Here is a 64,404-nt window from a genome sequence, read left to right as displayed (position 1 = left end):
CTCTCAGGGGAGCATTTGCAACCGTTTGGCACCATTTTTGAGTGAATTGCCGAAAGTCAGATTTTTTATGAAATTGTGACCCCGGGGCTTAGTGATTTTTTGATAAAAATATTTTTCTGCCAGTTAAGTTGTCGAGGGCTGATTTATTTCCTGTGATAGAAAGCCTTCTGTTTCGACCTCCAAACCTTTCAGGGGAGCACTTGCAACCTTTTGGCACCATTTTTCTGCTGGTTAAGTTATCCATGGTTGATTTCTTGCTCTGTGATATAAAGCCTTCTGTTTCGACGGCCAAACCTCTCAGGGGAGCATTTGCAACCGTTTGGCACCATTTTTGAGTGAATTGCCGAAAGTCAGATTTTTGATGAAATTGTGACCCCGGGCCTTAGGGATTTTTTCAAAAAAATCTTTTTCTGCCGGTTAAGTTGTCGAGGGCTGATTTCTTTTCCTGTGACAAAAAGCCTTCTGTTTCGATCGCCAAACCTTTCAGGGGAGCATTTGCAACCGTTTGGCACCATTTTTGAGTCAATTGCCGAAAGTCAGATTTTTGATGAAATTGTGACCCCGGGGCTTAGTGATTTTTTGATAAAAATATTTTTCTGCCAGTTAAGTTGTCGAGGGCTGATTTATTTCCTGTGATAAAAAGCCTTCTGTTTCGACCTCCAAACCTTTCAGGGAACACTTGCAACCTTTTGGCACCATTTTTGAGTCAATTGCCGAAAGTCAGATTTTTGATGAAAAAATGATTAGGGATTTTTTGAAAAAAATCTTTTTCTGCCGGTTAAGTTTTTGAGGGCTGATTTATTTCCCAAGATAAAAAGCCTTCTGTTTCGACCACCAAACCTCTCAGGAGAGCATTTGAAACCGTTTTGCACCATTTTTGAGTGAATTGCCGAAAGTCAGATTTTTGCTGAAATTGTGACCCCGGGGCTTAGGGTTTTTTTCAAAAAAATCTTTTTCTGCTGGTTAAATTGTCTTGGGCTGCTTTCTTTTCCCGTGATAAAAAGCCTTCTGTTTGGAGGGCCAAAACTCTCAGGGGAGCATTTGCAACCGTTTTCCACCATTTTTGAGTGAATTGCCGAAAGTCAGATTTTTGCTGAAATTGTGACCCCGGGGCTTAGGGATTTTTTCAAAAAAATCTTTTTCTGCCGGTTCAGTTGTCGAGGGCTGATTTCTTTTCCCCTGATAAAAAGCCTTCTGTTTCGACCACCAAACCTCTCAGGGGAGCATTTGCAACCGTTCGGCACCATTTTTCTGCCGGTTAAGTTATCCATGGTTGATTTCTTGCTCTGTGATATAAAGCCTTCTGTTTCGACGGCCAAACCTCTCAGGGGAGCATTTGCAACCGTTTGGCACCATTTTTTCAGTGAATTGCCGAAAGTCAGATTTTTGATGAAATTGTGACCCCAGGCCTTGGGGATTTTTTCAAAAAAATATTTTTCTGCCGGTTAAGTTGTCGAGGGCTGATTTCTTTTCCTGTGACAAAAAGCCTTCTGTTTCGACCGCCAAACCTTTCAGGGGAGCATTTGCAACCTTTTGGCACCATTTTTGAGTCAATTGCCGAAAGTCAGATTTTTGATGAAATTGTGACCCCGGGGCTTAGGGATTTTTTCAAAAAAATCTTTTTCTGCTGGTTAAGTTGTCTTGGGCTGATTTCTTTTCCCGTGATAAAAAGCCTTCTGTTTGGAGCGCCAAAACTCTCAGGGGAGCATTTGCAACCGTTTGGCACCATTTTTGAGTGAATTGCCGAAAGTCAGATTTTTGATGAAATTGTGAGCCATTCCGGGGGGTCCGGCACGCTTCCTCTGCGCGGCTCTGTTGTTCCCCCCAGGGACCTCCGACTCCAGCAGCACGTAACCACAGCGGAACAGAAGCAGGATGTTCGTGTGTGGTAATAACTCAGACTGAACGCAGGCTGTCTCCTTATCTTTTAAGTCTTTATTCCTTAGCAAAACACAACAGCTATAAATCTCCTGGCGACAGAGCACACATCTTGCTCCTTTCTTGCAACGGAGCAAAACACACACTGAGAGAAACACAGTAAACCACTCCCCTCAGTATTCTAAAACCACGCCTCAAAATGTGAGACGTCACTCAGAACTTCTTAACCCTGTGAGTTCTGAGCCTCTCTCCACACAGGAACATTTGGAATATGGGAGAGTGGTGGCTGGTAAGGCAGAAGGCAAGGAAACCAACAGCTAGAGGAATAACAAATTCCACTTTGGTCGCCATCCTGCCTACGTGTTCTGTTCAGAAAAGGCAAACTTTAGTGTAAGGAGGAGAAAGAAGACAGCGAGCTCCACCCCCTTGGCTGGTCAATAAGGAGGAGGATGGGAATGGCGAGACTGAGAGGTTGGTTGGTGGCAGAGCCATAGCTAGGTGATCTTGCGCCCCTGGCAGAACCGTCCAGATTGCGCCCCCTAGCCACGAACAAATTAGCTCTTCTTTCTGCCTCTCCTCCAACACACACACACCCCGGCACCCATTCAACTCCTCACACACTTCACCTTGTAATAAATTCTTTTTTGTAATGAATTCTGATTGAATGAGGACACCAAGATGGGGAAGGCTGACCTAGATGATGGTACAGTGATACCTCGGGCTAAAAAAACTTTGGGTTACAGACTAACCCGGAAGTAGTACCTCAGGTTAATAACTTTACCTCAGGATGAGAACAGAAATTGTGTGGTGGCACCGCGGCAGCAGCGGGAGGCCCCATTAGCTAAAGTGGTACCTCAGGTTAAGAACAGTATGAGGTTAAGAACAGATCTCCTGAACAAATTAAGTTTGTAACCAGAGGTACCACAGTATATAGAAGTCTCCGCAATTACGTGCAGGTTACGTTCCAGGCCCCTACCTGCATAAGTGAAATCCCATAAAGTGGGGAGTACTCCAATTTAATAGGGAGAAGGGCCTGGGAGCCAAGGTTTCTTCAACCCCCCCACTAAAATACTTGAGAAGGTCCCCCCCCCCCGTTAATGGGCATTGCCATTCAAATAGTGTATATGTGCTCTGTCGTGTGGTCGATTATACAGGGCGGGGCTTACCTGCCCCCCCCCCATATTTTTTATTCAAGTTGGCACCCTTAAGGGAGGGTGTGCGAAAGGAGAGAGAGAAGTGACTAGAGAGCCGGCAGGCTTTGAAGTTGGTGACTCTCCCTCGGCACCCGGAGTGGAAGGTGTGTGGGCACTGATGTGGGCCAGGTTGCGATAGAGGCTGAAGCTGGTGGACCTTCCTAGCCCAGACCCTGAGCGATGTCCAGGAGCGGCAGAGCCAGCACTTCATGGCCAACCGGGATGGGGCGCTCGGGGCACCCGCAGGCTCCCCCACAAGGCTGCCCAGCCAGCCCAGCTGCCCAGAGGGCCAAGGGGGCAGCTGAAAGCAGCCACCGCCCAGCGCGCCCCCTTCCCCGCCTTGCCTGGGCTGTGGGCAGGGAGCGCTGGCTGGACAGGGTGCCCAGCGGAGGGTCTCAGCAGCCGATTTTATGCCCCCCTCACTTGAGCCCCTGGCCCACCTCACTACCCCCTAGCTAGGCCCTGGTTGGTGCTGTGTCCTAATGGATCGGCCTCCACTGACCTGGCATGTAGCTCTGTGGTCAGGGAGCTGGAGAGGTTGTAGAAAAGAATGACCATAACAAACACTTGTAGGGTTAGAGCACCCTATAAAGGTACCCCTGCCCGTACGGGCCAGTCGTGTCCGACTCTAGGGTTGTGCGCCCATCTCACTTAAGAGGCCGGGGGCCAGCGCTGTCCGGAGACACTTCCGGGTCACGTGGCCAGCGTGATGAAGCTGCTCTGGCGAGCCGGCACCAGCGCAGCACATGGAAACACCGTTTACCTTCCCGCTATAAAGCGGTACCTATTTATCTACTTGCACTTAGGGGTGCTTTCGAACTGCTAGGTGGGCAGGAGCTGGGACCGAAAGACGGGAGCTCACCCCGCCGCGGGGATTCAAACCGCCGACCATGCGATTGGCAAGCCCTAGGCACTGAGGTTTTACCCACAGCGCCACCCGCGTCCCCGCAGAGCACCCTATAGGAATGTGCTAATCAGTTTGGGACTTCTTAGTTAAGAAGAAAATGATAACTGCTCTCTGTCTTGTCACCAGAGCATTGTGGGCTATTTATATTGTTGAATGCCACCCCAACCTCTGAGTGGTGCAAAGTTCCAGGGGTGCGTACCCAGGATTCGTGTTTCCTTTTGGAAGTGAGGCACAGTGGAGATGGTGGCATCTTTTATGATATACACAACCTTAGCTGGGGATGGAGAGGTTCATAACATAAATCACCCATAGCCACAGCCTCGGATTCAAGCAGAGATCTGCCATGGTTCTCTCTCTCTCTCTCTCTCTCTCTCTCTCTCTCTCTCTCTCTCTCTTTCTCTCTCTCTCTCTGCTTATCACTTTGCATCTAAATCACATAGGTAAAGGGTAAAGGGACCCCTGACCATTAGGTCCAGTCGTGGCCGACTCTGGGGTTGCGGCGCTCATCTCGCTTTACTGGCCAAGGGAGCCGGCGTACAGCTTCTGGGTCATGTGGCCAGCATGACTAAGCCACTTCTGGTGAACCAGAGCAGCGCACGGAAACACCGTTTACCTTCCCGCCGGAGCGGTACCTATTTATCTACTTGCACTTTGACGTGCTTTCGAACTCCTATGTTGGCAGGAGCAGGGACCGAGGAATGAGAGCTCACCCTGTCACGGGGATTTGAACTGCCGACCTTCTGATCGGCAAGTCCTAGGCTCTGTGGTTTAACCCACAGCACCACCCACACATTTGTTGTTGTTTAGTCGTTTAGTCGTGTCCGACTCTTCGTGACCCCATGGACCAGAGCACGCCAGGCACTTCTGTCCTCCACTGCCTCCTGCAGTTTGATCAAACTCATGCTGGTAGCTTCAAGAACACCATCCAACCATCTCATCCTCTGTCGTCCCCTTCTCCTTGTGCCCTCCATCTTCCCCAACATCAGGGTCTTTTCCAGGGAGTCTTCTCTTCTCATGAGGTGGCCAAAGTATTGGAGCCTCAGCTTCACGATCTATCCTTCCAGTGAGCACTCAGGGCTGATTTCCTTAAGAATGGATACGTTTGATCTTCTTGCAGTCCATGGGACTCTCAAGAGTCTCCTCCAGCACCATAATTCAAAAACATCATTTCTTTGGCGATCAGCCTTCTTTATGGTCCAGCTTTCACTTCCATACATCACTACTGGGAAAACCATGGCTTTAACTATACGGACCTTTGTTGACAAGGTGATGTCTCTGTTCTTTAAGATGCTGTCTAGGTTTGTCATTGCTTTTCTCCCAAGAAGCAGGCGTCTTTTAATTTCGTGACTGCTGTCACCATCTGCAGTGATCATGGAGCCCAAGAAAGTAAAATCTCTTACTGCCTCCATTTCTTCCCCTTCTATTTGCCAGGAGGTGATGGGACCAATGGCCATGATCTTCGTTTTTTTGATGTTGAGCTTCAGACCATATTTTGCGCTCTCCTCTTTCACCCTCAATAAAAGGTTCTTTAATTCCTCCTCACTTTCTGCCATCAAGGTTGTGTCATCTGCATATCTGAGGTTGTTGATATTTCTTCCGGCAATCTTAATTCCGGCTTCGGATTCATCCAGCCCAGCCTTTCGCATGATGAATTCTGCATATAAGTTAAATAAGCAGGGAGAAATTATACAGCCTTGTCGTACTCCTTTCCCAATTTTGAACCAATCAGTTGTTCCATATCCAGTTCTAACTGTAGCTTCTTGTCCCACATAGAGATTTCTCAGGAGACAGATGAGGTGATCAGGCACTCCCATTTCTTTAAGAACTTGCGATAGTTTGCTGTGGTTGACACAGTCAAAGGCTTTTGCATAGTCAATGAAGCAGAAGTAGATGTCTTTCTGGAACTCTCTACACCCACACATACATACCTGCAAAACTCTGTCCTAAATTCTGGCTTTGTCCTTCTCACTCTCTGGGAGATGAGAGAAGGGCCCCACCCATTTGCACCTTAATCCCCCTTAATGACTCAACCCCAAGATTATCACCTTATGATGAAACTAGCCTGGCTTAATACAAGGGATGTATTGATATGCAGACTCCCTTTTTGTAGATGGACCTACCCTTCCATTGACTTGAAAAAGGAAGCCCTCTCACCCAGAATACGGAGAAGGTGTGGTGGCAGTAATGCTGTTGACCCCACCTACTTCTTTAATGGACGATGTGTGGCTCCAGCACCCAAGAGGAGAACTCATCCAGCAAAGAAGGGACTTGCACAGGAGCTGAAACTGAGTAATAGCAAGGTAAAGTCTAGAGACTCCCTTTGCCAGTTTCACCCAAGGACAAGTCTGATCTCATTTAGAGCTCTAAAGCAAAGCACGTTGCAATAATTCCAGGTCCCATGGGAGTTTCTCTTTTCAGGCTGAGCAACAGAATATGTTGTTGGCATGAAGACTCAGAGTTTGGAATTGCACTGCTCATAATCCTAAAAAATAAAATTCAAATAGTGGTGGGGTATCCAAAATGAACCCCAAAACAAAAGAGATGGTTTCTCAAGCTGCTGACAAAATGAGGATTTTAAAGCAGCCTGATGCATTGCAGCCAGTTATAATTTAAAGGCCTTCTTCATGACATCAGATCATGCAGCCAAAGCCCTGAAAATGTGTTTTCTATACAGGACCACCCTAATCTACTATGCATGCATGTACATAGCATGTTTTCAGTGCTGTAATAACTTTGTTAGGATGACCAAAAGGGAAGGGCCTGGAAACAGGCAGGGAAGGAAGGGCTAGTCCACGCAGCTGAGTTTGAGGGATAGCCAAACCGCTGAGCTTTGGAGAGCAAGATTTGCAGCAGAAGTCCCTGCTTCTAGATGTCCTTCATTGTCACAACATAGAGTTCTCTACCATTGCATCCTTGGGGGAAACCAAATAGTTTATTGATGCTAGTGAAGTCAGTGCTTGATTCACTGTCCAAACAGAAACCATGGCGTTCAGCAAGTGCAGATTATAGCGAGCCAGTAAATAACACAAATACAGAACCTAGTAACTAATGTCAAATGAGGACAACAACCTTTCATCCTACTTTGCTTCAGACCTCCAAATAAAATGTACAACAGCGACATGGATGCACAGCCTTCTTTTGAAATGCCAGCAGTGACATCTTGCCTTGCTATCAAGAAAGAAACTGTATCTCCCTCTTTCAGGTATAACCCACATTTAGGTAATTTGCATTAAAAAGCACAGACATCACCTGTGATGAGTAAGACTAGATCTCATACAGCACATGACACAGTGATCAGAGCATGATACTGGAAGAAAGAACAGCAAAACAGGCTTGAGCAACAGAGTCTTCCTCTTTTCTTTTCTTTTTTTTAAAAAAACAACTAGTAGAAGTGGAATACAAAAAGGGAGGTGAGAGGAGGTCGAAGAAGCAAGGGAATGAAAGAAATGTTTCAGCTTGATGGATTGTGTTTTTGTATTGTTTATATATTGTATTGTTTATGTATTGTATTGTCTTTTTTGTCTTGTTTTTCTTCTTCTTTTTTTTTCCTTCAGAGTCTTCCTCTTTTCTTTTGGCCTTAGGCCACCCCGGCCGGCCGTCCATTGTTCTCCCTGGCCAAGGGCAGGTCAAAGGCCGGCTCAAGCAGGTAGGTGGCACCCGCCCAGGTGAGCCCCGCTCGGTGCAGCAAACCCTACCCACCTGTGGGGAAGGGAGGGTGGATATTGTCAGGGTGAAGGGGCAGAAGCTATCAGAAGATTTAAATATCCTTATCCTAAGAAGTCACCTTAGGGCATTTGTGATAACAGCCAGGTGAGGAGCAACAGGGCAATAAATTGCTTCTTGCTCTACACTTGCAGACACATCAAACAAAAAAACAAACCCTGCTCCCAAACCTTGAAAATTGCCACTACTATTACTACTATTCATTTAATTTATTAGAACCATGCACACACTAGAGAGGCTTTAACTGCAAAGAACTCATCACTTCTCCAGCTGCATTTCAAGTTGTTGTTGACATCTGTCTGTCACTCATTGGCTAAAAACACTAAAAGGTGGCAGCAGGTAGGCTGGCTCATCTTACAGAAATTACTTCTAAGGATACTTGCACATTTTCCTTCATAACTTTTATTTTTCTAGAGGGGCTAGGCACATACTTTTTCTTTAAAAAAATAAGTTCAGGCTCTCCCCGCCCCGCCCCCCCGGCCAGCTAGTTGAGCCTGGTACATCAGTAACCTCAATGTGGTTGCCTCAGCGTTCTGCTCCTTTAGGCTCTTAGCCCACAATGCCTTCAAGGAATTCAGCAGCTGTCTGACTCTTACATACAGATTCGCCATCATTAGGCTCCCCCACTCCCAACACCAGCTGAAGTATGTCACTTTGCAACCATGAGGACTCACAGGATCCATTTTCGTTGTCAAGGTACTGTTTGCAGCACAAGGTTAGATGAGGACACCAGCGCTGACATTACAAAACAATGGAACGCCCTGCTAGGAAATGACAAAATAGGAAGTGGGTGCTCCTAAAACAGTGAGTTGCAGTGTGATGGGGGAAGGAGGAATTATCGTCCTACTTTTAAGAGTATCCCCTCCATGGACCTGCTGTACAGAGAGGCCCAGTGGCCATTGCCAGCACAACGGCAGGGACATGGAGGTTCAGTATCTATCGTATTGCTGTGGCAGCAGGGAACGTACTCAGGGGCCAAATGTGACTCTCCAGGCCTCTTTATCTGCCCTCAGAATTCTCCCAGGTGATGGCCTCTTTCTCCACGCCAAACTCCTCTTTAAGGGTTTGCCCTCTGCCTACATACATGTGCTTTAGAGCACATTTGAAGCATGTTCCGCCTGGGGGGGGAGAAGTACACTACAGCCCTTGTGTGTCACCCCACCACCACCACCCAGGTGGAATGTGTCCTTGAACTCTGATAATAACATGTGCTTGCCTGGATGAAGGACAGAGACAGGTATGTGAGTTCATGTAGAAACCAGCTCACTGTACAAAGGGATGTATGAGACAAGTCTATACTAGTACATGGTCAACCCAGTGTCTTTGTGTGGTTGTGCTTCAGGTTTACTGAGCAGGAGAGCAGGTGCAGCGTGACAGCTAAGCAGGGAGGACGGATCTGATCTGGCCCCATAGTTAAGGCCACAGCCTTTCCTGTTCCGGCCACATAATGCCACAGCTGCCCATGCGATGTTCCATTCCTTGTTTGCTTGTTGCATTTTTTACTGCCTTTTTGCCAAGTTACTCAAGGCAATTGACAAATTTAAAACAACTAAAACAAATGATACAAAGGGAGGAACAGACTGCCTGGAGCAAGTCCTGAGCTTACCCCTGGCTGGCTGCCTGCTGCCTCCTTCTTCCTTCCCAGAGAGCAGAGGGTGTCCATTTAGTCCTGCTGCAGAGAGGTGGGGAAAAGCCGTCTGACTGAAGAAGATCCTGAAGTTGTCTTTGACCGCCTCCCTCGTTTGTCTTTTGTTATTATTATTATTTTCAAGTGTGAGGGTAGCAATGACAGGATCCAGAAAGAGAATGCTCCATGTCTACAAATGAAATACAGAATATAATAAATAACTGCAAAACAATTATGGAAATGACACAGAGTATCTCTTACATATATATCTTATTCAAACCTTACATTAGGGTTCTAAATGTACTCTAATCAATTATCCATAGTCCATGGAGACATCACCCTAGTCACACCCTTCTTGACCCCCCCCCATTTGTGACATCTTTACCACAAGTTAGCGCCCTGTGGTTTGCACACGTACATCTCAGAAGCACCTATGCTACTGATAAAACCCTAATTAAGCTTAAGTGCTTCGACATAAGAGGTTTGCCATTGGTTTAAGCAGAGAAGCTGTAAAACTGAACCACACTATCTAATATAAATCTGGAGTAATGGTAAGAGGTCCCTGTTTGCTCTTTATATCAGCGAAAGTGAGTGCAAAACAAATAGTCCCTTATCAAGTCATCAGTATCTTTGCCTCAGCACCCTCCAGGAAGTACAGGGCAGGAGTGCAATGGACTTGATAACCTTGGTCCAAGGTTTTCCTCCACAAACGTATGCAACAGAACAAACGTTGGGGCTCACAGCAAAAGTACCCTGGACTGAAGAGCAAAAGCCACACTGTCATAATAAAGTGTTTTCTCTGCTTTGGGGAAATAAAGCCATTGAATCTTTGGCTCAAATGGTATTGGGTCATGTTTATGTGAGGCCTCACAGAGCTACAACTTTCAGAGTGGTTTAACAATCCATCCAATTCTATCGGGACTCTGGGAATTGCAGTTCCATGAGGGAAACAGGTTTTCTAATAACTATCGGCACCCTTGAGAAACTACAGTTCCCACGATTTTTGAGAAGAAGCCATTATTGTTTAGAGTGGTATGATACTGCTTTAAACTCTCTTTACCTTTACCTTTTAATATCTAAATCTTTGCATGGGATAAGTTTGCATGGGATTATAAAAGAAGAAACCAACGGGGGGGGGGAATGTACCTGAATGTGTGGTGTTCTGGATTTGGTAGATTAATTAGTACTCTGATTCGACTGGGACAATTCAGGTCTCCTTCCTGGTCCCCACCCCCACGCCCCATCCTTTGATTGAGGCATTTGAATTTTTACAGCTTTGAACTGAAAATGAAATACACACTTTACCTGTCAAGCTGTGTTCTGCTCTCTGCTTTCAAGAAACGGATGTCTTTTCAAAAATTCCTCTAAGAGGAAAATGTATTTTCCTTTAATGAGCTATACTGAAATACTGAATAAATATTGAGGTTTGGTATTTTAAAAATTAATAAGGCACATTCTGCAGCATTTCCATGTTCAGCCTTTCTGGTTGTTTACATTTTATACATTAGGATTAATTTTTTTGACAGGTAAAGTGTGTATTTCATTTTCAGTTCACTTCAGCACCAACCAGGGCCGTAGCTAGGGGGTGGTGTGGTGGGCCCCTGCCAGGGGCACAGGCGAGGGGGGGGCGTAAAAGCGGCTGCCGTAAAATCGGCGTCAGCCATCGCTCCCTGCCCACAGCCCAGTCAAGGCGGCAAAGGGGGCGCGCTTCTGATGGCCTGCCCCGTCTCGGCTATATGCTGTACATATCAGTTAATATCTTGACCCTCCTCCACAAAAATAGCTGTTGACTTGGCCGTTTTCCTGTGTCCTGAAGGCTGAAATTTCAATTCAGTGGAGCAGGGCCAATATATTAATTGATATGCATGAAATTTCATATATACCTATGTAATCCCTAGTTTAGTAAGATAAGACCTTTGGAACCGCCCTGCTGCCCTTTCCTCCACTGGGCTTCCTGCGTCTGTGTGAAGAGCATGAGATTAGGCCAAGTAGATTCGGCCTTGCCTTGCCTTCGCCCCGCCCCCTGCAGGTTTTAATTTCAGAGAAAGTGTTTAATTTAAAAAGGATCTGTCCTATAGAATAACAGTGGTCACAATACATTGAAGACAAATAAATATTTGGGGGAGGGGGGTCCCAGAGCCCAGCGCCAGCATCCCAAAGAGGATCAAATGGGCGTTGTCCTCCCCTCCTCCAATGTTGTCCCCTGTTGTCCTCCCCTCCTCCAATGTGTTTCTCTCCAGCTGAGCTGGCTCCCTGCGTTAAAAAATGTTACATGCAGGGAAACCCGGGTGGGGTTCCTCTCTGCATCAAGTCTTCAGGCTGTTCCAGATAATACAGAGCATGGTGAAATCACAATAAATAAAACCTCCCCTTCAGTAGTTTCAAGCACTGCTACAGGTTCCACATAATATCCATACTGCATTGTTTACTGGAACAGCACCTGACCTTTGGAACTCCCCGCCTATTGCAACAAAGCACGTGCCTTTGCTAGACTCTTTTCGGGCACCTGCTAAAAGCATTCTTCTTTAGGCAAGCATACCTAGATGCTTAGGAAGTTGAAGTAATTTTAACCTTAATATTTTAGCCTTTGAATGTTTTAAAGTAGGATTGTTAATTTTTCTTGATTTTACTGCTGTGGGTTTTTTTGTTTTGTTTCAGTAAACTACTTTGCAGGTTTTTAAACATAAATTTTATTAAATAAACAATAAATATAAATAAAATAACGCAAACCAAAACTATCCTGTAGATTTAAGTATCTGTCCCCAGTCGCCTCCTTGTTATCAGAGGCCCAGAATCCACATTCCTTTGTAAGAAAATATGAAACAACGTAAAACCATTTTTGCAGGCAAAAAATAAAATAAAAATCAATGGGGGGGGGTTGCAAAAAAATGTTCCGCTCCGGGTGCCACCTGACCTTCCTACGCCTCTGCATCTAGGGCTGCAATGCTGTGCACAATTTCCTGTGAATATGCCCCATTTAATACCACAGGACTTACTTTTGAGTAGGCACACATAGGATTGTGCTATGATTAACTGATAATATCAGAGTTTGAAGCTATATTTCTAAGCATGCTTACTTGGGAGTGATCCCGGTAACATAACACTCCAGTAAATAAGTACTACAGCACACTGATTTGCAAACCTGATAGAGAAAGCACTTAAGAATCTAAAGGAGGCCAAAGAAAATAGTGTTATGTAAGTAACCTGTTTACAACTGTTTGGATACAAATGGATTAAAATGCTGCTGAGTCAATCATCTCACCCTGAGAAAGGGTGAAAATGCCTTGTGATATAAATCTGTTGAACTTCAAGCAGAGCAATTTCAATATATACATATATATATATACATGCCCAAGCATGTATATATATCTGTAATTTGACCATACTATGGGAATGTTATGCTAGTTGAGACAAAGCTTTAAAACAATTGTTTTGTTAAAAAGAAAAATCCCTATCATTTTTTTGGTAGTAGTAGCAGCAACAAATATATTCATTCCTCCTTAGACACATTTGCATTTTTCAAAAAGGACATGCATAGCTTTTACATTTTACATTTCTTGAGGCTAACATTTCTTACACCTTATGCATTTCTCTGGAAACACCTGGGTTGGTTTTTTCCTTTCAGTGAGTAATCATACTACAGGTGAGCAAGCACAGATAGCATATTCTATGCCTTGCTTTTCCTTTTATCTTGACTTTAAAAGGTTTCGTATAGATTTGCTTTAAGGTTGAGCTAAGATGTCCCTTCATGTTAAGTGCCTGACTACAGTTACTCCCAAGTGGAGCCATACTAGGCCATACATAGATATATTCACAAAGTTGCTCAGGGTGAGAATAGAATGGTGCCATGGTCACCAGGGATTGTCACAGGTACTGTAGAATACAGGCCCATGGAAGCTGTGGCCCTTCAGGTATTCTTGGACGCCCATCAGCCCCATTGAAGGCCAATGGTCTGAATGGTAGTTGCTGGGGAAAGAGTGTGTTGCGCGCAGGTCTTGCTTTGGATAGCCCATAAGGATCTGGCTGGCCCTTTGAGAACAGGATGTTGGACTAGATGGGCCGCTGGCCTGATCCAGCAGGCTCTTCTTATGTTCTTACGATCATGAATGATGCCAAACTTTGTGCGAACAGACCCTACTTTTCTAAAGGAAAGGGGAGAGAATGCTTCTTAATAGCCTTAAAAGGCCTGGCATGCAAGTCTCTCTTCATGTTTATAGAAAACCATCTGAGAAGTTGGATACCAGTTTTTTTGTGGGGGCGGGCGATTGTTGTAAGAATTCTAAGTTGTCATAAATAAGTTGAATATTCATCAGTGCACAAGGTAAACACCCACACATAAGAATATAAACCACATGTACATGAAAGCAATCCCAAAGCCATCTTGCTCTTAATGACCCCAAAGGAAATATATTGGAGAAACTTCTCCCAATGGTTCTTTTGAATTACAAATCTTTTGAATTACAAATCCTTCAAATCCTGTCAAACGGGGATGTTTTGTGTATGAACAGGGTAGGCCTGTGAACTGGATTCGATAACTAAGGCATTTACCATTTCAAAAGAATGGCCCAGCCTGGCAAGGTGGGGCAATCAGCAAGCCTTATCAGATATCTTGACAGACAGGAAACAAGCTACACTGTCAAATTTCTGTTGTAGACCATCTCTTTCTGTGATACTTTTGGATGGTCTTTGGCTAAGGTTTGGGCAACATCTAAAGTCGTTAAAAGCTGTTACACACCTTTGTTCTGGGTCCTCCTTGCAAGGGGTATGTGTGTGAACTCTGTTCCAACAGACAAATAAACGTCAGCCTTACTTACTTATGTATGTGTTTGCCTTGTACATTGATGAACATTTATTTTTTATATATAAGACCTTAGAATTCCTATAATAGGGAGTAGGCCTGTAAAAGCCAACCCCATATTTTTTGTATAACAAGGAACAATGGGAGCTGTAGCCCAGCAAACATATGGAGAGCCACAGGTTCATCCCCCTGCTATAAAATGTACCCAGGGACATCTTAACTGCGCTGTCACTTGATGTGGAAAGGGCTGGTAGCCAGCCCAAGAACTGTGCATGAAACTGATGCTTTTGCTTTGAGTGGTGCCATTCACACTGAGACCAAACACAGTGACCCAAATACTGCTTCTATCTTGACAAGCACCTTATGCAACATCATGGCTCGCATGCTTCTACGTCCACACTGGGGAGGGGGAAACGGCAGAAATTCTACCAAATTTTATATTGCAGTCTGGTGTTATGCTGAGATGAATAGGGCCAGTGGGGAAATGGCATTTTAAGGAGAACTGTCTCCATTTGCAGACTCTGTGGATTTAAGCCCTCTTGGGAGTGCTTAGTTCTCGAACAGAGGACTGCTTGTTGCATTTTAATCTCCCCAGCTCCCTTCTGAGTAGCTTTGCTGCATTTTCAAGATTTTCTTTCTTTCTTTTCTTTTGAAGTTGCTGTTATTTTCAAAAAGCCACAGTAGATTTCTGTCCAGTTTCAGATCAGTAAAGGGTTTGACATAAAAGAAAGGAGTGTGTTTGCATTTTTTCCCACCAGGCTTTCTTGTGATGAGCTGAGATGGATAGTGGCCAGAGGAGATGTGAATTCCCCCTTGATGATAACAATAAAATATTGGGGCTTTTGCTGCAAACATCAGAAGGAGTCATCGGGCTTAGCTGAGGTGGCTGTGAAACTTCACAGCTAGCTTTGCTCCATCTGAATTATGGCTTTGGGAAAAGTAGTCAGGAGAGCTATTAGCCAGGTATTAGCTCAGCAGCATTTCTCAAAAAGGAACTATCTTTTTGTTTTGTTTTTTGTTCCATTTAACTTAGCAGCATGGCTATATTTAATGACACTCATTCAGCCACTTTGCTCTTGGAACACTCTTCAACTTAGTATGGTAGGTTTGATGTGCATTATACAAGGCAAATCCCAGCTATGGAATTATGCTGGAGCTGTGTATAGTAGCTACTCACACAGCCACAACTGACAGTTTTTGTGTCTTGCCTACATAATGGGTGTTAAGAGCTTTAGCTTTCTAAGTATAATTAAAGCACTTTCACACTTGAATTTATTGCAGGCATAACATACCACAATTGAGAGCAGTTAGTGATATATGGAAGGGCAGATGGAGGAATAAGAAATTAAAAACACACGCACACATGTTCAGGTGAAACATTAGTTGAAGGCTTAATATTTCAGCTGCTTTGCAAAGGATTACTGTTTTGCAGGCTGAATTACAGGGCAGAGGACAGTACATTTCAAAATATTAACCTTTTTGCTGAGCAGGTATATTTTAAAGATGTGGGATGAGGGGGCAGTCAATAACAATGGTTAGAAAATGACAAAAGCCAACTACTAGTCTCTGGCGGGCCACAGGTTCCCCATATTAAGTTAAGGCAAGTTAGTATTTTTAAACCCCATACTGCAGATGGGAAGTCAGAGGCTGGGTTGCCAAAAGTCAGCTACTGAGTTTATGGCACAGAAGAGATATGAATCCCTCCTTGTTCGCACCACAGTTTTCCCCCCAATATGCTACACCAGCTTTGTGTTCTGTATTGTGTTATACTAGTGCAAATTGCATGGGTCATTGATACCCCATTACTGAAAATACAGTGCTTGGGTAATAAGAGTTCAGTAGTCAGAAGTGGTACACTCTTTCAGGTACCTGTTTACCACCTTAGTCAGAACTAGGCTTATATGTGTCCCAACAGAGTGTGGAGTAAGTGATAAAAGGCAATGAAGTGATATCTGGGGGGGGGGGGGAGACATTATCAGTGCATGAGTGAAGCTAAGAAGACACTAACTGCTCTATGAGCAGACTTCCAGCTTGCCGGAGCTACTTTGCTGTTTACAAGAATTCCTTACTAACCAGAGCAAGTTAGAATTAAGGTACAGTGTTATGAAGCACCCCTAAAAATATCCAGCTTTTGCAAGCATAGCCAGCACCAGAGAAGCGTGATTTGATTTTGACATGCAGACCTCAAGAGAGACTTCATTACAGGAAGCCATGTTCCAAGCAAGCATCAGCACCTGGTAGATGGTTTCTGTTACTCTAAATGTCTACCCTCCCTCCTGTAGCATTGGTAAATGTAAAAGAAACAAAAGCGCACCAGAATCTTTCTAAGGAGTGCGCAACAAAGATGTGATCACCTAGGGGTGAGGGCCTTCCTGTTCACCCCTCCTCACAATCACCAATCATGCTGTTTTCAGTGGCCTGAGGCTTCTTTCTGGGGAGCTCAAAAGATATGTTAATCTCTTTTCCCCATCTCACCTGGGCAGCAGAATAACACACATTTCTAGAAGCTATTTCGCAAACATTTTAGATAGGCTCTTCCTGGCTGGCACCTTTTTTAAATTTTAAGCCCACTCACTGTCAATAAGATGTGATTTTCAGTCTTTTTTATGTTTTAAGCCCAATTTAAGCCTAAAAGTTGATGCTTTTCACCCTGCCAACTAGGAATCTTTGGCTTACCAAGAGACCTCTCCTCTCTGCCCAGAAACTTTCCTGTGGACTCCCACCCCACTCCATTTTCCATCCCTTTCGTTGCTAAAGATGTACCCACTGAACCCCAACCACACAGAAGAAGGACAAGTCTGGAATCTTCCTTCATCCCCAATTCCTGCTCCTCCTCCTTCCTGTTATCATCTCTTCCCCCTTAGATGTCTCAACTCCCAATCTAAGATACCCAGTTCCTCACAATCCACAGTAACCCTCTGCAAAAACAGACCTTTACGTTTAGCCATTGCCCCAAACTCCCCCACCTGCTTTCCTCTCATTTTTACCTCAGAACTTGGCCAAAGTCCACTACCCCAACCTCCCTAATTCCTCTTACATTCCCTTTCTCTTTCTAAAAGCAAGCAGCTCTAACCAGCGCCCATTTTTCTCTCTGAACGCACACGAGGTTTTCCCTCAGAAATCCCAGACATGTTTTAAGAACAACTCTTGCATTGGTTTTAAACTCTTCTAAACTCCACCTCATAATACGGTGTTGCTTATAAAGGTCTGCACGTTTAGTAAATTCACTAATTCCCTCTTGACATAATAAATTTTATGTTTGTCTCAGCTGCCTGTGATAACTCTTGGGGTGCCAAACTCTGTGTACAGCTCTGGCTACCTCACCTCAAGCTGGCCCTGTGAGAACAGTCTGGGGTTGTTTCTGGATCCAACTTTGTCACTGGGAGGCAAAGTTGCCGTGGTGGCTAGTGTTGTAAATAAAAATATGCCCTTTTCCCTTATGGGGTATCCAAGAGCCCATACAGAGTCCTTACATAGGTTCCCTATTGGTAGGAGAAAATAACAGAGGCCAACCAGAGAATATTGAGAAGCAAAGCAGCTAGTAAGCTTGATCTTGATTGATCTGTTGCAACAGGGTGCTCCCCTCACATGCAGGAAAGGAGGAGGACCCACAAAAATGGTGTGCAAGGGCTTATAAAGACTTTTGAAATTCCCCTCCTGTAGATCAAGACCACCCCCAGAAACATTATACATACATCACGTGAGGGGTGTAACCTAAGACCACCCCTCAGATACATCACAGAAAAGGCGGTCTAAAACAGAACATTTGCACGTTGTTTTTCTCCTGTCGCTTGTTTATTTCCTGTCTGGCAGGTTACTTGATTGGATTGCCTGAGGAGCCTGGCCAGTCTTTTGTAATGATAAGGCTCACACCCTTATTCAAACACAGACATACCCTTAAGACAGGACAAAAAATTTTTTTCCTTCCAGTAGCACCTTTAAGACCAACTAAGTTAGTTCTTGGTATGAGCTTTCGTGTGCATGCACACTTCTTCAGATACACAGTGTATCTGAAGAAGTGTGCATGCACACGAAAGCTCATACCAAGAACTAACTTAGTTGGTCTTTAAGGTGCTACTGGAAGGGGAAAAAAATTTTTTTTGTTTTGACTATGGCAGACCAACACGGCTACCTATCTGTAACTGGAACCTTAAGACAGGATTTGTGAAGGACAAGACAATGGGGAGGCTTTTCCATTTTGACCTTGCAGAGAAAACATTTGGTCAGTTTAGGAATCAAAATGGTTCCAGGTTGGTCTTCCTGTGCTGATCTATGTATGTGCGGTTATGAACATTACCATATATCTAAGACCATAAAATTCCTATCACACTAGAAGCTCCTTTTGTTAGCTGTGCCTGGTATGCACAACTCTGACCATTCCTGGACTTAGAAGAGCTTGGTCACATTAGTTCAGGCATTGGTGACTTTTGAACATGGATTACTACAATGCACTACTGTATGTGGGGCTTCCCTTGAGCTGGATCCAAAAATGTTGCAGATAGTGTTGAATGCTGCAGCACAGTTGTTGACAGGAGTGTGACCTTGTCAGCTGAGAGGTTTCCACAGGTTACCGATTTACCAATTCAGGGTGTTGCTACTGGTCTACAAAGCCCAGAACAACTTGGGACCAGTTTATTTTGTGGGATCGCTTTACTCCACATGTGTCCACATAACCGCTTTGATTTGTAGAACTGGCACCGTTACAGATACTAGTCATTCCACTCTTGTAAGAAATTGTTCTTCTTGTCTTGCAACACTACATTTTAGGACTCCCTGCATATTGACATCAGACCACGGACTTCAATGTCCTCTTTTCAGCGCCTGCTATAACATTTTTGTTTAGGCAAGCCTACCCAAGCGTGTAGATGTTGATGCCTTTTAATCTCTTATTGTTTATTTTAATCATTTTAATATTATTTTAAATTGTTGTTAACTTTTTTTAAAAATATTTCTTGTAAACTGCTTGGAGGTTTTACTACACAAGTAGTGCATACATTTTGTTATACAATAAATGAATGCATCTCTAGTGCAAATCACCAAGAGATCTAGGATCCTAGTCTACATTCTGCTTACCTCTGCACAAAAGTGAGAAGCCGTGACAAGGAAGACCAGGCAGACCAGTTGGAGGATTGGGCTGAGGGTAGGAAAAGTGTGGGAAATAAAGTCATTGAAAGTAAAACCTGGAATGCTCCCTCAAGGCAATTCCTGCCATTTTCATCTTGTTCAACAAGGATTGTATTTGTGAAGGGAAGTCAATAAAGAGACATTTCTTTGAGACTGAATGTTTACCTGAGGGAGACTTATCTTGGCCAAGCTCAGAACACTTCAGGGAGGTGATAAAACGAAGGAAGACCTTTCTCTTTCTCGCTGAACTTTTCCCACCCCTGCAAGTCCAACAAGCCTTTGCTGTAGAAGAGACTGCAGGGATGACGCACCAAAGGCTGTTTGAGGAGAACCATGTGCTTTGCATTGTGACTGGCAACATTGCAGAGTCAATGGAAAGACAGCAACATGCCATTACTTGAAGCACCTGCAGCACAACCACCATGCATAACAAGATGCCTACAGTCAATTTTGTTGTTTGTCAATGTCATACGCCCTAGAAGAAATATGTGGGGAATGTGCATTAGTACCTGAAGTGTGCAGCAGCTCAACCCTGGAGGCAGCACCATGACTACTGTTGTCTGTGAAGTAAGAAGAAAAGGAGTCAACAAGCAGAAGGTCAACAACAAGGTAGTCCTAGGCTACCACCCTGAAGACTGCAAACAAGCTGCGCGTCCAGTCCTAAACAGTTTTATTCAAAATTAGCATTAGGAAACCTTTCGCCCTCTAAACGTGGCTGAGCTACAAAGCCCATCAGTCTCATTAAACGTGGTCAATGGTCAGGGATGATAGTACTTGTAGTTTATCAACATCTGGTGGGCAAAACATTCCCCACACCTGCTCCAAATTAAATCCCACTGTCGTCAAGAGTTAGGATTGCAACCTGTTTCTTCTTTGGTAATAGCTGCTCTGCTTACTTTTTGACAATCCCCTGAGGATTTTTTGAAGAAGAAATTTGCATAGCAACACCGGGTGGTGTTTATAGGCTGCATGGAGGGCAAGCTTAAGCTAGATGGCAGAGTATGCGAGGAACCCCTTCTGCACACCTAAAGGACTCCTGATAATGTCCCAAGAGGTTATAAGTGGATTAAAGAGCAAACTACTGTTCATAAAGTTGTGGTGCAATGTGTTTTAGTGTGTTTTTTAAAGCTTGTGCGGAGTATTTTCCATTAAACTGAAGCACAATAATCTTCCTTTAATACCGTAATCTTTTGATCTTTTGAGCTTTGATTTCTCGATAGCCACATCAAACAACCAAATGAAAAAGGTTGTTCTCACTGGTGAAAATGTTGCCTTTGTGCCACATAAATGCAAAGCATCTCCCCTTTCAGCCCCTCTTGGCAGAAAGAATGTCCAAAAATGGTTATGCTACGTTGTTAACAAAAGAAAACAGCAACAGTGTGTGGTTAATAGGATTATTTCTTTCAAGTAAAGGGTTGAACAGTGGTTGTCAACATGGTGTCTTCCAGATGTTGCTGGACTACAACTCCTATCATCCATAACTTTTGATCCTTCTGGGTGGAGCTGATGGGATGTGGAATCCAACAGCATCTGGAGGGCCACAAATTTCACAAATGTGCACTGTAGTCCACAGTATATGTGGGCCATAATTAATTTGGTAGACTCTAACGTGCCACGAGATTTACTTGCTGATTTTGCTGAAACCACTACAAATAGGAACTGACTCATGTTAGTGTGTTTTGTGCTATGCTCAGCAGTGGCTACTTCCTGTTACGAAGTGTTCAGTTTGCATGGAAGCCTGCAGTTCTCACATGCAATCCTAACACTCAGTTCTAGGGATTTTTCCACAGCGCAGGCTGGATGTGCTCTGAAAGATGGCACCCCAAGTGTCGGCAGGAAGATCAATCCCAAGTAAATTTATTATATCAAAAAGGGAATTAGCTTACTTCAGATGTAGAACAGTATCGATTGGAGAGTTTAAACAGAGCAAGCCAACTATTTTAAAATAATGTCTGAGAACAGGTAGGAAAACTAGTATGGGGTCAGGAAGAAAAGGTGGGGAGAGGAATGTAATTTGGAAACTTATGTACTGAGTTGAATAGGATCCAAACTGCAGCAGTCTGATTGGTCCTAGAACAATAGGATCCAAAATGCAGCAGTCTGATTGGTCCTAGAACAATGCAGCAGTATGATTGGTTGGCAGGAACCACCCAATCATGCTCCAGATAGAAGTGAATCCACAACCTGATTGGCTTACAGTAGAATTCCGGAAATAGCCAATCATGTGCAGCCCATTGGGTAAATAATGTATATAAAGCAGATACTTTGAGGGGACTTTCATTCATTCCTCCTCACCACTATGAGCTGAATAAAGAGCATGAAATCACTTTATGACTCTGAGTATATTTCAGAAACAATTATATTTCACACAACTAGCAAAATTTATGATGGGCTGGATGGGCTTCCCTGGCAAGGGCCTTCCCCAAGTACCCTTTGCCATGACTGAAAAGGCCCAGATTTCTGTGCCCAGCCATGCCGTTTTCAGGATACTCCATTCCAACTACCAGAGCCCCAGTTCTACAATGGCACAAAGGTTTTTTTGCAAAGTAGTTCTGCAAATCTGGAGTTCCTCCCCCAAACATGTCCTCCTATTTTGCATTAGCCCTGTTTTGGATACCTAGCCATCACAACAGATTTCGAATAGTGGTACTTCGGGTTAAGAACTTAATTCGTTCCGGAGCTCCGTTCTTAATCTGAAACTGTTCTTAACCTGAGGTACCATATTAGCTAATGAGGCCTCCCGCTGCCGCCAGCCTGCTGCTGTGCGATTTCTGTTCGTATCCTGAGGTAAAGTTCTTAACCCGAGGTACTATTTCTGGGTTAGCGGAGTCTGTAACCTGAGGCGTATGTAACCTGAAGCGTATGTAACCCAAGGTACCACTGTACACAGACAGTGCTTTTTTTCTGGGGGTATGCATACCCCTAAACATTTTGTGAATTTAATTTTGGCCTCATTGAGGGGCAGTATTTCAGTATGATAGGAAAAGGAGAGTACAGTATCCCTAAACATTTCTTTAGTAAAAAAAGTGTGTGTGTGTATTTAGAATTACGTTTCCCCTGAGCACATTTTATGGAGGTTATAGTTGGAAACGTTAGGACTTTATAGTGTCGCGCCGAGGCTGCCATCTTCTGCTCACTTCCCTGGCAGCAAACCCTACTGAATTTAGTGAGGTCTACTCTCGAGTAGACAAGTGCCTTTGGACATAGCAGGACTTGCACCTGGACCGTTCGGTGTTTTTTTATTTTTAAACGCAACCCCCAAGCACGATCACAAAGTACCACTGAAAGCTGAGAGATTTAAAAATATATTTGGTTCAGGGCCGAATCACACCCTACAAGCAATCTTGTGGCGTCCCCTGAGGGGATTTACGGGAATCCCAGCCGCTTCCAGGAAACTCAGAGCCCACGAGGGTGCAGAGGGGAGGAATGTCCCTTCGCGCTCCAGGTTCGCTTTCCATTCCCCTCAGACGCCTCAGCAAATTCCGCCCGTGAGCTGAGGAGAATCGAAAGCGTAGCCCAGGCTGCCGGGTGCCGCGCATGCGCGTAGATCCTTTTCTCTCTCGTCTCCCGCAACCTTCGCCATCCGCGTCGAGCGCCGCCTCACGCCCGCCCTCCTTCCCTCCAGTCCTTCCCTCCAATCGGAGGGACGGAAAGCGGAGCGCGAGCCCCTGTGACGTCAATTCCTGAATCCAGAGGAGGACGAGGGGAGAACGCGCGCGTCGTGCGACGTCTCCGGCACTCCACCAACCCCACGCGCCCTCCGCTGCCGAGGTTGCGGAACCAATTGAGGGAGACGCCGAAAAGCCCCGCCTCCTCCTCGCGGTGACCTCACAGCTCTTTATCTGTACCGTCCCTCCCGCCACTCTGGGGACGGCGTCCAATCCAGGGCGGGGATGGCGGCGGCGGGGCGGTCCCTCGGCCCTCCGTGACGTCGTGGCCCCGCCCCGCCGCCCGGCTGCCCCCTGAGGCGCTTGGCAGCGGGCGGCGAAAGCGAGTCAGTCAGCCAGTGGCAGTCCGCCTGCCTGCCTCGCGGCGAAGCCCCTGTTCCGCGTCCTCCTTCCCCATTCAGCGGCTCGCGGGGTCGTCGTGCTTCTCCGTCCAGCAACATGGAAAGTGCGGCGGGGGGAGCCGAGTTCAACATTCTCCTGGCCACCGACTCCTACAAGGTTGGGGGCGAAGCGGGAGGGAGAGAGGAGGGTCTGGGGCGGGAGGGGGAGGCCGGGCGGCCGGGCGGGCGAGGGGCTCCCCTGTGGCCCCTTCGGGAGGGAGGCTGGCTGGGCTCCCCCCCCTCCTCTCCTTCCAGGATCCTTTCTGTTTCGGGTTCCTGCCTCGCACCCCGCCCTCGCCAGGCCAGGCACCGGGCCAGGACGGGCTGGGGCTGCCTGCATGGCGAGGGGGGCCCGGAGCTACGTGTGGGGCGGCTCGCAGGCCATGCAGGAGGCTGTGAGGGGGTGGGAAAGCCGCCCCGCTTGGCCTTTGCCCTTCTTCTCTCCTGCGCGCGCTCTTTCATCGGGCTCGCCTCCGTTTATGCAATGCAAAGCGCAGGCTGAAGCTTGCGGTCCTTTGTACACTTGCCTTGGTAGCTCGCCTGCAAGGGGCTGTTTTGTTTTTTGAGGGCACAATTGTCAGCTCTGATGGCTTGGTCTGGCCATTGGAGTCCCGGGGGGGGCTGTTCCCTCCTATCCACCCCATTGAATGTGTCAAGTGGTATATAATTTTGATGGAGAAGGGAGCGAGCGACAGTGAAGCTCCTTGCTTCTTTTGGAGTGCAACATCTCTCCCTCACATATCCTTACGGGTTTATCATCCACACATGCTGATATAGGTGGAGGGTGGGCAGGAGACAGTGCCTTTCCTCCTTCTGCCCCCCTCCCTTTATGCTTTGTGCTGAGAAGCTTCTAGTACGTAATAGGCAAGTGCAGAGAGAGAAAATGGGGCAAGATAGAAAGTGACACCTGTGGCATGGAGGAGATGCCTCCCCACTGTAACTCCTACTGCACTTGGCTCTTTCATCTCACTTCCAAATTCTTGCAGGGGGAATGCAATGATAGTGAAACACCTGCCTCCTTCACTTAACTAGACTTGTGGGAAGCACTAATTTTAGTTCTCTGGTGGCAGGAAAGGGAGTGTTTCTGAGGAAAGGTAATCTTTGCAGGCAAACTGACTTAACACTTATCTGATAGTAGAAGTACCAGGTTTCTGTGTGGGAAAGAACCTGATCAAAGTAAGCATGCTGTTTGCTTTTTATCAAGATAGTAGATTCTAGCTACTCATCTGTACAGAACTTAACAGCTCTGAAAGCGTCACTTATACTATTGGTGTTTCCTATACTTTTGGTATTTCCTAACTGTTACAACAACAGTACAGTGTTGTAGAAAAACAAAAAAGAGGAGGTTAATGAGAAAAGATAAGGAAGTTAAGCTCTTCCGGCAAGGTTTTAAATCACAGGGTTTTCGTTTGGACTCATTACTGGTTTAGCTATCCTTCAGCATACATATATTTGTTTCTTAGCAAGACCTGCCTTTGGTGCATAAATGGTTGGATTATAATTACAGTACTGATAGTACTACCCAAAGTTTAATTCTGTTACACATTTGTCAGTCTTTAAAAACTTGGAGCTGTATATGGTGGTAGATCAAGCATTGTGAAACTGAAACCATTAAACCAGTCATACAGTTGTTACTGATGATAAAAGCATTAAAATAGCCACATTGATTTCAGGGGGAAGTTCTTCTTGCGGGAAACCATGACCAATTTATGGAATTAAAATAAATGATAAATGGAAATAATTGGCTTAAAATTATAATTTCAAATGATGCATTTGATTCAGATTTGCTGTAGTGATTTACCTGCTGCAGGCAGATATCAGTGTAATTTGCAATGTAATCCTTTACATGTCTACTCAGAACTAAACCACATTGAGTTAAGTGCAACCTCATAGGTCAGTGAGTATAGGATTGCAGCCTTAATTGCTAGATTGTGCCCTGCTAGAAACAATGACTAGCTTTTACGGGAATAGCAGTGAAAGAGATCCTTCTGTTATGTATAAGGAGTCTCCTAATCTTTGCCCAAGAGACTTTGTCATTTAACAGTAAATGAAAGCAATTCAGAGAGAGCCTTATGCAACTATAGTATCAAATAGCAAAGGTTGTTTAAATCATGCTTTCAAGCGTTCAAAGCACTTCATCTGTATTTAGCTGTAATCCTTACCAGCAACCCTATAAAGTAAGTCAGTATTGCTAGGCCCCCAGATTGCAGCTGGACTCAAAAGAGAGAGGCAGCTAGATGCCTGTGGGCATCTAGTGAATTCAGAGTGAAGACTAGATTTGAATGGAGGACTTTCTAATTTCAGTTAGTCTTGTTTACTTACAGTATCCCTGTAATCCCTGCCTTAGCAATCTTCAATAGCCTTGTACAAAGCCCTACACTGGTTACTGCTAAGAGTCTAGTAGCCGCCTTTCCACGCTGACCCTGAAGGAAGGAGAGCCTTTCACTAGTAACCAGCATAGAAACACAGACTGCCAGTAAAAAAAGCCCACTCCCAAGTGAATTGCTGAAGGAGTGATGGACAGATTCCTCCAACCTCCACCAGCCTGATCACTTGCCTGCATGGAATTCTTGGTTGCTGGTGGCTATTGGAGAAATACAGTGGTACCTCGGGTTAAGTACCTAATTCATTCCAGAGGTCCGTTCTTAACCTGAAACAGTTCTTAACCTGAAGCACCACTTTAGCTAATGGGGCCTCCCACTGCCGCCGGCCCGCTGCTGTGCGATTACTGTTCTCATCCTGAAGCAAAGTTCTTAACTCGAGATAATATTTCTGGGTTAGCGGAGTCTGTAACCTGAAGCGTATGTAACCTGAGGTAGCACTGTATTGCTGAAGGCTTTTTCCACTTGCTGTGTATTGCCTTGATGTACTCGTCCAACATTGTCCAATATCTTGTCCAACATTTGCTTCTGAACAAGTGTGCTAGTAACCTGACTGTACACTTATTACAGAGGAATGCTGAACCCCACAAGTGATCTGATTTTATTTAGGTAAAGGTAAAGGGACCCCTGGACATTAGGTCCAGTCGTGACCGACTCTGGGGTTGCGGCGCTCATCTCGCTTTATTGGCCGAGGGAGCCGGGGTACAGCTTCCGGGTCATGTGGCCAGCATGACTAAGCCGCCTCTGGCGAACCAGAGCAGCACACAGAAACGCCGTTTACCTTCCCGCCAGAGCGGTACCTATTTATCTACTTGCACTTTGACATGCTTTCGAACTGCTAGGTGGGCAGGAGCAGGGACCAAGCAACGGGAGCTGACCTTCTGATTGGCAAGTCCCACTGATTTTATTTATAGCAGACTTAATTGCAGTTCAGACAGATTCGTCAGCCTCTACTATCTAGAGAGGGAGATAGTTATGAATCAAGGATGGAAGGGAAGCAGTACGTTGTGTGTGTGTGTGTGTGTGTGTGTGTGCAGATGCTTAGGGAATTTTGAATTCTGATCTGAGGTGACCTGATCTGCACCCCCACAGCTGACTGGAACGTAGTTATCCACCAGCGTTTGCACTTTCTGAATGTTTCTGACAAAGTTTTCAGCACAAAAAATGCTCATTTTAATAGAAAATTGGTTTAGAAATCTATTTGAAGATAACGCATTTGAACATGTGTATTTAAATAGCTGTTTAACATGAATTTTCATGCACATTTCTCTAAAATGTAGAATGTGGAAATGGTGTGGGCTTATGAATGAAGAAATGTGAAAATGGCATAGACATTCAAATTAGAGAATTTCTGTGTATATGCACTAGTGAAGATTTATCACCAAAGACATTTCATTTGTACAGACCTTTGGATGGAGGCTAAGAAACTTGTAGAGTGCATGTTTACTGATCATTTTAAAAAACGTGCTCCAAACAGCTGCCTGAAAGGCAAAATAGAGGCCATTGGCATTTTAACCTGGGTACATGTACCAGTATATAGGGACAATTAAAAATTAATGTCAGTGTGCCATAAACAAAAAAACCCCAAACAAATGGTTGCCCTATGGACCTTACAGTCTAAATTTTTACACTGGGAAGGCAACATGCAGCTAATATGAGGTGATAAATGTTTTAGAGAGATCTGAAGAAGATCTATAAAAAACACTTTATAGATGTTCTTGGAGTTGCTTAAAATTTAAAAGTAAGCTTATCCAAGTTTATTATTGATTGCATTTACATTCCAGATGATTGTGTACATGGTTCTCTCCCTCTTCATTTAGCCTGGTGAGGTAGTTGAGATCAGATAGGCTAGGCTGAGAGTGATAAGACTGGCCCAGTGTCACCCAGCGCACTTCATGGCCAAGTGGGAATTTGAATCCTGGTCTTCCAGGTTCTAGTCCTACATTTTAATCGCTATACCACACTGGCAGTCTTTTATTTTCCTGCACAAAACTTAAGCAAGCATGTTAAGTTCATCACTGAAAGTCAAGCAAGGATGTGTGTTGAACTCCTTTAGCAAGAGATTGCCGCAAAACCAGACCTGCCACTGCGAAGGCCCTGCTCCTTTCACAAGTCACTAGCACTCAGAGCAGGACTTCCATTTTAAAGGGTGGAAAGACTGTGCAAAGTCTTTAGCTGTGGGTTAAAACACTTGCATTGCGCCAGAAAACTAACGGGTTGCCATTGTGGTTAACACAAAGCAGGCGTTACATTCACGGTGCCTTTTCCCAGCTGAACAGAGAAGCTGCCATGTTCTCCACTAGCTGGACCTTTCAAATACTTTGGAAGGGACGCGGCATAAGTGTTGGGTGGATAAGAACACAAAGTTTGGCGCTGTGTTACCTTGGAAGAGCATTTGTGAGACATCTTGCTCATCTGATTAGAATGCTTTTCCTTTTAATATGGAGACTTTGTTGATGGAAATAAGTGATTGTGATTCAGAGGAAATATAAGACACTAAACTAAACACATTACCTGGTTACAGATGACCTTAATTTCCCAAGATTTATAAAATTTTGTAGTTTGGGTTAAACCAACTCGCTGGCATACAGCAGCACATTTATTATTTATTTGAAACATGTTTGCCCCAATCTTTTGCTAAAAAGGGTTCCAGAGTGGCTTACGAAGATCAGTAGGAAAATAGTAAAAAGGTAAAGGTACCCCTGCCCGTACGGGCCAGTCGTGACCGACTCTGGGGTTGCGTGCGTGCTCATCTCGCTTAAGAGGCCGGGAGCCAGCGCTGTCCGAGGACACTTCCGGGTCACGTGGCCAGCGTGACGAAGCTGCTCTGGCGAGTCGGCACCAGCGCAGCGCACGGAAACGCCGTTTACCTTCCCGCTATAAAGCGGTCCCTATTTATCTACTTGCACTTAGGGGTGCTTTCGAACTGCTAGGTGGGCAGGAGCTGGGACCAAACGACGGGAGCTCACCCCACCGCGGGGATTCGAACCGCCGACCATACGATCGGCAAGTCCTAGGCACTGAGGTTTTACCCACAGCGCCACCCGCGCCCCAGGAAAATAGTATCTGCCTTCAAAATGACAGTCTGAAAGATGTGACATACAAGGGAAAGCGGTTGGGGAGGGAAGAGAGAAAAAGTAAGCTCACGAAAAAGTTCTGAAAGTTACAGTTCTTAAAACAACCAGCTAGAATGGAAACAGTTCAGATAGCCTTATTACCTTCTGTGGCAGGCCCTAAGCAGTGGAATTGTCTGTGACTGTCACCTTAATTATATAGTTTGTGTTGTACACTGAAAAGACATTTCATCGCCCCTGATCCTTGAAATATAGATACATATGAAATATATGTATTTTACTACCCACCTCGTTCTTGATTATAACCTGTTTTAACCATTCGTAGTGTTGCATAATGATCAGTGCCATGAAGCTTTTAATATAAGCTGCATAGTGCTCATTATTTGGCATCACATTCCAGACTGAAAAATACTTCTATTCACATTCAAGGAAACTCCCTTGATATGGAGCTAATTTTACTAGGCATCCAGGCTTTAATTTGCTGAGTTCCTGTCTGTTTTTGCGCTAAAAACACTCTTCTAGATTCTGCAACTGGAATGCTGTCTAGTTCAGAGAACAATGTGCAGGCGTACATAGTCCTGCCTGAAAAAGTGTTTAATCAGAGTTTTTGCAGAGTTTTGGAAAGCTTTAAAAAATATTCATATGTTTTTAGTCCTGAGAGGTTCCATATCACTTTACATAGTTCAAGTAAGTTTAGGATGCAAGATTTAAAAGTGAACATAGTAGCTCCCCGATCAGAAAACTAAATCCAAAAAGATACTGTTTGCTATCCAGAAAACATCTATGGTGTAGTGTATGGACATTCAGTTTTTCAAGCGAAAAGATAGGCTTGGTTTGAGCATCACACTAAACCATACATTAAAAGGAAGGTGCTCCAAAGCTTCCATGTTAGTCCTCAGCTCCTGCCGCCACTGTGCTGCTTATGAAACACAGCAGAGTCTGGCTTTGGTTGTCCATACCCAGGCTCATAGTTTGTTTCTCTGCAAACGTACATGAGTGTCAAACCAGTTTGGTCCTGGCTCACTGCTCTGTGGTTTATTTGACAGAAACATACACTGAGCCTGGGTTCAGATGATTCAACAAGATGCTTTGTTCAAGGTGTGAAGGCAGCAAGAGTGGTTACTTTTGAGTAGCACCATGGTCTATGGGAAGTGTGAGGAACATGTAAGCAGCGCCATGATTTAATGTGATATGTGAATCATAGTATGTAGTGAAAGACCTTTCTTATCAAGTGTTTTCAGTTTAGGCATATTCCTTAGAGTAAGACCTGGATGTGACATTTAATCTTCAAATATGGCACTAAACAAAAAATTCCAGACCTTGTGGAATTCTTAAAACCTTCTGATCTGTTATTTCAGAGAAAGGTTGCTGGTGTTAGCTGTGGACTGCAATTCAACCAATTGTTGTAGCAAATGCTACCTTTGGAGATGACGGAACAAAATAATTCCCCATTTTGTTTGTTTAATAAATTGGTGTCCTGCTTGTAGGGCTAAATCAAACTCTTTAGAGTGGTTTGCTTAAATTAACTCTAAAATTATGAAGTTGTTTACACATTGTAATATGCCAGTAATTCAAATTTAGGATTTTTAGAATTAAAAAATCTGACTGAAAATATTTTCACTATATTAATTTTTTTTTTACCATTATCAAACGTTCCCTTGCAGTGTTGGAAACCCAAATATTACAGCATTGTGCTGGTGTGTCAGAAACAGAGAGTGAAACTGACCAGTCTAATTCATTTCCCAACCTGAGAGAAATGCAAAAAAATAAAAAAGCATAAATGGTGGAAAGGAAATTTGACTTTTAAAAATCTTTTAATCTACAGCTTTAGTTTGCAGGTAAGGGAAAATAAAATGCTTTTGTCTTGAAAATGTCAGAAGTACATATTTTAAAGTAAGCTGGGAAATCTTTCTCAGAAGAGGTGCCATCAAAATGATGTTCTGTGTGTAAAATTATCCCATTTTCATGTCTTATTATAGATTTGTTTTAGTTTCAATAGAATGTTAGCAGAGTCATTTATTGAAAACTGTGTTGATCAAAGTATCAATCAAAGCTCTTATTTTTTCTTAAGCTTCCCGTAATTTTATAATCACTTATAACATTGTTGCAATTGAGGGGGGAAATATTCTGTACCATGTCATTCATTACCTGTGGTGTCACTAATGTGGACAATAAAATTTGGTTAATCTTTCTTCCCCTGCTTATATGGAGTTCTTATGTGTAGCTGTGCAATTTCCCCAGGAAGCACACGATTGACAGGTGAAGTTTAAAAGGAGCTTGTTTATAGACAAGACAAAGCACTTTATAATTGCTGTGCAAGTAAAAAACACGCAACTGCACATGGTGGTGGCTGTTGAGATCATACGGATGTTCCACCAGAATAACTGGTTGCAAGCAATGCTTGAAACATTCGGTTTGTGCTTGAAGGAAAACTTCTAATAAGGACAGCAAAAATCCTGCAGATCACAGACATTGCAGATCACTGACACCTCTAAAGTCAGGCTCCTATACTAGGTTTGACACTGGAGCCCCTAAGCAAAAATTAACCAAACATGTCACTTTTCGCATTTGTTCAGAATTCTGGTCAGTTTCACTTCTCAGTTATGGAAAAGTTGTTAGATAAGCAAGGTAGAAAAGGAACCCCATAGGTAATATAGTAATGGACATTTTTGCTTGGTCAGCTGAAAACTGGACAGACAAAGGGATGTCTGGTTGGAAATCGTCTGTTCGATATGCTACAAGAGAAGCAGAGTGCTAAACTGCTCCTTGTTTTCCAAATCCTGGAAAAGCTGAACTACTTCAAGCTGAGCTGGAGGTTGAAGGGTGAAAGTGATCATTACAATGTGTATGGCTCTGTCAAAGCTTGTTTGGATAACCATTTTGTATGTGGTGAAATGTTTTCTTACCCAAGTTTTTCTCATTTTAGGTGACACATTATAAACAATATCCACCCAATACAAGCAAAGTTTATTCCTACTTCGAATGTCGTGAAAAGAAGACAGAAAACTCTAAATTCAGGAAGGTGAAATATGAGGAAACGGTTTTTTACGGGTTGCAGTACATTCTTAATAAATACTTAAAAGGTATTTCATGTTGGAATTTTAAATAAAATCACACATCCATTTTTTAACTTCACAACTTTTTTCGTGGATCCTTTAAGTAGGAGCAGCTATGAAGATGTCTTCATTCATGATAAAATAACTATCAAAGGGTAATATTGTTTGATACTCTTGTAACTTCTGAATTAATTGCATTCACACACTGTAAGGAGTTGCCTTGCAGTGAAAGAGAAAATGGTCTGCCTTGCTCTGTAGTAATATCTATTTATACCAAGTTACCCTTATCTCTAATGGTTGACTTAATTTAAGACTTAAGTCAGGGGTGAGCGACTGGATATGGTCAGTGGATCCGATTGTTGTTTTCCCCACCCCTCACGGGCCAGGAAGAACTTTCTGAGAGTGAGAGCTGTCAGACTGTGGAACCCTCTTCCTCAGAAGGCAGTGAACTCTGTTTCCTTGGAGGTTTTTAAGTAGAGGTTAGATGGCCACATGTCATGGATCCTGTAGTTGAGATTCCTATATAGCTGGGGGTTGGACAAGGTGCTTTCCAACACTGCAATTCTATGACTCTACAACATATTTATTAAAAAATATTGATAAAATCAAATGCTCATTCACTGCTGACCTTTCAGCAGCAGGCAAAGACGTTTTATTCAAGAGTGATGGCCTTTGGCCTTATAAGCTGAAAGGTATGGCCTCAGTAAATGCTGCAATTCCTTCAATTTCTATTCTATTCTATTCTTCAGTTTCTATTTATATGTTTGGTGAGAAGGTGGCATACAAATGTAACAACGTTGGAATGCAGTTTAATGATTACCAAACACAATCTTTGCACAGAATCTAATTTTAAAAATTATTCCCAAATATGATAGTGTAACTTGGAAAAGCATTTTATGGAAGTACTTTACATTCTTCCATAATGTAATAATTCTTCCAATACTTTACACCAGCTAGACTAGTGACTGGGAGTGGCCGCTGAGACCAGATAACACCGGTCCTGAAGGACCTACATTGAATTGTGCCCGGAAACTTACTGGGAACCAAAGTGTTGGTGCTGACTTTTAAAGCCCTAAGCGGCCTCAGCCCAGTATACCTGAAGAAGCGTCTCCACCCCCATCGTTCTGCCCGGACACTGAGGTCCATTGCCGAGGGCCTTCTGGCGGTTCCCTCGCTGCGAGAAGTGAAGTTACAGGGAACCAGGCAGAAGGCCTTCTCGGTAGTGGCACCCACCCTGTGAAATGCCCTCCCACCATATGTCAAAGAAATAAACATCTTGACTTTTAGAAGACATCTGAAGGCAGCCCTGTTTAGGGAAGTTTTTAATGTTTGATCTTTTACTGTGTTTTTAAAATACTGCTGGGGAAACCAAGCCAGATGGTATAAATAAATTATTATTATTATTATTATTATTATTATTATTATTATTATTATTTTATTTACATGTGGAGCTGTCTGGTTTATCATATCAGCTTCTGCAAGTACAGTGATGATAATATATATCTCTGTAACCTGGGTTAGGGTCATCATTTTGTCATTGGCATGCAGCCAGGTCGTCATTTTCTTGACTTATATTGATCAGCATAGTGTCCAGAGACCCAATCTGAAGGAAAAGCTTTCTGTTTGCCATGGAATGGAATGGTAATCTAAGATTTACTATGTGACAGCTGCAACTTTCATTCGAGTACATGAAATTGCTGTCAGACTCATCTGATTGCAACCAATGAGTAGAGATAAGCACGCTGTTTTTGCTGGTACATTAACTGGCTATTTGATTTACTCTGTGTCCTAATTGTAAATCATTCATTTGAAATTAAATTGCACTTTAAGCAATGGAATCTGTTGTTGAGTAAGTAGTGTTTACAACCTGGATGCACCCAGCCCAATCTGTGGCACGTTTACTTGGACATATATTCTACCAATTTCATCAGGTCTTCTCCCAGCAGCAGCCCAACAATGCAACTCATTACATGTCTACTCAGACCTGCTCCATTGATTTAATAGGGCTTGCTTTCAGGTAAGTGGTATAGGACCGCAGGCCTGTACGGTCCTAGAGAGAACGGCACTAGCCGTGGCCAAGAAATCACAATTTTTGCATAGTTTAGTTAGTTTGTTTCCCCTCAGGACTTCCATAAATGGCAATGCCCAACCAACTTTTAGAACATATTCTTATGATTCAGTATTTTTTTGTAATTGTTATACATCTTTTAAAATTTTTCACCATAGGCAAAGTGGTAACCAAAGAGAAAATCCAGGAAGCCAAAGAGGTATATAGGGAACACTTTCAGGATGATGTCTTCAATGAAACTGGGTGGAACTACATCCTTGAGGTAAAAAAATAATAATGAACACTTCAAATGTGAAGACACAAACACACTAAACTGCCTAATATTATCTGGTATTAACTATGTGGTTGTAGCTGACAGGTGCTTAGCTTCTTCAGTTTGATAGGAATAGCATAGCTACTTCGTTGGCATTGGTTTTTGTGGGTTTTGGTTTTTTTGATAGTTCATAGAGCAAAGCAATGCCTATCCTTTACTGGGAGCTGTTCCTGCACACAAAAATATGTGGGAATTGAGCTTGAGGTTTTTTGGGGGGGGAGGGGAGAGGAATCCATATAGAATTGACAACTGACACATTTGGAAAGAGCATTATAATCTTGTTCTATACCTTTTAACTGGTAGTATAGGAAAACCAGTTGTTTTTTACAATATTATATTAATTTAAATTCAGAGGTGAGTTGAAACTGGGCAACATGTTGATGCACCAGCAATTTGTCGGTGCCCTTCTAAGGAAGCTTACCCCACAGTTTGAAGGTACAGCCTTAAATTCCCTTGTGAAATCACTTGCTTTTAAAGCGGCACTGTGACTCATGCACAAGTTCTGCATGTGAGCTAAGCTTTGCTAAATTAATTATAAGCATCAATTATAAGCATTGTAACTGAAAAAAGAAAAAGTAGTGTTTTTTGAATCAAATTTGAAAGTTGTGTAGCTTTGTACTTTGATTAACCCCCATTTAAAGGAATATACTGTCAAATAAAAAAAAAACCTCATGGATACAAAACCTATTTTTCACCCAGTGAAAAAGTCTTCAACCCCCTTTCCCAATAATTATTGTATCTGTTTACAGAAGTACGAAGGTTGTCTTCCCATAGAAGTCAAGGCTGTTCCTGAGGGCAGTGTCGTTCCCAGGGGGAATGTGCTCTTCACTGTTGAAAACACCGATCCGGACTGTTACTGGCTCACAAACTGGATCGAGGTAATTAATGAAAAAATATCTCTGTGATTGGTGATAACTTTCTAGCTAATTTGCTTTATTTTCAACATGTCCTGATCATATATTTGAATCTATCGTTTAAAGACGTCATTCTGCCCTTTGATATGAGGAAACACATAATTAAATACAAGTTGTGCTTACTGTACTGTGTTCCATGTGCTTTTAGACTACACTGAAACGGCATTGGTTTATTCCTTTGCATGGGTCTCTTTTTCCCAGGTGTATGTAAGGCGGCTTGTATTTCTTACTGATCGGCCCACAAGCTGCTTAATCAAGTTTCCTAGGGGTACGAGTTTTAAGATTGAAGCTATGTGTCTCCTGTTTGGTATAAAGTGGTGCCAAGGCATCTTTTATGCAGAAGAGAGCCTGTGCTATGAACAGGCCTCTTGTCAAGTTGTGTGCATGGTTCCACGTCTCCCTTCTGTCCCCAAAGGGGCAACTGGTTCTTTAGAGTGTCACTATTTCCCCCGTCTCTTTATGCTAAAACTATATCAAGCACATCTGTAAAAGCTGGTTGGCGAAGAAAATCAGGTTTGGAAGGCCTGTCTAAATATTAGGTTTCAGAAGATGTCTGAAAGCAAGCAGGGATGACTCCTCCTGAACCTTTATTGGCAAGGAGTTTCACAGGGCAGGATATGCCACGCTAAAGGCCCAGTTCCTTATAAAGGCCAGATGAACCTCAGGGTCTTGGGGAGCACCAAAAATGCCCCACCAGAAGACCTCAGCATTTGAAGTGGAGCAGTAAGGAGTCAGGCAGTACTTTGGACCCAGTGGAGTAGCATCTTGCCAGTAGCTGCAACTTCCAGACCAGATACAAGGGTGAGCCTCACACAAAGCGCATTGTAGAAATAGAGCCTTGAGTTTTCCATGACTTACTAGGCTCCTATCACAACCAACATCTTTTGCCATCTTTCCCCTCTCCCAAACTAAGTGAAATTAAGCCCAGTGGTGCTTATTTCTCCACAGATGAAATATTGGTTGGACGATGGAGGTATATTTCTGTAATTACTTCTTAAATGTCTGTGAATGGGTTTGAAAACCTTTAATACTTCAAGAGTATTTCCAAACTTTGAAAGTTACCAATAGAAACCTGAATTACTTTTGTGCATATATGAAAACTACCTGCCATATCTAATTTGATTCTGTATTGTAGTTTCCATTTAGTGGAAAGGTTCGTTTTCCCTATTGTATCTAGGAGTGGGTATCTTCACACTTACGCATGAAACATTTTTCCTCTTTATAGACTATTCTTGTTCAGTCATGGTATCCCATCACAGTGGCCACAAACTCCAGAGAACAAAAGAAAATCTTAGCAAAATATCTGCTAGAAACCTCAGGCAGTTTAGAAGGTCTGGAGTACAAACTACATGATTTCGGTTACAGAGGAGTCTCTTCGCAAGAGGTAATGCTATTTAAAAAAATGTACTGAAATTACATATTTTCTTTCTTTCTTTCTTTCTAAAATTGGAATCCATAAACTTACACTGTATAATGTGTATTTCTTCTTGCAGCCTTAAATTCTTCAGTAATAGTCAATAAGTGTGGCACTTCATATCTTATTTACATTGTCCCGCATATATTAAGACCAAATGAAGAGAGTACTTATTAATGTGGAGTTACTCTGCTCTGAAATGGAATCTTCTAGGAACTGCCATTTTGGTTTTGCATACCAGTAATTCATAATTGTGTCTTATTCTCAGACTGCAGGAATAGGAGCCTCTGCACATTTAGTGAACTTTAAAGGAACTGACACAGTAGCGGGAATTGGTTTAATTAAGAAGTACTATGGAACGAAAGACCCTGTGCCAGGCCATTCAGTACCAGCTGCAGAACACAGGTATCTGTATTTCTTTGATGCATTGTATGTGGAAATCAAGTGCAGATTAGCAATTACAGTCATACCTCGGCTCCCAAACGCCTTGGGGGAGTTGAACATTCCAGCTCCTGAACGATTGAAAACCAGAAGTGTGTGTTCCGTTTTTTGAACTTTTTGGGGGGAAGCCAAACATTCGGTGCAGCTTCCGCTAATGTTTCTGATGTGCCTGCACAATTGGAAGCCACACCTTGGTTTCCAAGCGTTTCAGAAGTCGAACAGACTTACAGAACAGATTCTGTTTGACTGCCGAGGTACGACTGTAGCCTGACATTCTGCTGGTACCCCGTGTTTGCTTGTGTGCATGCAGTTGATCAGGGTGAGCATTATTACCGCTGTCTTGATACCTGCCCTCCAAACCTGGGCGTAACCAAGAATTTCTAAGAGGCAGTTGAGATATTGGGCTTAATTGGGCAGCAAAAATTGTTCCACATGAATGAAAGCAGAACATGAATAAACTTTGTAGTGCTCCAGAAAGCATCACTGATTGAAACCTGTACTGTCGGTTGGTTAAAAAGTAGTGTGAAGATAAGGAATGGTTGCATTTGTATTAGCATAGATTAGAGTTGTCTGCTGCATGCTAAAAGGAAAACATAGCGTGGCAACTAAATATCAAATGAGTAAATCTCTTCTGTTCTTCCAGTACTATAACAGCTTGGGGAAAAGACCACGAAAAGGATGCTTTTGAACACATTGTGACACAATTTTCTTCAGTGCCTGTATCTGTGGTCAGTGACAGTTACGACATTTACAATGCTTGTGAAAAGATATGGGGTGAAGATTTAAGACATTTAATTGAATCAAGAAGTGCAGAAGCGCCACTGATTATTAGGCCAGATTCAGGAAATCCTCTTGACACTGTGCTAAAGGTAATTATTTAAAAAAATCTTCAGTTTTTAAACTTACTTAATGAAGTTATTTGGGAAAGACCTTTTCTTTTAGTCTAATGCCATTTCTACTCTGTTACAAAATTGTGTGATTGACAAAATGGTTTATCTAAAATTACTTAGAAATATCTATGTGGACTTCACTAGCTATGCCTACAGATAATTTTTGTTGGATCTGTTCAGTTTCTGTATCTAAATATATTTATGAGCTATGCTGACGTTTATTAAACTGGTGTCCGGCATATATTAAGTTTCTATAGAAAGACCCTAAACATCTCATATAGTTAACCTGAAATTCATAAAGTGACCTGGTTCACACATTATGGTAAGCAAAATTATGCTTGGGACCATGCATACTGTGTTGGCTTCCAGAGAGAAGCTGGCAACCCCTTTGTTCAGGCATAGGTAAACTCAGCGCTCCAGATGTTTTGGGACTACAACTCCCATCATCCCTAGCTAACAGGACCATTGGTCAGAGATGATGGGAGTTGTAGTCTCAAAACATCTGGAGGGCTGCATTTGCCTATGCCTGCCTTTGTTCCTTCCCAGTGCTTTTAGCACAGTGTAGTGGCCAAGTCAAGATTAAGCTTTTCTTGGTTAAGGGCTTTTCTTCCTTAACCACAGCCTGTAATGATAGCTCAAGCCTTTTCTGTGCTAAAAGGACTAAAAAGAAAAGGACCCTGGAGGAGTGCAGTGAGTGCAAGCATATTTGCATGGTCCCAATAAGTCATATAGATCATGACATAGGAATGAGGCCACCAATGCAAGATAATTCAGGCCATGCATGGGAACCAGTGACCTAATGGGCATGTGGCTTTGCACTTGGCTGTGCAGAAAGTGGATTTCACAAGCTACGTTGCTAAGCGCACGTAAAGATAATACTGGTGTGTCATGTAGTGAACAGAGGACCTCACTGCCCTGGCCATATTTCATATAGACACCAGTTTTGTGTGGATAACTATTTGAACATGTTATAATAATATATATTGTATTAACTTTTGTTTTGATTTATTAGTGTATCCTTAATGATATGTATGTATTATATTTGTTTAATCCTTTAATTTTTTTCTCTTTGTTAGCTATGCAGTTTTTAAAAAAGACATTCATAACCCCATAAAATCAAAATCCCATAAAACTAAACTGTTTGCAATACATATGTTTTGACTAGTAGGTTGCACCACTGAGTCTTTTCATTCTTACATATAGCTGCCTGTAAATTGATTGTCCTAACCCTTCCTTTCCGAACCGTCATGGATGGTAGCAGGATAGCATATTATTTAAGTGAAGTAGTTCTAAGCTATCAGTTTGTTCTTTTGCATAGGACACATCTCAATTATACCGTATTTTTCGCACCATAGGACGCACTTTTTCCCTCCTAAAAAGCAAGGGAAAATGTGTGTGCGTCCTATGGAGCGAATGCAGGCTTTCGCTGAAGCCTGGAAAGTGAGAGGGGTCGGTGCGCACCGACCCCTCTCGCTCTCCAGGCTTCAGGAAGCTATCCGCTAGCCGTGGGAGACCCAGCTCTCCCACGGCTAGCGGAGCGCTGCATTAATCCCGAAGCTTGGGGCGTGCGGAGCTCAGCGCGCCCCAAGCTTCTGGGTGCCGGCAAGGTCTCCGCTAGCCGTCTAGACCTTGCCGGCACCCAGAAGCTTGGGGCGCGCTGAGCTCCGCAGCCCCAAGCTACGGGATTAGCGCTCCGCTAGCCGTGTCTAGGCTGCGGATAGCAGCCTGCTTCCCGGAGCGTCGGGCGCCCTGAAAGCAGAGCGCCCGGCGCTTCGGGAACACATCCGCAGCCTAGGCAACCCTGCGGGAGATCCCGCAGGGATGTCTAGGCTGCGGATAGCAGCCTGCTTCCTGGAGCGTCGGGCGCCCTGAAAGCAGAGCGCCTGGCGCTTCGGGAACACATCCGCAGGGTGGGGAGCCCTGCAGGAGTTCCCCGCAAGGCTCCCCACCCTGCGGATAGCAGCCTGCCGCCCGGCGGGCGGGGCGCCCTGAATCAGAGCGCCCCTCGCGCCGGGCAGACATCCGCAGCGTGGGGAGCCCTGCAGGAGTTCCCCGCAAGACTCCCCAAGCTGCGGATAGCAGCCTGCCGCCCGGCGGGCGGGGCGCCCTGAAGCAGAGCGCCCCGCGCGCCAGGCAGACATCAGCCAGCCCCACAAGCTCGGGGGACAGCAGGGAGGCGCAGCGCCACTATCCCGCTGTTCCTCGACCTGGTTCGGTTTCCCTGACCTGCTTTTGGGGGGGAAATAAAGGGAAAATTTTTTTCCTTTATTTCCCCCCAAAAAAACTAGGTGCACCCTATGGTCCGGTGCGTCCAATCGTGCGAAAAATACGGTAATTACAACAGCATTTTGGGGTGGGGGTGACATCACTATTTCCAGGATAATAGTTTAGAATGGTGACTTCCAGACTAGTTTCTGAAATTTGGGGATTCCAGCTTTGGCTTTCAGAAATTTAAAACAACACTGTATAGTGCCGCCGTGTTGCCAATAAAAGTTAATGATTTCAGTTTACCAGCACAATGGAGTGCTTGATAAACAATGACAAATGTTTCAGCTGCTGCTATCTACAAAAACAAATACAAATATATCTGGTTTGTTTAAATTGGCACAGGTTCCAGTGGCAGAATATTGTACAATTTTAAGGCATTACTGAGACCTGAGGAAAGACCTGAGTAGGCACAAACAATTTTGTAATTAAATAGAGCTGTAAATCTCAAATTAAGGCTTCGGATGAGCTAGTGACTTTAGCAGGCAGCCATGCAGAAGGTAACAATAAGACTTGAACACTTCTTACTATAACAAATTTTCAACTAACTTTCCAGTCAAGAGACACGAGTAGTTAAGGCTTAATCCTAAGTAAATAGGACTACCGCTTTTTGGAAGCCTTCTACAGTTGTATCTTGGATCCCAAACGCCTTGGGAGTTGAACATTTTGGTTCTCGAACGCAGCAAACCCGAAAGTGAGTGTTCCGGTTTGCGAACGTTCTTTGGAACCCGAATTTCCGACGTGGCTTATGCAGCTTCCAATTGGCTGCAGGAGCTTCCTGCATCCAATCAGAAGCCGCACTTGGTTTCCGAATGTTTTTGAAGTCAAACGGACTTCCGGAATGAATTCTGTTCAACTTACAAGGTACAACTGTACTAAAAATCCAACCTCGCAAACTTAGATTACTTTTAAGAATATCACAGTCTGGCTTCCCTATACCAAGTCGTTGCATTGGTCTATCTCGTTCAGTGTTCTCCACACACTGAATGGCAGCAGGTTTCTTGACAAGGAATATTCCCAGCAGGGATTGAGCCTTGGGAGTTGTATGCCTCAATACAGTGGCTGAGTTCCTTTATGTTCACCTTCTTGAAGCATAAAATTTTGACCCAAAGCACACATATTTGTATGACTGAACTGGCTTATTCAGCGAAGTAATGGACTAATTGTTTAATTTGGCTTTCTGCAGGTTTTGGAGATTCTAGGAAGGAAGTTCCCTATTACAGAAAATGAAAAAGGCTATAAACTGTTGCCCCCTTACTTAAGAATTATTCAAGGAGATGGTGTAGATATCAACACATTACAAGAGGTGCGCCTTTTTATTAATATGTAGATTGCGTTTTCAGTGTCTTCTCTGACACAGCAATTAAATAAGATGTTCAGGGGGGGGGGAATGATTAACAACTTTGTTTTTGTTCACGTTTTTGTTCATATTATTCCCAAATGGGTCAGTGTGCTTGACTGTTAACTAGATGGTTGCTAGCCTGAGCCCACCCAGGATACCAGGGGGTTGGACTAGATGACCCTCAGGGCCCTTCCAACTCTACGATTTTATGATTTAAGATTGTATGTCACAGCTTAGTTTCATCTGGCCTCTAATGTGATGCCAAAAACACTCCTGCCCTTGAAAGCAGAAATCTGGCCTGCTGTTAACTGGCTGCATCTAGCCTTTGAAAGTTGTCTTCAGACTGAAGGCTATCCAGTGCTGTGAAAGACACTACCTTGAAAGAAGATGTCTTGAAGCAGCCGATCAGATAGCTGAGAGCTGCCTAATCTCAGGATAAAACCCAATAGCGACCCACCCCCCAGCCTATGGAGGAAAGCCACCAAAGATGCAGATTATCTGGTGCAGAAGAGCCTTTGGAAGGTGAGGAGAGAGCGCACCTGGTCAGGCAATTCTGCTGGAAGTTTCTCTGGGGCTCTTCTAACAGTATATAACCCAGTATAGACAGGAAGATGAAATAGGGTGTGGGAAATTGGAGAGCGCAAAGAGTTAAAGGTAAAGGTACCCCTGCCCGTACGGGCCAGTCGTGTCCGACTCTAGGGTTGTGCGCCCATCTCACTTAAGAGGCCAGGGGCCAGCGCTGTCCGGAGACACTTCCGGGTCACGTGGCCAGCGTGACGAAGCTGCTCTGGCGAGCCAGCACCAGTGCTGCACACGGAAACGCCGTTTTACCTTCCCGCTATAAAGCAGTACCTATTTATCTACTTGCACTTTGACGTGCTTTCGAACTGCTAGGTGGGCAGGAGCTGGGACTGAAAGACGGGAGCTCACCCCGCCGTGGGGTTTCAAACCGCCGACCATGCGATCAGCAAGCCCTAGGTGCTGAGGTTTTACCCACAGTGCCATCCGCGTCCCACCGCGCAAAGAGTTATGAAGGTGTAAATAGAGCAGGAGCTGATCTGTGCTTTCAAAGGCATTTCTTGGACCATTAAATCACAGAAATCAATTGCTCACTCATTTGTGTGTTTCTGTGGTTCAATAGATTAGTAACAGCTGTAGTGCATGAACATTGCTAGTTGTCACTTGGCATACAAAAGCACCATCTAACCTTGAACTGAAATAACATGTGAGCAAACCTTAGCGGAAGGGAGGAAGTGAAGTCTGAGTGTTTGTCTTTCAGCTGGAAAAATAAATGGCGTTTTTATCCTCACATGTTGCTGTAAAGTCAGTATCTTTGTGTGTAAAATATGCCTACCTACCAGTGCAGTTGTTTCCCCCAAAGATAATTAATTGCACTTTTATGCATATTATGATATTTGTTGGCAGCAGTTTGCTGTAACTACATGAAATATTTTCAGAGGGTTTGTGAAGTATCATTGAGCCTTAAATAGTCTAAAGTTCCTGTTCCCATAATATACACTAGTCTGTAAAAGAACACCATGGTAAATGCTTAATAGGAAAAATGTCTTATTTGTGCACCTCTTAATTTTATTTTATTGCTTTCTTATCAGATGGTGGAAGGAATGAAACAAAATAAATGGAGTATTGAAAATATTTCATTTGGGTCCGGTGGAGCTTTACTGCAGAAAATAACTAGGGACCTCTTGAATTGTTCCTTCAAATGCAGTTATGTGGTAACCAACGGCCTTGGGGTATGTTCTTTAAATGTAGATTTTACATGAGAAAAAAAGGGCCTTGCTTTCATTCTTCAGTGTGAATGTGCTCATCTTTTACTCATAGCATCTTTTTATTCCAAATTTTAGGTAAACGTGTTTAAAGATCCTGTAGCTGATCCCAACAAAAGGTCAAAGAAAGGCAGGTTGTCTTTACACAGGACTCCTGATGGAGACTTCGTTACGCTAGAAGAAGGCAAGGGAGACCTTGAAGAATATGGGCAGGTATGTATGCCTTAAACCCTTGATGTAGGGTAATATCAAAAGTTAGTCATGCCTAGTCCCATCTGTGCACTTAACTAATTTTTATAGCATGCTGAATACAGTTGATGTTCATTAATTGTAGCATCAGGTGATTACTTGAACGTGTGAACCAATCAGCACCAGGAAGAACCTGAGTATTAACCAATGCCTATTCCAGGGCAATCATATTCAATTGCAATAGTTCACGTTTTTAACAGAGCCGTAAAGGGATAAGACATACAAGTGTGTGAATCAGCCCATGGTTCTATTTTAATATGGGTTTTAACTTAAATCATAATTACTATGATACGTAAATTAATAAACTCAGAGTTAAAGCTGTGGCTTCTGCCAAGTTTTGAGTTTATGTGCTGCTGAAGCAAGCACACTTTGCCAGGTTTGAGGAGCCCAGTTTGAAGTAGAATCTGTTAGCCACTAAGTGAACATTAATGTCTAATTGTCCATACAATTGTCCACTCTAAAGCCCTAGGTAAAGTTAGCTGCTAAAAGAGGTAAGATGTTTTTTCCATTTATTCAAACAGATTTATATACAGCTTAACAACAACAACAACACTCCAAGTGGAGTGGTTTGCATAAAATAATACAGAATATTCATTAAAATACAGATAAAAGCAACCAACTTTAAAAACAAGTAGGTAGAAAAGCAACAGTCTGAAAGACAGATATAGATAATAAAATCTATGTTCCCTGCCTGTCTCTGGGGTACTTCAAATTCCTCCCAGCCTGGCTTATATGTGTCTGAGTTTGGAATGATGGAACTGTGTCGCTCTTGAGTTGAGGGTCTTCATCTGCCAAAGCAGACTCCTTGACATTGACAAGCCAAATACTGTTTTATTATTGAAACTAAGAGAAAATGGTGTCTGTTTGCAGGATCTCCTTCATACAGTGTTTAAGAATGGAATAGTAACGAAGTCCTACTCGTTTGATGAAGTAAGAAAAAATGCCAAGCTGAAGAGTAGTGAACTGACAGAGGCATCTCACTAAAGTTTCATTCCATGTTTGTATTTGTGTAACAACTGTGTACTGCACAGCTAATGATTTCTTGTACAGATCTGTGTGTTTCTGTTTGCCACATTATAGCCGAATTATTTGTTGGTTTATGGACATCACTGCCCTCTCTCTTCTTTTCCTTTATTTTTGCCAGCCTTTAGAGAAAAAAATGGAGTTGGGAAAACACTTGCAGTATAAAATAGAATATGTGCTTCTAGGAGTCCTTTGGTATTCAATCTGGTATTGATCTCCTCATTGATGAGACACAACTGAGACTTTTTATACATATAAATATATATATATATATAGCAACATACCACAAAACAGATCTGCATAAAAGTATCATTGCTTTATGTTTATATTTACCTTGTATTTTTGTACAAACAAGATTGTGTAAAATATATTTAAAAGTTACAATTATAATGTCTTTCCAACTTTTCATGATTTTTATGAGCACAGACTTTCAAGGAAATATTTTGGGGTGGGGGAATACATTGCCTTTGTGTCCATTGATCAGCAAATAAAACATGGCCTTAAGTTTTGTTGTGACAACTGTACTATTTGGAAGTTTTAATCAGGATAGCTCCCTCAAAACCCACAGAGAAAGGGACTTTGCTGTTCATTGTAGCTACCGGTCAGCGAAACCTCCTGTTCTTGTTGAGGTGCTGTGAGAATATATAAACACATAAACACTTGCTAGACAGTAGGCGATATAACTGGAATGCCAAATGAGGAAGGACTTCTTACTGCAACAAAGATTGCCAAATGCACCTCAATATTCCAAGAATATTGGAATCTGAAATCAGAGCAACTCATTTCCAAGTAAGCATGAAGGAGATCTGGCAGAAGAACTTCTAAGGGATTTCCTTCCACTACGGAACATATATTTATATCTAAAATATTGACAGGTAGGGAAGTGATGTATTAAAGTAACTACACTTCGGGGTTTATTTTTACATATATTGTGACAAACTTAAAAGCAGAATACTGGTCTTAGTTGTGCACTTTTTTACTTTTTGTATTTTGGTCTTTGATTTTGCCTTTTTGTCAGACTGGATGTTGACCTTGTATAGACGTCTTAACTATTTTTTTTGTTGAACAACTTTAATAAAACATTATACTAGCAAACTCCTTTTACATTGGTAGCCTCCCCTATAGGGGATACTATGCAGAGGTTAACTATTTTAAATACTAAAGGTGATGAAAGGTACTCTTTTCATGACTGCACTTGATTCACTTTCTACACATGCTTTGAATTTCTTACTAAAGAACAAGTCTGTTGGTGAATGACTTGGCATGCTGTATCAAGTTCTCAGGTGTACAGCCATACTTCAGGTTGATAGAAGACATGGATTTGTCAGCCTTTCTAGAGGAAGCAATATAATTTTGGTTTGTTAGCTCTGGTGAGGGATAAAATCTCGGATCACTGTATAGGTGACGCATAAGTGGGTTTAAACAATTATCTGGGAAATGGTTCAGAAGAGCTCTAACATAATGGAGAAAACAAAGATAATATACTTTTTAAAATGCTTGAAAAGCCATATTTTAATATTCCTGCTATGGAACATATTTAACTCCACAGTCCCGATCTATTTTGTGTTAGAAGGTTTTCTACGTTATTGCTATCAGAAATAGTGGTTTGGTTAGCACTCTGAACAGTGAGTTTCACTCCTAGAAATGTCCTTACCCTGATAACTGAAGTAGCTTGTCTTGGGCTGAAAAAGTTCAAAAACTGATTAAAGGTCAGCATGGTTAAGCTTCCACATAATGTACCAGGGAAAGAACTGTATGATAAGTGGTACAAGAAACCTGGCAAGTCTCTCAACTGATTTTTTTATACTTGAGGGCAATGGAGAGGCATTTTTCTATGCACCCTGCGTTCCCTGGGTGTTTGATTTCTAATTATTTCTGGGAGGGGCAGGTGCGTGGTTTCCCCCCTCTTTGTAAAACACTAGGTTTCCTCGCCTAACATAGTTGGAAAATCCTGGGCTCTTACCATCAAGGATTTAGTGTTAAGACGGTTGACACCTGAAACGTGAAGTAGTTTGGTGCTGGATACAACTTTACAGAGCTTGAACCTTAAATATCCTAATTCTTCCATGCAAAAGCAAGCAGTGTGTTTGGGTTTGCTTTTATCAATTAGGATCGTATGGACTCAGATCTTTAGCTCCCATTTCATTGTAGTGCAGTACTTGTTTTTAAAAACGGCAGTTGGGAAGCTTTGTGTTTAATTTATTTGTAACCTGTATTTAACATAAGAAATTATTTTTATGACTATTTTTTTTCTCAGAGGAATGATTATGAAATTGATATGAAATCTTTTTATAGCAAAGAATCCACCTTGGAAGATTTGAGATGTATTTATTGTTTGCCAAAATTCAAAAAGTAAACAGAATTTTCTCTAGTTTTACATTCCTTCTTAACCTACTTAGCCGAGTAAGTATTCTTCACCTAAATCCTGTGTTTTAGTCAAAATGTACTTTGCATTAAAGACAAATGTAATAAACATGGAAATAAAGTTTTAGTTCCAGTAGTAAAACATATAGCTATTTGATTTTATTTCAGGCTTGTGCTTTTTGTTTGTCAAAAATTACTTACGGAAGAAAGGGTGGTGCTGTAAGCCAGGGATGGTCAGCCACTGTATTCTGCTTGGCCACTTTATTTCCGAAGCCTGGCAATATATTTTAACATGCAACCTGAACCCATTGTGGAGAATCAAGTTCTATAATCAAACTGGCACCACACTGCACTAAATGGCTTCACAGGTATGGAGCGCATTGGCTTGCATGGTGTGAGGTCACTGACTCGAGAAGCTGAACGTGAATGTGCTTCCTAAAAGATCTGCCCAAGAGACAGATCAGCAGCGGTCCTTTGCCTGCCTTGATAAGGAACAGCAATACTATATATTGTCTGTAACACTCTGGGCAACAGTCCCCATCCCCCTGCTTGCTGCACCTTGAATAAAAAATGATATGGTCATCTAGGACGACACATACTTTCTCTGCATCCTGCATCTAGACCACAGCCTGCCAGCTGACCATCCCTTCTGTAACCCAAATAACCTGGTTAAAACATGCAGTACTTAAAGATTTCTAGTGGTCTACGGTGTGTCTTGAGTCTCACACTTTTTGATGGAACACAAATATTTCAATAAAATACCTTTTAAATTTGTGTTGTTGCTTTATACTTCTAAAATGGTGTGTAGCTAGCAAACAGTAAGCTTGAGGACTTGGAAAATGGCTGCTTTAAGCATCTTCAACCTCTCTGACAAGCACACATTGCGAAAGTGCTGTAGTTCTTCTAGAGAATGTGCATTGTATGACAAAAGTCCCGGGTTCATTCCCTGCCATCTTCTGATAAACACTTCTGTGTACAACTTTGGAGCCACTGTCCCTTCAGAAGTCAGCACTGGGTTCAAATGGTCTTTTCTTCCATAGAGCCAAAAATTCGTACCTGTGTTAGATTCATATAGCGCTTGTCTGAGATGTAAACTCAAAAATGAATGTTCCCTGTGAAATCCTACATCACTCAAACCTTGACGCAGCTGCACAAGTGCAGATATATGCCTTTAAAAATTAAATTAGAATACAGCACCCTTATTTTCCTGTAAAGCAAAAGGAGTGCCGATCATGTGCTGTACTTAGGTCTAGTTTCGTTGAGTTTCTTGAGACCTGTGGTGCAATTTCATGTGTAGGATTTATGACAAGGTGTTACTAGTACAGTGGTGCCTCGCAAGACGAAAAGAATCCGTTCCGCGATTCTCTTCGTCTAGCGGTTTTTTCGTCTTGCGAAGCAACCCCATTAGCGGCTAAGCGGATTAGCGCTATTAGCGATTTAGCAGCTTAGCGGCTATTGAAGGCTTAGCGGCTAAGCTGTTAAAAGGCTATTAACGGCTTAGCGGCTTTGAAAAAGGGGGAAGCGGGGGGGAAATGGCGAGACTCGCAAGACGTTTTCGTCTTGCGAAGCAAGCCCATAGGGAAATTCGTCTTGCGAAGCGCCTCCGAAACGGAAAACCCTTTCGTCTAGCGGGTTTTCCGTCTTGCGAGGCATTCGTCTTGCGGGGCACCACTGTACGTGGAAATGCCATGTCTTTGTGGCAAAAGCCTAACCCTCCTTCCCTGTAGCAAGCCTCTGACCAAAGAACCATGCCTCAAAGCTCCCTAGACGCCAACAATTATTTGTTCTTTGTGTGGTGGGCAGAATTGAGACCAGAATCTGCTACTGTGCTGACTGTTAGGTCCAGTTGCAGACGACTCTGGGATTGCAATGCTCATCTCGCTTTACTGGCCGAGGGAGCCAGCGTACAGCTTCTGGGTCATGTGGCCAGCATGACTAAGCCACTTCTGGCGAACCAGAGCAGCGCACGGAAACGCTGTTTACCTTCCCACCAGAGCGGTACCTATTTATCTACTTGCACTTTGACATGCTTTTGAACTGCTAGGTTGGCAGGAGCAGGGACCGAGCAACGGGAGTTCACCCCCTTGCGGGGATTCAAACCACCAACCTTCTGATCGGCAAGCCCTAGGCTCTGTGGTTTAGACCACAGCGCCACCAGTGTCCCTACCAACTGAGCTAACTGAGCATAAAAGCAGGCCAGGCGAGTCTCTGAACTTTGCCTAGGACTCATCTGCTGCTGCAAAGGGGATCCCAGCGACCGAAGGGGACATAAGATCAGGTTTGCTGTTCATTGAAGTTTCCCTTCTAAGAAAACTTAGGAAGTGGTGTGCTTTTTGCCTTGCTCAGATCCCAAATCCCTGCACGTGAGTGCAGAACAGGGTCTGTTGCAGTCTATCCTACCTTACAAGGTGGAAGGCGTATGGACTCATTTCACCTTTTAAATAGGCAGCTTAACTTTTTATGCTTAGCTTTATTGTAGTGGTACCTCAGGTTAAGAACTTAATTCGTTCTGGAGGTCTGTTCTTAAGCTGAGGTACCACTTTAGCTAATGGGGTCTCCTGCTGCCGCCGCGCCACCAGAGCATGATTTCTGTTCTCATCCTGAAGCAAAGTTCTTAACCCGAGGTACTATTTCTGGGTTAGCGGAGTCTGTAACCTGAAGCATCTGTAACCCAAGGTACCACTGTATTTGGAGCACCTGTTGGAAAAACCTGCAAACATCTTCTAACCTCTGGAAATCCTTGAAAAAGCCAACAGCTTTAGTGTTGGACGGACACGAAAGGTCGCCCTGTCTTCCTCATCGCTAGAGGACAGGTTGCAAACGACAACAAGCAGGCTAGACCAGTACCCCAAAGTGCTTGGCTGTGGGTCAGCTGGGGCTGATGGTGTCTTGCTGAGGAACATGGCGATGAGCAGCGGGTGCTTTTGTCTCTTGAGCAGCTCAGGGCACGCTTGGTCTGCAGATACAGTTTGATGTTCTTCAAATTGGAAGTGTCATTTCAAGTGGGCCAGCCAACTGGCACTGACCTCCTTTGCAGGGTCCTTGAAGTGCCTTCTTTCTCAAGGTGCTGCCATTGACGGGCATATGCTGGCAGTTCATGTCCTCTAGCCACAGATACAGTGCCTCATGTGCCTTGTCTCACACATGGCTGGGGACCTTGGCAATTGTAGCTGTACAGATACTCGCTGCCACTGCCTCCCAAATCTTGATGCCACGTATGCTGGGGGGTGGGGCAAGGGCCAGCATAAGGGGCCAGTGCTCCTCAGCCCAGGTTCAGGTCACTCTTTGTATTTTCATTTACTGTTTTCCCTTTGACTTTGTTGCAGGTGTGCCCAGCACAGAAGTCTGGGGCATGGCAGCGCTCACTGGGCACAACTCCTGTTGCCTCCCACATCTGGGGGCCTAACTTTGACAACAAGGCATGCGATGAGGTGCGCAGATGCTTAAGTGGCACAGATCTGCAAAGGCGGACCTGGAGGGATATGCCCTAAGTCCAGCAATGACCAACCTATGGTCCAAACTCCTCCCCCAGCAGTGCTTAGATAGCCCACAAACTCACTAGGGCCTCAGGGATTGGTGGGTGGCAGGGTCTAGTCCTCAGTAGGAGAGGATGTTCAGCTGTTAGTGTTAAGTTGTGGGCGAACATATCAGACGACACAGCAATTCTTCCAAGCAGCTCTTTATTCGTAAGCTGGAACAGAACTGAACTGAGGAGCTCAGTCAGCCTGCTTACATAGAGCTCCAGAACAATGTAACTGTTGCCATTTTCTAAAACTATCCAATCACTGAACGCCACTTTCGATCCTTCATTTGCATAACTATCTACAGTATCCCCCTGCTGGCCCAGGGTGAGAACTTCAGTACATAACAGTTAGGGTCTCGGGTGGCGGTTTTAGGCCTTGGTCGGTATTCTATAGTCTATCTGTCAGTCAGGGGCAGCATATTAATGCACCCCCATGCAGCGGCATTTGCAGGGCCTGTTAGAGGGTTTATTGTGGGATTCACTGGCCCTACAGCGGTGGCATATAGGTCAAACTCCTGGCTAGGTGAAGTGGGAGGGCATGCTGGGTAAGTTTGTGCTTTCCAGTCCCCTCCCACAACACCTGATTGCCCTGCACATCCTCAGCCCCTGTTGGGTATGAGAGAGGGAAACCTTCCAAGGCGTAAGCCAAGGTTCCTACAGCTGCAATTAAATAAAGTTGTGGCCTAATTTGAACCCATACATTGTTTTTCCCCCCAATTTTTTTTATTGATTTTCACAAAATTATAAACAAACAGATAAACAAACAAACAGACATAAATCATAACCTTATTAAAATTACACTTATTATGAACCCATACATTGTTGTCATGTCTCATCTCTTGGGGGCGTGGTGGGTACCGGGGACAGGGTTTAGCGCGTGGGCTTGCAAACAGTCCCGCACTTCCGATTTCTCCTCCAGCGTGTGCACCATTCTCTGCCTCTTGGGTTTGTCATCACCCATGGAAGATGACAGTGCTGTGTGTTTAGGTGCCATCTCAAAGAAATTCCTCCCAAAACTCCAACACATTCGCTCTCCCCCAACCTTCCTCAAACTCCAGCTCTCCACAGGCTTCAATGGTCAGTGGAAGGGCTCTTGGTTGAGAGTGCAAATGCAAAGGCCCATGGGATTGCTAGGTGATGTTTTGCGCCTTTTCTGACTTCTTTGTGCCTCTTCTGGGGGCCATTTTAGCGAGTTTAAAAATTCGCTTCAGGCGAAGCACATATACATAGTCACGCGCATATTGAATGCGTGTAAAGGGGGGGTTGCCTGTATGTTCTTTAATGGAACATAGGTCCAACTTCCTCCCTGCAGGCAGCAGAACTTGGATTTGTTTGCATGACTGAGGTATAGGCCTGCCCTTGTAGGTATTGAGAAATGGAGAGCATTGCACATATACAACCTGGAAGGCTACAACTTGTTTTCTTTTTGAAGCAGGCAGCAGTGGCAGTCTTTCAACCGATGGTAACCATGTAAATTTCTACATCCAAATAAAAAGATATAAGATAATCTGTGTCCAGGGCAGCTGTTTACCAGCTCCATCTGGTACGTAGGCTGAGACCCTATCTGCCTGCGGACTGTCTCGCCAGAGTGGTGCATGCTCTGGTTATCTCCCGCTTGGACTACTGCAATGCGCTCTACGTGGGGCTACCTTTGAAGGTGACTCGGAAACTACAACTAATCCAGAATGCAGCAGCTAGACTGGTGACTGGGGGCGGCCGCCGAGACCATATAACACCGGTCTTGAAAGACCTACATTGGCTCCCAGTACGTTTCCGAGCACAATTCAAAGTGTTGGTGCTGACCTTTAAAGCCCTAAACGGCCTCGGTCCAGTATACCTGAAGGAGCGTCTCCACCCCCATCATTCTGCCCGGACGCTGAGGTCCAGCGCCGAGGGCCTTCTGGCGGTTCCCTCATTGCGAGAAGCAAAGCTACAGGGAACCAGGCAGAGGGCCTTCTCGGTAGTGGCGCCCGCCCTGTGGAACGCCCTTCCAGCAGATGTCAAAGAGATAAACAACTACCTGACATTCAGAAGACATCTTAAGGCAGCCCTGTTCAGGGAAGTTTTTAACGTGTGATATTTTACTGTATTTTTGGTTTTTATGGAAGCCGCCCAGAGTGGCTGGGGAGGCCCAGCCAGATGGGCGGGGTATAAATAATAAATTATTATTATTATTATAATATACATGAATAATCTTTGGACCATTCCTTCCAGCAAGTAACCACAGAAGTGGTGACTCAGTATAATGCATTTTGCCAAAAGATATGTTCAGGCAAAGCCTTGCCTAGGTGACACAGGAAGAGGGTGTGCACACTAACAGTTCATTTACACGGTGTTCTCTTTTTTTTTTTTTAATTATAAATTTTTATTCATATTTGCACATATATCCAGGAAAAACATAAACAAAAAATCCACCACATACCTTATACAAATTATATCCACTTCACAAATCATAAATAAAATACATAACTGAGCTAGTCTCAACTGAGCCTTGGACTTCCCTCCACTCCTTTGGTACGTATCGAATAAATTATATAGTCGCGTACTTTTTAACTCTTTTACATAGGCCTTTCCCGCTGTTAGAGTTATTTCAACCCCGCCAGTGTCACCTGAGATTTAGATTCCATATACATTAAATATTTCTTCCAATTATCATGAAATTTCTGTTCGTCTTGGTCCCTTACTCTTCCTGATATTCTGTCAAGCTCAGCATAATTTATCATTTTAACCTGCCAATCACTTATGTTGGGTATTACTTCTAATTTCCAATTTTGTGCTAACATAATTCTTGCAGCTGTCGTAGCATATAGAAACAAGGTCTTGTCTTCTTTTTTAATTTCTTTACCGACCATTCCTAACAAAAAAGCTTCTGGCTTTTTGGGAAATGTATATTTCAAGATTTTTTTAAGTTCATTATAAACCAATTCCCAAAAGCCTCTCACTTTGCAACACGACCACCACCTATGGTAGAGGTCACCTTCTACCTCTCTACATTTCCAGCATCTTTTATCCTTCAGCTTATAAATCTTCGCTAATTTCACTGGTGTGTGATACCACCTGTAGATCATTTTCCACAGGTTTTCCTTTAGTGCCGTGCATGCCGTAAATCTCATATTCTTGTTCCATAGTTCCAACCACCTCTCAAAGTCGATGTTATATCCAATATCTATCGCCCACTTAGTCATAGCCTCCTTCACCTCCTCATCTTTTGTATACCACTCCAGCAAAATATCATACATCCTTGACAGTGTTTTGTTCTTACCTTCTATAACTTCTACATTAAATTTAGATTTTTTATCTTCAAATCCTACTTTCTTTTTGTCTTCTTTTAGCAGATCATTTACTTGGTGGTATTGCAACCACCCTGTAAATAAATTTTTGATCTCTTCATATGGTCTAAGTTTAATCCCTTGATCTGTCTTCCAAGTTAGTTCTTCATAGGTGGCATTCTTCCCTTCCATGTTTATTTTTTTTATAGTTAACACCTCTATTGGTGAAATCCACCAAGGTGTCTTCCTTTCCAATATATTTTTATTTCTTTCCCATACTTGGAATAGTGGTCCCCTAAAAATATGATTTAGAAAGCCTCTATGAACTTTCACCTTTTCGTACCACAGGTACGAGTGCCACCCGTACCTGTTATCGAAACCTTCCAAGTCCAAGATGTCCATATTTTTCCAATCTTATCCAATCCTTCAGCCACAATAAACACGCCGCTTCATAATATAAACTTAGATCCGGTAGAGAGAATCCCCCTCTTTCTTTTTTGTCCACCAATATTTTCATTTTTATTCGTGGTCTTTTGCCTTGCCAGATGTATCTCGCTAAGGCTCTTTGCCACTCTTTACACTGCTTTAGACCTTTTAGTACCGGAATGGTTTGGAACAAAAATAACATTCTGGGGAGAACGTTCATTTTGATAACTGCTATCCTCCCCAGAAAAGATAACCTCAATCTCTCCCAGATTTCAAGATCTTTCTTAATATTCTTCCAAGTGACTTCATAATTATCCTTATATAGGTTAATATTTTTCGCTGATATCCACACTCCAAGATATTTCACTTTCTTTGCTGTCATAATTCCCATCTTTTGTTCTAGTTCTACAATATCTTCCTTAGTTAGATTTTTAGTCAACATTTTAGTCTTATTTTTATTAATCTTGAGGCCTGACACCGCTCCAAACTCATTTACACGGTGTTCTCCGTGGAACATAACACAGGTATTACTATACTTGAAAGTCAACTTTTTTGCGGTGTAGAGAAAACTTTAGCAGGGATACTGTTTGATTCTCCCTTCAGGGAGCTGGCCTGTTAGCAAGATGCAAATTGCATTCCTGTAGCTTCACAACTTTCTTCCTGTGTAACAGGGCTCCACAACCTCTTGAATCTATGGGCTCATTTGGAATTTTGAGAATTGTGTACCTTGTCACCATTGCAAATTTGGGGCAGACAGGAACATACTTCTTTCACTCCCTGCTTGGTGGTCTTCTCACTGGCATCTGGTTGGCCTCTGGGAGAACAGAAAGTTGGGCTGCTCTTATAGAATCTTAGAATTGTGGAGTTGGAAGGGACCCCAAGGGAAATCTCAGCTAAAGCATCCATGACAAATGGCCATGTAACCTCTGCTGAAAAACTTCCAAGGAAGATGATTCCGCATACTCCAGAGGGAGATGGTTCCACTGTCAAACAGCTCTTAACGTCAGAAAGTTTTTTCCTGATGTTTAGTTGGAATCTCCTTTCTTGTGACTTGAAGCCATTGGTTCGAGTCCTACCCTCCGGAGCTGGAGAAAACAAATTTGCTCCCTCTTCCACGTGACAATCCTTGAGATATTTGAAGATGGCTATCATAGCTGTTCCATAAAGAAGGCTGATCGCCGAAGAATGGATGCTTTTGAATTATGGTGCTGGAGGAGACTCTTGAGAGTCCCATGGACTGCAAGAAGATCAAACCTATCCATTCTTAAGGAAATCAGCCCTGAGTGCTCACTGGAAGGACAGATCGTGAAGCTGAGGCTCCAGTACTTTGGCCACCTCATGAGAAGAGAAGACTCTGGAAAAGACCCTGATGTTGGGAAAGATGGAGGGCACAAGGAGAAGGGGACGACAGAGGACGAGGTGGTTGGATAGTGTCTTCGAAGCTACAAACATGAGTCTGACCAAACTGCGGGAGGCAGTTGAAGACAGAAGTGCCTGGCGTGCTCTGGTCCATGGGGTCACGAAGAGTCGGACACGACTAAACAACTAAACAACAACAACATCATAGCTGTTCTCAGTCTCTTTTCCAGGCTAAACATACTCAGCTCCTTCAGTTGTTCCTCGTAAGGCTTGGTTTCCAGACCCTTGATCATCTTAGCTGCCCTCCTCTGCACACGTTCCAGCTTGTCAATATCCTTAAATTGTGGCACCCAGAACTGGACACAGTATTCTGACCAAGGCAGAATAAAGTACTATTACTTCCCTTGATCTGGACACTATACCTCTGTTGATGCTACCTAGAAGTATGTGATCCACTAAGACCCCCTACATCCTTTTCACATATACTACTAGTAAGCCAGGTGTCACTCATCTTATTTGTGCATCTGGTTCTTCCTGCCTAAGTGCAGAACCTTACATCTGTCCCTACTGAAATTCATTTTGTTAGTTTGGCCCAGTTCTCCAATCTGTTAATGTAATCTTGAATTCTGATTTTGTCTTCTGAGGCATTAGCTACCTCTCAGTTTGGTGTCATCTGCAAATTTGATGACCATCCCCTCAATTCCTTCATCCAAGTCATTTATAAAGATGTCACAAAATGGCTGCTGCTGCACCCTAACCCTAACCCAGTGGTGTCCAAACTTTTTTCAAAGAGGGCCAGATTTGATGAAGTGAAGGGCCGTGAAGGCCAACCAAAGGGCCGACCAAAGTTGTTGCCCTTGTTTTAGAATTGAAGTTCTTTACCTTTTTAAAGGATTTTACCCCAAAGTTGTTGAGTTTTTTTTAGGGTTTAGGCCCCTGAAACGGACTTTGGACATGCCTGCCCTAACCCTAATACATACATGACCAGTCACAAACCACCCATTTCGCTGATGGTAAAAAACTTTTGTATCTGTCGCCAAGCCAGCTGTGTTACCAATGACAAAACACCCACTTTGCAGAAGGCAAAAGCTTCGTCTACCTGACAACACATTTAACCCCTCCCCTCCAAAAAAATCTATTTATGAATAGATAAGCTTTCTCTTAGTTTCCATCTCTTGGCAGTCAAACATAAGATCTGTGACTGTTATCTTACCATTTAAAGAATTTCCAGTAGAATTAAAGGAACTACGCTAGGATTGTTCTTCCCTTTATTTTCAAGAAACTTTTATCCATAACGTACGTGCAGTACTTGTCATTAAGTCATGTTCTGATTTTACATGTAAACTGTATTTGCCAAGTTCACAGCACAAATTTTGCTAATTCTGTTGTACTGAAATCCACACAACACTGCACTCCTTTGGCTTAGGATATATTTCCAGTGTGGAGCTCAATCCTGAGCAGCTTCTACAACAAAGTAAATGAACTCTCCTTTTTGTTCTTTCCTCCCACACCTTCCCCAGAGTGGCTGAGAAAACCCAGCCAGATGTGTGGGGGGGGGAGGGTATAAATAAAATTAATAATAATGATGATGATGATAATAATTTCAGTTTAAAACCGTTTTATTGGTATGAAGTTTGTACGCTGCTCTTCTTTAGGTTTCAAACCCCATTTCTTTTAACTTCTGTGCTTATGCTTTCTAAATGCTTTTACTGTACTATCATTTTGCTGGGGAAACCCAGCCAGATGGGTGGGGTATAAATAAATAAATTATTATTATTATTATTATTATTATTATTATTATTATTATTATTCACACCCTGAGAGACTATTTGAAGCATGGGTTATAGTTTTTATAATAAATTATAACAAATCCGCTTCTACAAGTTTTTCTGCTCCGCATGACTTGTAGCAAGCTATCGGCAATGTAGAGTTTCATTCTGTCAAGTACAGAATGTGAAACCAAATTTGAGACTACTGAGTTTGACTTTCCCTGCGGCTTCTGGTCTGCCTGCTTTAGAACCCCATAACCCAGAGCACTTGTTGGCTATCTTTTCCCTTATATTTTTAGCATCTGCACTATGAGCTCACTCTGCTATTTTCAGTTGCTCGTGACTGACAAGTGTTCCCGGCAGAGGAGCACCAAGTGGGGAAAGCTTGGTTTCTAGCTCTCAGACATGGCTCCCCGTGAGCAATGTTCTCCTAAATCCTGCTGTGCTGTGCCATTTAATTGACAAACCACAGCCCCAGTCATAACCATAGAAGAGACCTCCTATTGATCCTCTGAGACAACTGGAGCGCAGACACTGGCAACAAGGTAGACAAAATGAAAAGGTACACCTATTTCTTCAGTCAGGAAATCAATGGTCCTGTCAAAACTCATTTATGGTGAGTTATATGCCCCTTCTGCTAATAGGTGGGAAAGTAAATGGGTTGATTCCATCATGCAAAACTCAATACAATGCGCGATTGCTAGAATATGTATGGAGCCTAGCAAGCAAGAGAGTGAGATGTGGAAACTTGGGAATGAAGTTCACAGGAGTGTCCAACTGTCTCCACATATTTGGCAAGTTGCAAGGTTCACCTCTTTGGTATTTCTCTATTAAAATGGCAGAATGCCCAGTCAAGGCTCTCTTGAAAAGTCAAGGCCTTTCTGAATGCTATCCTTCTGATATATTAGAAGCTCATCTAAGACTCTGTCTCAAAGTTCAAAAATATTTGTTTTCTGATGTGCAATTCGGAGTTTGGATGAGCAAAATAAAATGCAATATTACCATGCCAACTGGATGCTGGGTGGCATCTAAATGTAGGAAAACATGATGCTTTAGAAAGCCCTGGATTTTTATTTCTTGCATTTTATTCAAGCTGTAGCATCATGAAAACAATGTGGCTTTCTTCCAATTACAGTGGTACCTTGGTTTTCGAACAGAATGCCTTCCGGGAGTCCGTTCAACTCCCAGAACCGTTTGAAAACCAAAGCGTGGCTTCCAATTGCCTGCAGGAGTGTCCTGTAGCCAAGCAGAAGCCGCGGAAGCCATGCCAGATGTTTGGCTTTTGAATATCATTCAAAAACTGGAACACTCACTTCCAGGTTCTGATCATTTGGGAGCCAATTTGTTTGGGAGCCAAAGCATTCAGCTTCCAATAAAAACCAACAATAAACTAATAAAAAACCAATATGTTTTTACATTGTTAAGGTTATAATCTGACGTTTCAGAAAGGTGCTAGTGAATAACAAAATAATTTGGGGGGGGGTGTCTATCTATCTAGACAGGCTTCAATTTCCCCCTCTGCTTCTATTTTCTGGAATTTTTACCATAATAATGTGCATATTTTTGCTATCATACTGCCTGACACCGTGTTTAGTATTAATGTGAGCTTTAACGCTTGTCTACAATCCAAATCTTCATGGGCCCAATGCAACAGAACTGTAATAAGGGCACTGGAGTGACTCAGATTCCAATTCATCCCAATTTGCTGTCTGGCTCTTAAAATGACATGGGAATTTGAGGTTAAGGAACTAGGAAGACAGGGAAATAAAATTGGTTTCAACAGAAACACAGATTTTATCATTTGATGACTATAATACTGGGCTGATTTTGAATTCACCTCACAAACATTCAGTCAATTTAGGTGCATTTATTAGGTGCATTTATTTCGAAGAGAAGTTATCTCTTAATTATGTGCATTCGAATCAAGGACAAGCTTTGGAAAATTATGAACAGGCTCATAGGTCATGAAGTTCCTCAGATCATATCTAGTTTCCTATAAGCTTAATGGACATTGGCAGATAAAAGGCTCAAAAAAGAAAGAACACTCCATGCTTGTTGACCCCGCACATTAACAGTGTAATACAAAACCACAAGAGATCTTTTACCAGCAGAAACCATATTGAGTCTCAACTTTCCCAGCAGGTGGGGACCTTGAACTTGATTGGCATAATATACTAAGAACTTATTTACAGTATCTTAATATGCTTATTTCCCACCGTTTCAAATATCAAAAGATTGCTATTATTTTAACAGAGGATAATAAGTGTTCTGGCTCACTGTATTAAGGAATAAATAAGATGGAGTAGACAAAGTAGTCGAGTGTACGGACTGTAATCCACTGAGCTATATAATGCAAGAACTTGAGGATTTTCAGAAAGTGCTTTGAATAGTTATACTTTAAAACCTGGGTAGGTAAGCTATCCCTCCCTCGCAGATATTGTTGGACCCCATGATCTCTGACCATTGGCTATGCTGGCTGGACCTGAGAGGAGCTGGTGTCCAACAACTTGGTCAAAGGCCTGGAAACGATGCCTTATGAGGAACGGCTAAGGGAGCTGGGCATGTTTAGCCTGGAGAAGAGGAGGTTAAGGGGTGATATGATAGCCATGTTCAAGTATATAAAAGGATGTCACATAGAGGAGGGAGAAAGGTTGTTTTCTGCTGCTCCAGAGAAGCGGACACGGAGCAATGGATCCAAACTACAAGAAAGAAGATTCCACCTAAACATTAGGAAGAACTTCCTGACAGTAAGAGCTGTTCGACAGTGGAATTTGCTGCCAAGGAGTGTGATGGAGTCTCCTTCTTTGGAGGTCTTTAAGCAGAGGCTTGACAACCATATGTCAGGAGTGCTCTGATGGTGTTTCCTGCTTGGCAGGGGGTTGGACTCGATGGCCCTTGTGGTCTATTCCAACTCTATGATTCTATGATTCTATGAACTTCTGAATGGGCCCTGCCACAGTGTAATGCACAGCTATATCATGTGCATGAAATGTGTGACCATGATCAGTCAATATTCAGCGGTGGGATCTACCTACCTACCAGTGCTATTTTTATAGAAAAAGAGGTGCCAGATCTCGCCACAAATGCCATAGTACTCTGGAATTAGCACCTGTGGATTCCATGTAGATCTGACACATTACATTAAAAAATAATCAATATATTCCCCAAATATTTAGACTAGCGACAACAAATTATTTAAATGACCCAAGAAAAGGAAACGTTCTGTGGAATAACGGACAGGGGGCAACCGTTTTGCACTACTGTTGTTGTGAATATCACTGTGCTTAATTTTGCTTGTACAGAACAGTCACAAACTGCACCTCACAGTCATTTGGCCCCAGCGTGCTTACAAAATCCACGAGTGTGTTTGTTTGCATACACACACAACTGCAGAAAACATTTCATTGCATCTGATAATGTGGCCTGGGGCCTTATGGGAAAAGAAATCGGTTAAGCTCTTTGTTGCTTATTCTCTGGATTGTCCATCATGACCTCTGGCAAGTGCTGGAGGCAGTAATGCTTACCTAAAGGATTCAAGTGGCTGTAGATCCCAGATATCTTCCCTTGTTGGGGTCTGATTCCTATCAGAATCTTTACTCATCTTTGCAGTCAAGGCATTACTGAAAATATGTGAAGAGCTCATTTTAAAACAAACCAACTTTTATCCAATCAAGTATCCACCATACAGTAGGTAAACGATGGAGGAGTTGTATTGTTTCATCATTGGCTAGCTGAAACCCATCACGTTTGCTTGGCTAATGTTCTTGGCAAGGTTCCCCACGCAGGACTCTTGTGGGTTGGAGAGGGGGCCGCCACAAAGGCAACACTCTTTTTCTTCTCTTATTGGTGTTATTGGCAGCAGAGCCCCTCCTATTTCCATCCCTAAACTGCAAATTAATCTCCTGTTTCTCAGTTGTTATCCACAAATAAAATGGCCCATCGTTTCCCTGTAAAGCTGCTTGATGAGGTCTCCTGTTGTGACTGTTCCCGAAAGGTGCTGATCTTGATGTTTCGTTCCCTGGGGCTAAAATGACGTTGTTAAACCAGCTACGGTATAATTGCCACAAGCTTATCCATCACCATGTCCCTTGATAAATCAAGGGGCTGGATAAATCATTATATTATACAGTCTATATGCACAAACAGAACACACACACATACAAACACATAATTCTCCTTTCCCCCTCAGTCCTAGTGCCACGATGGGTTCAAAGATCACCCCTCCCTGCTAATCAGATAATGAGGGTGATTTGATGAGAAAGAAAACTGGCAGGGCTGCAACACAATGGAAAACTGGACAAGGAGGTCTGGCATGTCACCAAGAAAGCCTTGGCAGGCTGGATCAGACCAGCAGACCAGGGATTCATCACCCCTATCATAGACACTAATAGAGGGACGCGGGTGGCGCTGTGGTCTAAACCACTGAGCCTAGGGCTTGCTGATCAGAAGGTCGGCGGTTCGAATCCCCGTGATGGCATGAGCTCCCGTTGCTCAGTCCCAGCTCCTGCCCACCTAGCAGTTCGAAAGCACGTCAAGTGCAAGTTGATAAATAGGTACCGCTCTGGCGGGAAGGTAAACGGTGTTTTCGTGCGCTGCTCTGGTTACTCCAGAAGCTGCTTAGTCATGCTGGCCACATGACCCGGAAGCTGTCTGCGGACAAAACGCCGGCTCTCTCGGCTGAGCGAGATGAATGCCGCAACCCCAGAGTCGTCCGCGACTGGACCTAATGGTCAGGGGTACCTTTACCATTAGGTAGAATGAGGCACTTGCCTCAGGCAGTAAATGCCAGGGATGAAATCAGCCCTCTACCATTTCCCCTTAAGCTAACCTGTCTCCTAACCTAGCCTACTGCCAACAGGTACATTGCAGGATGTTGCCCCATCATCAGTGTTGAAGTAAGTTGAATTTTGTGTATAAATGGAGGGACTCAAGCAGCACTATTAGCATGTTTGCCTAGACAGCACAGTTTGCCTTGAATTCCCGACATCGCTCCGCAACCTGGCCCAAATCACTGAGCATAAAATAAATTGGTCTGTTTTTGGAAGCAAGCAGAGCTCCGCCAGCTATACATATCAGAGAGGTGGCACACATTGTAATACACAGCTAGTGAGGAGGAGAAGGCTGTCACAATTTGCAAGTTTAAATGTCAAAATAATCATAGATGGGAATTCAGACAACTTAAAACAGCAGTTATACTGGAGTGAAAATAATAGCAGGCTGTTAAACACATGTGTATGCACACAGTAAGAAACAAAACCTGATCCGGACATAATATTGGTTCCTTTTTTTGAGGGGGTGGATGCCCCCAGGAGCTCAAAGCATCAACACATTAAAAAATGAATTAGTTTCAAAACAGAAAACATCATCCTCTGGATGTTGAATAAAAATGTTTCTACACTGTAATGGGGACGGACGGACGGACGATGATGACCAGTTTTTGTCCACTAGATGTCTCACAGATCTGGAATGTTCATCTGGACATTTGAAAAATACATTCATTTAGACATCTGGATTCCATGCTGGAGTCTTTAATACTAGGAACAGGCTCACACATGTGCAAAGCCTTGGGAAATCAATCAATTGGATGCTCCTGATGCAAAATGTGCCGCTTCCACTATCCCAATAATATCAGAAGATATGTATTGCTAGTAATGAAAGCTACTGAAAACTTATTAAGAAATACATGAAACTATGCTCAAAACTCCAATTCTTTGCATTTTTAAAAAACCTCCCATTGGAATAAAATACATTCACATATTACTTTCCTCCAAATGATTATCTTGTTTTCCCTATAAGAACTGCACCTTAAAAAAAGGTGAAAACCAAACTTAGATATATACTTGATTACAATTTCCTCAGTTTAAGCAGTACAGCAATTTCAAATGTTCAAAGAGTATTTTCTCAAAAAAATTATTTGGTATAGCAATCATCTCACAAAAAGAATTAGGTGTATGTGAGGAATTGATAAAAATTAAACAGAATACCATAAATATATGAAGAGGAAACTGGTATTTGTAGTACATGAGCTCCATCGCCTGAAAATTGGAGGAAGCAGCAATATAGGTTTCTAGATTCAAATTCAAAATCCTTTATTAGGCATATCACACCTCACATTAACAAACAAACATCATGTACAGACTGTATAAAATACGGGCTCAGCGAACACAATTTATCCCAGTCCTATTCTTAACTCCAAGAAATAAATCGATGTACATAAATAATATAATACAACACAGCAACATCACCTACCATTAAAAACCACTAAGTCTCTTTATCATGGCCCATTCTTTCTTCATGGACAGCACTTAAAAATTCAGCCGCTATTAAAGTAATTTGATCATCGCTGTCCGCCAGCAGGTCCTGAACAGTTGGTTGTGTAAAAAACTGTCTATTAAATTTTAGGGCCACAAATAATTGTCTTCTGGCATAGCTGCCAAAATCACAGGAAAAGAATATATGCTCTAGAGTATCGGGTTCCTGTTTTCTGCATTTACAGAGACGCTCTGATTCTGGGATAGCTAAGTATCTTCCTCTCACTACCGCCGAGGGAAACATGTTAAATCTGGCCAACATAAACAGCCTACACGATTCATGTTTCTTCAGATTTGTCATGTATCCCTTTTGGAAATCTCTACACAAAGGGAGATTTAGGTGGATAGGAGAGCAGGTGCTGTGCTTTGCAACCTCAAGCATGGCGAGAACACTTTTTTCTGTGAGGGTCTTCCTGATAATTTCCCATATATCTTTGGGATCAGAGATTTCAAAATCAGTTAGAGTGAGCCCTATCGAATCCAGTTTTCTCCTACAAATCAATGATAGATTGTAGATTGCACTATCACTTAAAAGATCGTAAAGTATAGAATTAGGGGATAGGGCTCTATAACGGAGGAAGATCCAATATTTCAAGGTCCTCAGCCATGCTCTTACTGATAAAGGCAGTATTCCCAGCTCACAACATATTATTTCATATTTTACAGAGTTTGCAAGTCCTAATAATGACCTCAAAAGGAATGCGTGAAATTTATCCAACCTCTTGAGGTCACCTGAAATCCACACTGGTGTGCCGTATAGAAGTTGGGCACAGAGTTTCATGTCAATCACTTGCAATACAGCTGGAATAAATCTGTTTCCTACTGGAGAAAAAAAATAGGATTTAATATGGTGGGCTGTCACTTTGGCCTT

General features: G+C 43.1%; 1 protein-coding gene across 1 annotated transcript; it reads left to right on the top strand.

The window, feature by feature from the left end:
• The first annotated feature begins 23,192 nt into the window (after positions 1-23,192).
• On the top strand, positions 23,193-47,038 carry NAMPT (nicotinamide phosphoribosyltransferase). Its single transcript, XM_053405180.1, has 11 exons — positions 23,193-23,416; positions 31,680-31,836; positions 34,036-34,139; positions 34,940-35,068; positions 36,330-36,488; positions 36,787-36,923; positions 37,603-37,828; positions 41,301-41,420; positions 43,067-43,207; positions 43,319-43,453; positions 44,360-47,038. The coding sequence occupies exons 1-11, from the start codon at positions 23,357-23,359 to the stop codon at positions 44,471-44,473; spliced, it is 1,482 nt and encodes a 493-aa protein (XP_053261155.1). The 5' UTR covers positions 23,193-23,356; the 3' UTR covers positions 44,474-47,038.
• The last annotated feature ends 17,366 nt before the right edge of the window (positions 47,039-64,404 follow it).

The sequence above is a fragment of the Podarcis raffonei genome, chromosome 10 (assembly GCF_027172205.1).
Source record: "Podarcis raffonei isolate rPodRaf1 chromosome 10, rPodRaf1.pri, whole genome shotgun sequence".
Lineage (NCBI taxonomy): Eukaryota > Metazoa > Chordata > Lepidosauria > Squamata > Lacertidae > Podarcis > Podarcis raffonei.
The sequence above is the reverse complement of the archived record's forward strand: the minus strand, read 5'-3'. Positions and strand labels throughout refer to the sequence as shown.

Bases quoted from the DNA above. Each gene is read 5' to 3' on its own strand.
- NAMPT (XM_053405180.1), top strand. From the start codon at position 23,357: ATGGAAAGTGCGGCGGGGGGAGCCGAGTTCAACATTCTCCTGGCCACC. The intron at 31,837-34,035 runs GTATTTCATGTT...TTTTCACCATAG, and splicing joins TCTTAATAAATACTTAAAAG to GCAAAGTGGTAACCAAAGAG. The intron at 41,421-43,066 runs GTGCGCCTTTTT...CTTTCTTATCAG, and splicing joins ATATCAACACATTACAAGAG to ATGGTGGAAGGAATGAAACA.